Source organism: Xenopus laevis, chromosome 8S (assembly GCF_017654675.1).
Source record: "Xenopus laevis strain J_2021 chromosome 8S, Xenopus_laevis_v10.1, whole genome shotgun sequence".
In the NCBI taxonomy this organism is placed as follows: Eukaryota; Metazoa; Chordata; class Amphibia; order Anura; family Pipidae; genus Xenopus; species Xenopus laevis.
The window spans coordinates 96847987-96920075 of NC_054386.1; the positions used below are offsets into that span (position 1 = coordinate 96847987).

A 72089-nucleotide genomic window follows, 5' to 3' on the forward strand; every position below is an offset into this window, starting at 1 on the left:
AGATTTAATGTATGAAGATCCAAATTATGGAAAGATTTGTTATCCAGAAAGCCCCATGTCCCGAGCTTCTGGATAACAGGTCCCATACCTGAACTTCATTGTGTTTATGTGGGTTATATACTGTATGTGTATGGCTGTTTTATTGCAAAATTTCCCCTGATATTGTATATATGCAGCCCTGATTTATTATTGGTTTGTATATGGGCAGCTTAATGCAGCCAGGGTTTTATTCCCCTAATTGATTTTGTCAGGATTCTGTTGTAACTAAATCCACTGAAACTCCATTCACTACAATGGTGCTATACAGTGGGATAAATACATTTTATTTTATAGCATTGGAATTCCCTGTTTCTTATCTTTTATACTCTGGTTTTCCATCCTAATACTCACGTCTCATTGGACTGGGCTGAGCTCAAGTTAGACCTTGTTACACAGATTAACATCCCCCATTATTATTATTAATAATAATAATAATAATAATAATATATTTGTGTTTTAGGAAACAGTGGTGTTACCTTGTGTTTAGCCTCTCACCAACTGCTAAATTTGTACAGAACAGGAGTAAAGAGAAATATCTGCCATATCCAGTGTAAGAACAAGTAGAAGAAAGAAAGGCCCAAAGAAAGAAAATTAAGCATCATGTACTATATATATAGGAAAACTACAAAGAATTATATTTTCTTTCATTATGCAAAAACAATTTTTTGGGGCGGAGAATCCCTTTAACTCTGTAATTCCCTTAAGTGAGTTTTCAGATGTTTGTCACCTTTTCCCATGAGTACAGAGCCCTATGGGTAAATCAGATAGGGATGCACCGAATCCACTATTTTGGATTCGGCCGAACCCCCTAATCCTTTGCAAAAGATTCGGCCGAACCGAATCCGAAACCTAATTTGCATAAGCAAATTAGGATTTGGATTCGGTTTGGCCGGGCAGAAGGATTTGGCCCAATCCTGCTGAAAAAGGCCGAATCTTGGATTCGGTGCATCCCTAAAATCAGACGAATTGCTTAGTGCAGTTTGATGTTTCTGAGACCCATGAAATTCACTGGACTTTATAAATCAAGCACTTACTGTCGAAGTCAGAAATATAGCTATGCTGCTGATGAAAGGCAGAATTATTTGCTTGAAAATGGCAATAAGAACAACCTTGCCCAAAAGAACTGGGAAATGCATTATAGCAGCTCATCAGTGCATGTGCTTTGGGTCCGGATGAGCCATTGAGCATTTATTAACTTTGCTGGATACAGAAGGATTCTGGGTTTTAATTTGTTTATGGGAATTGCCCTCTGCACCTTCTGCTTCTTTATACAATGGTTGCAAGTGTTGGGCTCTAAATATAAATCAGAAATCAGATTGAACAGAGAGGTAGGGGTTAAATATCTCCCAGCATTCCTAATTAAAACATCTAGGGGGTTATTTATCAAAATCCTCATTTTTCAATTAAAAAAAGCCAAACTAGAATCTTTACTCTTATTATTAAAAAAGCTCAATTAAAACAAGTGAAAACTCGAATCATACAATTTTTTGACGATTTTTTTCCCAAATAATTTTTTTTCCTGGCTTTTTCACGCAAAGTACAAATTTCTCAGAAATTGTCCCGAAAAGCCTGAAATAGTCGCATATTAGGGCTAAATACAGCGCAGACCACAATAACTTCCAAATAGGATAGGGACCTCTCCCATTGGGGCAAATTCACTAAGATTCGTAGTTGCGCCAGGCGTAACTTCCCCACACTTCGCCAGGCGTAGTTTCGTCAGCGCTTCGCAAATTCACTAAAATCCGAAGTTGCGCTCAGGGGTAGCGTAAGGTTGCGACGTTGCGCTAGCATTGATTCACTAAGTAAAGCGAAGTTACGCTAGCGAAGGCTAATTTGCATACGGCGCCAAATTCAAATTTCAATGGAGGAATACGTATCAGCACTACAAATGGCTAGAAAAGCTTCAAAACATCAAATAAAAATTTTATTTTGCCCTACACATGTGGCCACTGTATAGGTAAGTTGCCATGAGTTAGGAAATGTAGGGGGGAAGGAGGGGAGCCCCAAAAAATTTTTTGATCTTTTTCAGCCTATCACCCATAATGTAGAAAACACGCCAGCGTTTTTTGGGACTTCGAAAAAATGTTGACTTTTTTTGAAGCAATCCCTATCTACGTCGCTAGCGAAACTTCGCCAGGCGTAAGGGTGCGAAGTAACACTAGCGAAACTACGCCAGCGTTCGTTAGTGAATTTGCGCAGTAACGAAAATGCCAAACGCTAGCGAAGTAACGCTAGCGTTCGGCGCTTCGGCGCTTAGTGAATTTGCCCCATTGACTTACAGTATATACAACCTTGGCAGGTCTGAGATGCCGGATTTTCAGATTCGGACTTTTTGCAGTCTCTGGGTATAATGAATCTCGATAAAATCTGAGTTTTCTTTTTCCACTAAAAATTTGGATTTTATAGTAAAAAAAGACTTGAATTTTTTGAGTTTTAAGCATTCGGACCTCCAGGATTACTAATAACCTACTTATCTGAAGCAGGAGCCTCTGTCTTTGGGGCAAATTTACTAAAGGGCGAAGTGACTAACGCTAGCGAAAATTCGATAGTGTGATGGCATTTCAGCACTTCGCCAATTTACTAACAGTCGTCGGTGTAACTTCACTAGCGAAGGAGATAGACTCTAACGGTACTTCGCTCCCTAACGCCAGGCGAATTTGCGCTCTGGCAAATGGACGTAACTATGCAAATTCTCTAAGGTGCGTATTTTACTGAACGTTACCTCTTGCGCCAGACTTGCCTTTCGCCACCTCAGACCAGGCCAAGTGCAATAGAGTAGATAGGACTTTCTCAAAAAATAGTTGATAAGTTGAAAAAAAAAAGTCCCCAAAAAACACTGGCGACTTTTCAGTTCTTCAGGGTGATAGGCTGCAAAAGATCGTAATTTTTTTCTGGGGTATCCGGGTTCCCCCCTACATTTCCCAATATATGGCACCTAAACTATACACTGGGCTCATGTGTAGGGCAATATAACAACTTTATTTTATTTTATTAAGGTTCCCTGGGCTTGTGTAATGTAATGTATTGGCTGCAACATATACGTCCATTCAACTTTATCTTTCCGCCGTATGCAAATGAGGCAACGCTAGCGCAACTTTGGATTTGAGTGAATTAGCGTTGTCCTGGCGAATCTACACCTGGTGAAGTGTTGCGATGTGAGCAAAGCCATCGCTGGCGATTTTTCGGAGGTTAGTAAATTTGCTGTCCATAATAAAGTGGAATCTGGGAGGAATGGGACTGTGTTAACTGTTTGGCCAGTTCATCAAGGGTCGAATATCGAGGGTTAATTAACTCTCGAAATTCGACTGGGGAATTAAAATCCTTCGACTTCGAATATCGAAGTCGAAGGATTTCGCGCAAAAAATTCGATCGAACGATTAAATCCTTCGAATCCTTTGACCAAAAAAAACTTAGCCAAGCCTATGGGGACCTTCCCCATAGGCTAACATTGGGTTCGGTAGCTTTTAGGTGGTGAACTAGGGGGTCGAAGTTTTTTCTTAAAGAGACAGTACTTCGACTATCGAATAGTCGAACGATTTTTAGTTTGAATCCTTCGATTCGAAGTCGTAGTCGATGGTCGAAGTAGCCCAACACTTAGAAATTTGAAGTTTTTTTACTTCGAATCCTTCACTTGAGCTTGGTGAATGTCCCTTTAGTTGATATATCCATTATATTTATGTTCTAGTTATGCTGCTGATTTAGACTGGTTTCAGGAAAGGGATTTTAGTACCACGTGACCTCACTGCTAACTGTGTCTCAAGGTAGTAATTATTTTACCATGTGATTTTATATAAAATAGAAGTCATATCAGAGTCTGGCAAAGTATGAGGAGTAATTTACAATTCTCCCAGACAGAAGTCCCCTGGACAAAAGTTCTCATTTAGGCTGAGCTTCTGCCCACGGTGAATGGTAACTAATGTCACGGGGGCCTATCGGCTCAGTAGTCTGGACCAAGGAGGAAGCCCAGGGGTCAAAGTCCAAGTTGGCAGTACAATTAGGGATCAGGCGTAATCGTAGTCAATATCCAGGCAGACGTTCAATAGGCCGGCAGATGAATAGCAAAGTCAAGATTCAGGCAGGGTCAAAGTCCAAAAATCAGTTCAGCATGAATTATACAGCACCCAGGAATGTTCAGAATTTTGCCACGAATCAATGGCTGGCGACTAAATTTGCTCATCACGACTTTTGAGCAATACAGAAGTTTTATTATTTGTAGGTGTATGAAAGATCCAACATCTGATAATATATGTAGGTCACCAGCAGGAATCAGTTTAATCGTGAAGGCCTGGCTCCTCTGCTCGATGAGTGGGTAACACTTTTATACTAACACAACTTTGCAGCATTGTGGCAAATAGGACAGGAAACAAAGACAAATGTTTGTTTGGTGTCCACAAAAACTAGAACTGAACTTTAGTTGAAATGTTGATGTTGCTCATTCACTACGTAACATGCAGAGTATACAGCAGCATAAAACAATACAGATATTTATAGTTTTACCTTGGAAACAAGCTTTGAGAGGAGTAAATATGAGCTGATTTTTTTTAACAGCATTAAATGAAAAGATCAAACGTTTCCTAAACTTTTCCACCATTCACAGGTTAGTTATTTAGAGACACAAGAAGCTAAAATCCTTGGACATATATATACAGTGGTGTGAAAAACTATTTGCCCCCTTCCTGATTTCTTATTCTTTTGCATGTTTGTCACACAAAATGTTTCTGATCATCAAACACATTTAACTATTAGTCAAAGATAACACAAGTAAACACAAAATGCAGTTTTTAAATGAGGGTTTTTATTATTTAGGGAGAAAAGAAATCCAAACCTGTGTGAAAAAGTAATTGCCCCCTGAACCTAATAACTGGTTGGGCCACCCTTAGCAGCAATAACTGCAATCAAGCGTTTGCGATAACTTGCAACGAGTCTTTTACAGCGCTCTGGAGGAATTTTGGCCCACTCATCTTTGCAGAATTGTTGTAATTTTGCTTTATTTGAGGGTTTTCTAGCATGAACCACCTTTTTAAGGTCATGCCACAACATCTCAATAGGATTCAGGTCAGGACTTTGACTAGGTCACTCCAAAGTCTTCATTTTGTTTTTCTTCAGCTAATCAGAGGTGGATTTGCTGGTGTGTTTTGGGTCATTGTCCTGCTGCAGCACCCAAGATCGCTTCAGCTTGAGTTGACGAACAGATGGCCAGACATTCTCCTTCAGGATTTTTTGGTAGACAGTAGATTTCATGGTTCCATCTATCACAGCAAGTCTTCCAGGTCCTGAAGCAGCAAAACAACCCCAGACCATCACACTACCACCACCATATTTTACTGTTGGTATGATGTTCTTTTTCTGAAATGCTGTGTTACTTTTACGCCAGATGTATGGGACGCGCACCTTCCAAAAAGTTCAACTTTTGTCTCGTCGGTCCACAAGGTATTTTCCCAAAAGTCTTGGCAATCATTGAGATGTTTTTTAGCAAAATTGAGACAAGTCTTAATGTTCTTTTTGCTTAAAAGTGGTTTGCGCCTTGGAAATCTGCCATGCAGGCCATTTTTGCCCAGTCTCTTTCTGGTGGAGTCGTGAACACTGACCTTAATTGAGGCAAGTGAGGCCTGCAGTTCTTTAGATGTTGTCCTGGGGTCTTTTGTGGCCTCTCGGATGAGTTGTCTCTGCGCTCTTGGGGTAATTTTGGTCGGCCGGCCACTCCTGGGAAGGTTCACCACTGTTCCATGTTTTTGCCATTTTTGGATAATGGCTCTCACTGTGGTTCGTTGGAGTCCCAAAGCTTTAGAAATGGCTTTATAACCTTTGAAATTGAACTCAGGTGTGATAAACCACAGTTAAGTTATTTTTTAACAAGGGGGGCAATCATTTTTTCACACAGGCCCATGTAGATTTGGAGTTTTTTTTCTCCCTTAATAATGTAAACCTTCATTTAAAAACTGCATTTTGTGTTCAATTATGTTATCTTTGACTAATAGTTAACGGTTTTTGATGAGCAGAAACATTTAAGTGTGACAAACATGCAAAAGAATAAGAAATCAGGAAGGGGGCAAATAGTTTTTCACACCACTGTATATATATAGTCAACTACAAGAGATCCTCTGCACTCCATCCATTATCAATATATTTAAGACAGAGACATTTTGTGCATACTGCTACTGAAAAGTGCCTTACCCTTTAAACAACACAGGGATTATTTGTCCATATATTGCAATATATTTAAGCTGAACAACTACGTCACAGTCATCCCATATCTGGCCAGTCCTACGCTTAATTTTCATCTGATTCATTAAGAATTCTATTGCTTCATTATACATTTTACAAAGGGACTAAGTTTTACCTGCAACTTACTCGCTGCTTTCAAAGTAAAACTCCCAAACTTGGCTGCCCTTTTATTAGACACCAGTGGGATCACCTGACTATAGTTGGAGGGGGTGGGAGCTACAACATGGAGCTGGTCACTGCTCCTGTATAACTATAACAAACAAGGGAAAGTTGTGCTCACCACTAGTTTTTAAAATCATTAGGTGGGGGTGCAATGAGGCTGTGACCACAAAATACATATAGTCAACTACAAGAGTCCTCTGCACTCAACCCATTATCAATATAATGAATCAGATGAAAATTGAGTGTAGGACTGGCCAGATATGGGATGACTTTGACGTAGTTGGCCAGCTTAAATATATTGCAATATATGGACAAACAATCCCTGTTTTGTTTAAAGGGTAAGGCATTTTTCAGTAGCAGTATGCACAAAATGTCTCTGTCTTAAATATATTGATAATGAGTTGAGTGCAGAGGACTATATGTATTTTGTGGTCACACCCTCATTGCACCCCCGCCTAATGGTTTTAAAAAATAGTGGTGAGCACAACTTTCCCTTGTTTGTTATATATATATATAAGCTTTCAACGGTAGGTCCAAGCGCTCATGCCCCAGATTTTCAGCATAGGGGAGTAACAGGCAGACACCAATTGTAATTGCAGACGGCCACCAATTCAGAGTTCGGAGTTGAATTTAAGAGCCCAAAGTTGAAATAATACAAAAGATTTTATTTAACTTTATGTATAAAAACAAAAGCCTTATGCGTTTCGTGTCACCTAATCATAGGCACTTAGGGGCCCATTCACTAAGTACAAGTGAAGGAATAGAAGAAAAAATACTTCGAATTCTGAAGTGTTTTTTTGGCTACTTCGACCATCGAATGGGCTACTTCAATCTTCGACTACGACTTTGAATCGAACGATTCGAACTAAAAATCGTTCGACTATTTGATAGTCGAAGTACTGTCTCTTTAAGTAAAAACTTCGACCTCCTACCTCGCCACCTAAAAACTACCGAAGTCAATGTTAGCCTATGGGGAAGGTCCCCATAGGCTTGGCTATCTTTTTTTGGTCGAAGGGTAATCCTTCGATCGATTGATTAAAATCCTTCGAATCGTTCGATTCGAAGGATTTAATCGTTCGATCGAACGATTATTCCTTCGATCGAACGAATTGCGCAAAATCCTTCGGCTTCGATATTCGAAGTCGAAGGATTTTAATCCCCAGTCGAATATCGAGGGTTAACTAACCCTCGATATTCGACCCTTGATACATTTGCCCCTTAATCATGGTGACATGAAACGCATAAGGCTTTTGTTTTTATACATAATGTTAAAGAGGAACTCCGGCTTCCAAACCAGAATTTGATAAAGAGGCCACATAACACAGAAACCCTTAATATACTCATCATAGAAACTCCTAATATACTTCAAAAAGTATGAATAAATGTCATTTTCTATGCTGAAATCCAGCTGTTTAACAGTTCTTCTCTTTCTGCATCATTTGAAATCCTGGCAGGGAAGGAGGGACTAAACACTGATGTTACAAATTGTAACAACTTCTCCACAGCTTACAGACAGCATGCAGGAACTACATAACCCACAATGCATTGCACTGTGATGTTCCTTTCCTTATTGAAATCACATGTGCAGGGAATTGTGGGGTTTGGAGGATACAGGCTGAGGACAGATGGCTGTTGATACAAAGTAACAGTAGTCAGCCAGCTCAGCAAAGTAGTCAGACAGATCAGCAGGAGAGCAGAGGGCTAGGCTTAGAAAACTGTCAGAAACCATTAAAAATCATGAAAAGTCTGCATATTTTTTAATTGATGTATATTGCAAAGTTGCTTGAAATTATGTTTACTTTTCAAAAAGCTTAAGTGATGGTTTTGTGGAGTTCCCCTTTAAACAAAATCTTTTGTATCAATTAAATTTTGAGCTCCCGAATTCAACTCTTTGGTGATCCAGATTGGTGCCTGCAATTATAGTTTTCTGTGAACCATTCACATGTCAGGCCAGAATAACTATCATCAAAATGTGTATTTATACAGTAAAAGCAGACGTATATAGAGGACTTAGCAGGAGGTGCATAAGACCTGGGCAACAGAGCATGCACCTTTTCTTTTGTTAGTATTTATTCCTGTTTTGAACACAGGCCGCTCTTCTTAATGCACTAGACTTCTGCTTCAGCCAATCTGTGGTTTAGTTTCTAAGATTTTTGATGAGAAATGAAACCACTTGCTGCAGAAGATGTTGATTAGGTGCTACCTGTATGGAGATCACCGTCCTTTTCACACATTGACAGTCACTTCCTCTCCCTCTTCTCACCCTCCCTGCGCTGCCTCAACCATCTTCACTCAACCTTGGGCTCAGCTGCTGAGAAGATGTTGAGAAATTGGTCAGAGAAGCTCAAAATCTCCCTACTGCTTCTCTTGATTGGATCTGGTAAGTATATTCGTTTCTTATTTCTGCCATTGCAAATTGTAAATTCTTTTTTTTTCACTAAAAGGCAATATTATAACTCAGGATTACAGAATGGTGGAAACCAGGACCGGCCTTAGGCCTATTAGACCAGTTGGGCCCAATAGGGCCCCGGACCTCTGGGGGCCCCGAACCACAGGGCAACACAGATAATATTTCCCTCAGCACATGATGCTGCCTGGCCTGCCCCCAACTTTGAGAGGCCAGCCGATCCCCAAATCCATAGGTCCAGCCCACCCCCAACTCTGATAAGCCAGCCTATCCCCCAAATCCATAGGTCCAGCCCACCCCCAACTCTCATAGGCCCAGCTTTCCTCCAACCTTGATAGGCCCTGCCTGCCCCCAATCCAACCAAGCCTGCTCCCAAGCTGAATCGGCCCAGCCCCAAACTAATTGGCCCAGTCCACTCTCCTATTTCCTCCCTCTCTCTCTTACCCTGTGTGCCCCTATTATGTGCCCCTATTTCATCCCTCTCACTCTCTTACCTTGTCTGCCCCTTTCCTTTCTATTTTGTGCCTGTATGCCTTTATTTTCCTAAATACTTGGTGTGTCAGTAGCCAACAACACTTTGTCTAGGGGCCCCGCCAACATGGTCCCAATTGGGCCCCACATTTGATAGGATCAGCCCTGGTGGAAACCACAGGTAATAGAGTAAGATTAGGGTGCAGGTACATCATTCAAAGAAGTCAACCCTGCAGTCTTCCAGCTGTTGGACATCCCTGATGTATTTACTGAAAATACCAGTATAACCCATCCTTTGACTTATTCACCATTGTTTAACACCTCAGGGTGTGCTGAGGTGCTGGGGGCACACAACCAATGCATTTAAAGAAAAAAATTCCAAGACAACAAGTTTATAATCTCACCAGTAGTATGTGGGGTCCAGGTGCTCATGCCCCCGACCTACAACTCGAGGTGGAGATATCCAACCAATGGAAAAAATGGCAGGAACTCGCAGATGCCACCAACAGACTTGTCAAAAGACTGAGAATTTTATTTCAGGCCACAGAGTAAATTAATACATAGCCTTACGCATTTCGTGCCTGTGAGCACTTAATCACAGACAGTGCTGTGAGTGCCTGCCATTTTTTCCTTTGGTTGCACACAGCCAATGCCCTTTCTTCTAAATAGATAAATCATTGATCCAGCATCGAAGCTTGTGAGAGTGACTCCAGAAATCAGTTGATATCCATTTGTTATGGATGAGAGTTTGATCTGGCATCTTCTATAGTTTCTGAAGCTAGGTTCAAACATATAGATCTGTTGGTTCAACTTGCTCAACAAGATGGGTAATTAGAGATTGGTTACTAACTTACTATTCACATGAAGACCAAACTGGGGAAAACATTGAAATTTCCTCCCTTTTAACTCACCTGTTCATTCACCCCATTTCCTGATGTCACCACCCTGCTTTCCTTCAGTAGAAAGGTGACAACTCTACCAGACACAGGACAGACCATTTATCTGAAAGGCTCATTTACTTGTTATTATATAATATTACTTACTTATTATACTTATAATTATACTCTTAATGTGACTGTACATGTCTAATTGGGATCATACTGGCCCAACTCTGAGACAAGCAAACCAATATCTGTCTGAGCTTGGCCATCAATTGCTAATGTTTGAAACCTTTTCAGATGTGGGCTGGATTTGGAGAAACCAGAAAGGCTGTCATTGTGATTAAAGCATTGATGCAAGTTCCAATTGATCTGATCAACCTGATTTGGTTGGGTTCCACATACTGTAGATAGCTAAGTTCCAAGATCTGATGTAAGTCTATATGGTCAGATTTAACTGGGAAGGTCTAAAGACCTTGGTTTCCCCAAATGATATCTGATCTTACATAGCCAGACATTATTTGATCTGGCTTTAACAATCACATTGGACAATGATTGCATTGGGAGAAATCAGAAAGGTTGCCAATCATTGAAACATGTTCCAAATGCTCTCATCAACCAAATTTAATTGGTGCCAGGGAAAAGGCAAAATTGTACTTGTTCAGCACCAACTGATATGAGGAACGCATAAGAAGAATCCAAAGGGGTCACCAATGTGATTCAAACATTGGTTCATAAGCCAAATAATTTGATCAACCCCATTTTAGTTGGGTCCCACCTAGAAAGCCATTACAGTCAAATTGGGAGTAGAATCAGTAAACATTACTGGTCTGCATGCCGGAGACCTCTAGTGACCAAACAGAGGTATAACCAAATACTCAATAATTTCTCCAAGGCATGCTAATAAGTAAAAAAATATACTTTATTTACATCAATAGTTAAAAAACATGAGAAATATCCCCTCTAACGCCTGACGCGTTTCATGCTTACCCAGCACTTAGTCATAGGACGATTCTGCCTATGACTAAGTGCTGGGTAAGCATGAAACGCGTCAGGCGTTAGAGGGGATATTTCTCATGTTTTTTAACTATTGATGTAAATAAAGTATATTTTTTCCACGTAGAAAGCCAAAAAGGAACAAAGATTTGCTTGTTCGGTGAGCTTGGCAAACAACTGGATTTTAAATTCTTGTTCAGCTTTTGGTTATTTTGTAGCAGCTTTGGAATCGGAAGAAACAAACCATTAAACTTTTGAGAAATCATGATGCAGCATAATTCAGGCTTGTGAGGGAAATTTAATGGTTTTACTGTATAGTAGTGTTGAAGTAGGAAAATAAAGTAGGAACATATGTTTATAGAATTAAACATTTCATTTCTGCATTTTTCTCTAGATATAAAGAACTTTCACTTTCACTACTGGTCAGTTTTTAAAGGAGAACCAAACCTTTAATTATAAAAAACCCTACCCCCCCCCTACCCTACATAGACCCCCGTCCCTGCTCCCCCAGCCTAGGGGCGCCATGTTCTTCTCTTCGTTAATGTTCGGGAAGGGATCGGCGTATTGGCGCATGCACAGTTGGAGCAATCTTCCAGTTTGCGGCAACTGCACATGCGTCAAAATGGACGTAAAATGCTGAAGCGCCGGAAGAAGACCCAAAGATTACCGAAGAGAAGAAGATGGCGCCCGAGAATTCCGCTGCACAGAATCTGCACCAAGGGGTAAGTAAAGAGTTTGGGGCATTTACCAGGGGTAACAGCTATTCTGGGGGGAGCAGGTAGGGGGTCTATGTAGGGTAGGGGGGTAGGGTTTTTTAATTAAGGGTTTGGTTCACCTTTAAATTGTGTTGGTAGTAATGCAGCAACAGTGGTAGTTTCAGGGCCCCTCTGATATTTAGGAATTCTCTCTAAATGTATTGGAATTCATTTGCAGCAATACAGAATGATGGTTTCCAGATCAGTGGAATCCTGAACCAGTCTGTCTACTTGTCCAACCGCATGAATCTCAATCTTCCTGTAGAGAAAGTCATGTGGGAAGTGGAGTTCAATGAAGACATATTTCCATTGGCCGAGTACAGAGACGGACGCTTTAACATACATAACGATCAGTTCACTGGTCGCCTGGATGTGTCCAATAGTGGGACAACTCTGAGAATCCGAGAGCTGAGAAAAGAGGACGGCACCAGCTTCACCGCTTATATTACTCTCATTAACAAAGTCATTAAAACGCTGGTATTTCATCTCACTGTGTATGGTATGTATTACTTACTATAACCTTATAGGTGGGGCCACAATCCATTAATATTTTGAAATTAAAGCAGGATATAACATTTATAAGAAGAACCCTTTTTGTGTGTTATTACTCTAGTTTTATTTTATATTTCAGTTAATGGATACTGGCTATTCTCTTCATATATCCTCATTTACCTGTATATTTGTGTTTATATATTCAGAGCTGCCACGCTACTTCTTCTACTGGGATAAAACAATATACACTTCCTATAATTCAATGGGAAGTCTTATTGTGGTCATATTAAATCTGTATTATACAGAAATGTATATACATTACATATATGAATTACATAGGAATACTGATGTACACAAGATAAAGAATACCTTGCTCATCACATACCTAATTAGAAAATAATGCCAATGCATACAGAGTTTTGGAGCAGCCATGCACTATGCATCGAAACTAATTACAAAATAGACATTTAGGGGCACATTTACTTAGCTCGAGTGAAGGATTAGAAGGAAAAAGACTTTGACCATCGAATTGGCTACCTTGACCTCCGACTACGACTTTGAATCGAACGATTCGAACTAAAAATCGTTCGACTATTCGAGCATTCGATAGTCGAAGTACTGTCTCTTTAGAAAAAACTTCCACTACCTACTTCGCCACCTTAAACCTACCGAGCACCAATGTTAGCCTATGGGGAAGGTCCCCATAAGCTTTCTAAGCTTTTTTTGATCAAAGGAAAATCCTTCGATCGATGGATTAAAATCCTTCAATCAGGCATTTACGGTAAATCCTTTGACTTCGATATTCGAAGTCGAAGGATTTTACTTCGAGGGTCGAATATCGAGGGTTAATTAACCCTCGATATTCGACCAATAGTAAATGTGCCCCTTAGTATTGCACAACACAAGATTGTTTATCAATGACACCAGTCCCTGTTAAGAGGAACATACAATATATGAGTAAAGGGGTCACCCTACTGTAATGATGTCGGATCATTTTCCCCTACCTACTAGGCCACAACTCCTTGATGACTTTATATAACATGATTATCAGACACAAAGACTTTGTAGGGCAGCCTTAGGGTAAAGGTCCACAATGAGATTATTCACCAGTGGGAAATCTCCTTTTTTGCAGGTCACTAATCTCCTCCAAATGCTTCACCACTGGCGATAAAGTAATTGCCGGTGGTAAAACCCATGCACCGCTTCAGTCTTCTGAAGTCGCCCGAAGTCTTCTCAGGAGGAAACTTTGGGGATTCTGGAAGACCAAAGCATGGACAGGCTTTACCACCAGTTATTCACTTTATCGCTGGTGGTAAAGCATTTGGAGGAGATTTGCTGCAGGCGACTTATATCCTCGTGGTTCATTACCCTTAAGGGCCAAGCAGAGAATCTCATTGGTGGCCCTTACACCAAAATCACTTCTCTAAATCCGGTGAAATTGAATACAATAAAGCAGGCAATAGAGATATGGCCGGAGCTTACTAGAATTGACATAAGGACCAGGTGATGTAGGTGCTGCTCAGGCTCCTTATGTCATATAATGATTGACCTGCAGATACACGTTTGAATGATCCCAATTAGGCCTATCACCTGTGTATCCAAATGAGATAACTATCTGCACAATTGAAAATCTCACCATATGAGCAGGTCACGTGCACGGCCAATTAAAACGAGAGTAAAACAAACTAAACCTTAAAGAAGATCCTTTAAAAGAACACAACCTGCAGGAATTAGCTAATAGTAAATAATATAGAAAACAAAGGCTGCTTGGAACATCACACCCTTTTGTGAGCAGGAAAGTCCTGCCGGAACCAGTGTTTACTGACACCCTTGTGGGGTCACATTACTTTCTGCTGCAGACTTGACAGAGAGAATCTGAACACAACAGTTTGATCCAAGGAATGGACAGACGATGATAAACACAATAGTGGTCAAAGCAGGCAAAGAGTAAGGGGGTAACAAACAATCAGAGTCAGGAACAGGCACAAAGTCATTAACCAGGAAGGCAAACAGGAACAAAAGGCTTTGTCAGGACTGTAATACCAAAGAACCAGCTTGGGTAATGATTACAAGCAGAAAGATCTTTTTAAATTTAAAATTGGTAACAAAATGAAATCAGGGGATAACCTCATGGATTCAACATATACAACACTATTTATAATTACAGTAACAAAATACACTGGAGAGCAATGTAAGTTCAATTCTAATGGTTTATTTAAAGATGTACAGCATTACATGTTCTGGACCACCAGGCCATCCCTCCTCTCCCAAACCCCAGTGGTCCTCTCACCACCTTTATCATAGGTGGGTCCTTCCCTCCTCTCCCTAATCCTGGGGTTCCTTCTGACTCCAGTACTTCTCTCCATCTCCATGTTTTGGGGTTGAGTGGAGTAATGTCACAATTCTAGAATCTCTAATGGCTGATCTTTATAATCAAGTCTGGATTCCAGAAGTCTTAGGCAAAGGGTGGTGCTTCCTCTTTAGCAACAGATAAATCCTCTTAATTTTCTTTTCTTTTTTCTTGCCTTTTTTAGTCGAGTTTTGAAAGAGTGGAGGTGGAGATATTTGCCAAGTTTATTTCTCAGGCTTTTCTTTTTGGCGTTATTAGCGTTTGCTTTTTTATGTAGCCCTTGTTTTTTCTTAAAACAAAGAACATTAAAGCGCCTGTGCTGCTTCTTTCTCTTAGCTGGTTCATATATGGACTCATCACTTTCTATAGATTTGTATGATGATGTCTCATCGTCTGTGTCATCAGAATCAAGAGAGTTTCTTTTCTTACAGCAAAGAAGAATGTTAAGGCTACAACGCTTTATCTTTTCTCTTGGTGTTGCAGAACTGGACTGATCACTTTCAGCCGTTTCATATGAAGTCTCGTCTTGTTTGTTTTCTGAATCAAGACTGTTGCGTTTCTTACAACAAAGAAGAATAGTGAGAGTACAACGCTTTATCTTTCTTCTTCTCTGTACATATGAGGATATATCACTTTCAGCAGTTTCATATAAGGTCTCTATTGTTATTTCACTGCTTGTACTGTATGTCTCATCACTACTTTCTGAGATTACACTCGCCACCTCATCAATACTTTTCTCACTCTCTTCAGATGTCTCGTACAGAGTTTCCTCTTCTTCTCTCTGACGACCACATTGCCAAAACCGTTTCTTGTGTTTCGCTTTTCTAAATTTCTTTGCTTGTTTAAAGCGGTAGAAATATTTTCCGATTTTTAGGCCAAATCGTTTCTTCTTACCCTTGCCTTCATCTTCTTCATCCTCAGAATCAAAGGTTTTACTTTTCTTGCAGCAAATAAGGAAGTTACGGCCACGTTTCCTCTTTTCTCTTGTTGGTTCAGTTATGGACTCGTCACTTTCCTCGCTTTCATCTGAAGTCTCATCTAGAGTTTTCTCTTTTTCTTTATTTTTCTTCTTTTTCAGTTTTGAACAACGCCAGAAACATTTACGTACGTTGAATCCAAAGCGTTTCTTTTTCTTGCCTTTTTGGTTTTCTTCAAAATCTGAATAAGATTCCAGACTAGACGAGTAATCAGAAACACCTGAGATCTCATCCTCACTTTGATCCAGCCTGTGAAATTCTGTTTGAGTTTCTACACTTTGCCTCTCTTCTTCGGCACGAGTATATTCCTTATTCTTCTTTAGCAACTTTATATTCTTATACACTGAGATACTCAAGGCGCCCAACAGAAAGATGAACAGGCAAAGGAGATGAGTGATAATTGTATCCTGAATAGAATAAGACAGACACAAGGTTAGTTGTTAGAACATCCCATAATACAAAGGAGAGCAATTCATTTATTTTGAGAATATATTTTTAAGGTGCATTTTCTCATATAACATACTATGATATGACATGGTGAGGTTGAACATGAAAAAGTTTCTGAGCAGATACATAGGGAGGGTGAGTTTATTCTGTGCTACAATGTTAGAAAAACCTTTACTTGTTAAACATTACAGCTGCACCTGCTAGTGGGTAATAGAGTCATTTTAAGGGGATTTTATTTATACCAGAGACCAAACGAACTTACCTCACTGTACTTATTGTTCTGTTTCTCTTCTTGTTCTTTACTGACAGAGTCAATAGGCTCAGACGTGTGTGGCTGCTGCTCTATAGACTCTTGCAGTCTCAGCATTCTTACTTCTAAGTCACTAAATCTGTCATCTAATGTAGAAATCACTCTCAGCAGGTCCTACAATAGAAAAGAGTCAGTTAGAAAGTGGGACAGTCACTTATACAGGTATCAGTGATAGCAAAGACACATTATTATCTTCAGAGTATAAAGCCTTTAGGGTCAGGGCACACGCTCAGATTCGGGGAGTGACAAATCTCCTCTTCTTCGGGCGACTAATCTCCCCAAACTGCCTCCCGCCGGCTAGAATGTAAATCGCAGGCAGGATGGAACTCGGAGCGATTCGCTTTCTGAAGTTGCCAAAGTTTCCTCATGTGGCAACTTCGGGCGACTTCAGAAAACAAGGCGATCTGAGCGCCATCCTGCCGACGATTTGAACTCTAGCTGGCACGAGGCAGTTCGGGGAGATTAGTCGCCCGAAGAAGAGGAGATTTGTCGCCAGGCGACTAATCTCCCCGAATCTGGGCGTGTGCCTTGAACCTTATAAGTACGGGGAAATTTTAAATGTCTCAGTGGGACATGGGTCTTTACTATTGAGTGTTGTTCTTAGATCTACCAGGCAGCTGTTATCTTGTGTTAGGGAGCTGCTATCTGGTTACCTTCCCATTGTTCTTTTGTTTGGCTGCTGGGGGGGAAAAGGGAGGGGGGGGGATATCACTCCAACTTGCAGTACAGCAGTAAAGAGTGATTGAAGTTTATCAGAGCACAAGTCACATGGCTTGGGGCAGCTGGGAAATTGACAAAATGTCTAGCCCCACGTCAGATTTCAAAATTGAATATAAAAAAATCTGTTTGCTCTTTTGAGAAATGGATTTCAGTGCAGAATTCTGCTGGAGCAGCACTATTAACTGATTCATTTTGAAAAAAAAATTTTTTCCCATGACAGTATCCCTTTAAGGTATACTAATGACGTGTGTTTCTCATCACATACTCTGTTAATTATCTACTACTACCTATTGCTAAAGTTATTGCCCTAAACAAAGACAGTTTAAATAACAAATGTGGGACTGGCTAACCGTCATGAGAATGCAGATCTCTATATAGATCTCTATACTTTATATATCAGATTAAAAGTTAATTCTAAGATGAAGTTGTGTTTAATAGTTTGACTTACTTCATAGGACTGTTTCTTGGCTGGTTCTGAGTTCAGTTGAAATTCAATCAGGGGATCTTCATTTAGTTCAGCTGCTGCTTTTTCCTCTGCATTTATAATATCCCAATCGATGAGCGGATTTTCAAAATATGTGTTTGATGGTTTATCATTATTTAAGTATTTATGCTGCAAAAAAAAAATGACAGAATTAATCAGAATACTGGAATATTAATTGGGCAGTTAAGCTCAGACACATAATAACATAATAAAAAATATTTGATGGGAAAAGTCTATGGTCAGTTACATGCAATACAGGAATGCGACCTGTTATCCAGAATGCCTGGGAACTAGGGTTTTCTTTGCATAATTTAGATCTTCATACCTTAAGTCTACTAGAAGATTACTGTATGTAAACATTAAATAAACTAGGGATGCACTGATTCCACTATCTACGATTCGGCGAAACCCCAGAATCCTTTGCAAAAGATTCAACCGAAGTCATGTGATTTCCCTCCCTGCCCCTAATTGCATAAGCAAGTTAGATTTCAAATTCGGTTCGGCCAGGCAGAAGGATTTAGCCTTATTCTGCTGAAAAACGCCGAATCCCTAACCAAATCCTGGATTCGGTGCCTCCCTAAAATAAACTAAATAGGCAGTTTTTTCTTAAAATAACGATTAATTATATTTTAATCATAACGGAGAAAATGGAAGCTATTTTTAAAAACGTGGATTATTTGTATAAAATGGAGTCTATGGGAGATGGGAATTCCGTTAATTGGAGCTTTCTGGATAATGGGTTACCGGATCTTATACCTGTCCTTAATTAAAGTATTAGAGTAAAGCATTAAGGAGCAGATTTATGAAGGGTCGAAATGAAAATTTGAATTTAAAAAATTCTAATTTTGAGCTAATTTTTGTGTAGTTTGACTAGGGAATAGTTCAAATTCGATTCAAATTTGAAAAAAAATCGAAAATTCGAATTTTGAAAGTTATTATGTACTGTCTCTTTAAAAATTCGACTTCGACCATTTGCCATCTAAAACCTGCCGAATTGCTGTTTTAGCCTATGGGGGACCTCCTAGAATCTATTTGGAGTCAATTGGTGGACTTTGAAAAATCTAAGTTTTTATGGAGAAAAACGAAGATTCGAATTCAATCGAATGCGCTATTACTTTGATTGGTACGATTCTAATTTGGTTTGAATCGTGCGATTTGGCCTATTCGATCAAAAACGGACCTATTCAGCCAAAAAAAAACTTCAACATAATTTCAGTTGGTCTTTTTGAATTTGAATTTCGAAGTTTTTCATATCCAAAATTCGACCCTTGATAAATATGCCCCTAAATGTGTAAAAAAACAAGGTTGAACTGCTGGTAAATCCCTCTGAATTTCTCAGTTTGAGGTTTGAAATTGGCCTCTAACAGATTAGCAAGGAAATTCAAATAACACAAAAAATAGGTCAAGCGGGAATATTAGGAGGAATGGAATCAACATAAACCCATAAAAGTATCAGCTAAATGTGTAACTAGTTGATGATAAAGTTATAGAGATGAGTAAGGGATCAGAGAGATGAATAAAACAGTAGAGATAAAATATAAGGGAAAATCTATAAACCATAAAAACACACAGACAAATGTCACTTAAGAAATAATATAAATCCAATGGAAAAACAAGAACTTACTGATAAAAGATTTGATAAAATCAGTAGACTGATGATTAGTAACTGCATGGTTGCAGGTCTTCTCCAGTCTGGCAGCTTCCTGCTACAAGCAGCTTTTATACCTTCTTCAGCTCATTGTGATGTAATCGCAAACGTCATGTGACTGCCATTGTGTTGTCATACTTAGATGAGCGTTCAATGTGATGTAATCGCAAAGGTCATGTGACTGCCATTGTGATGTCATTAAATTATAGGGGGTGGTTCTTTACTGTATAGAAAGAGCAGCTGATCCAGTGCATCATATTATTATCCAGTACAATAAATGGCTGGTATAGTAGTGGCTGGTTTGATATCCCCTGATCCCCCTATGCAGAATAATCTATACTGATATTGTTCTTCTAAATATTTACATAAACGTTAGTAATAATCCAACTTATAAATATGGAATATTATCCTTTAAAGTAACAATCAAGTATTAATAATAATTAATCCTTTAAAATAATGTTCAGCCAGTTCATCAGACCTTTAACATAGTTAGAGATATTTTATTTTTACTCTTTCCTTTACCCATAAGCAATAAAGAAATCCGTATATGTATATCATATATCATAGCAAATAATGTGAATTAAAACTTAGAACAGTTATGGGACCTGTTATCCAGAATGCTCGGGACCTGGGATTTTCCGGATAATGGATCTTTCCGTAATTTGGATCTTCATACCTTAAGTCTACTAGAAAATCCTTTAAACGTTAGCAAACCCAATAGGCTGGTTTTGCTTCCAATGAGCATTAATTATATCTTAGTTGGGATCAAGTACAAGTAACTGTTTTATTATTACACAGAAAAAGGAAATCATTTTTAAAAATGTGGGTTGTTTGGATAGAATGGGGTCAATGGGAGACAACCTTCCTGTAATTCAGAGCTTTCTTATAATGGGTTTCCGGATAAGGGAGCCTATATGCATACAGGCATGGGATCTGTTATCCGGAAACCTGTTATCCAGAAAGCTCTGAATTACGGAAAGGCCATCTCCCATAGACTCCATTATAATCAAATAATTTTCGCTTGTACTTGATCCCAACTAAGATATAATTAATCCTAATTGGAGGCAAAACCAGCCTATTGGGTTTATTTAATGTTTACATGATTTTCTATTCGACTTAAGGTATGAAGATCCAAATTAAGGAAAGATCCATTATTCGTAAAACCCTGAGCATTCTGGATATCCATACCTGTATAGTGATATGCACTTAAATAGAATAACACAGTGCCACATACAGTACATATAATAAAAATTCAGGTGTTCATTGCACAACTGGAATATGGGAGGAGACATATAAGAAAATCTATTAAACAGGTTTAGAACTTCTATTGGGTGAGGAGTGCACTGGCCATTGATGTGGTCCTCTTCCAACAGGTCTGCATGGGCCCATATTATGAGATGAATGTGATCTGTTATCCAGAAACCTGTTATCCAGAAAGCTCCTAATTACAGTAAGGCCATCTCCCATAGACTCCACTTTATCCAAATAATCCAGATTTATTGTGTCCTCTGCCTTACGCGTTTCGTGATACAAACACTTAATCACAGCCTATGATTAAGGGGCAGATTCACTAAGCTTGAGTGAAGGATTCGAATGAAAAATACTTCGAATTTCGAAGTATTTTTTGGTACTTCGACCATCGAATTGGTTAAATTCGTTCGAATTCGAACGAATCGAAGTAAAAATCGTTCGACCATTCGATAGTCGAAGTACTTTCCCCTTAAAAAAAACTTCGACCCCCTACTTCGGCAGGTAAAACCTACCGAAGTCAATGTTAGCCTATGGGGAAGGTCCCCGTAGGTTTGCTAACCTTTTTTTGATCGAAGGATTTTCCTTCGATCGTTGGATTAAAATCCTTCGAATCGTTCGATTCGAAGGATTTAATCGTTCGATCGAACGAATAATCATTCGATCGAAGTATAAGCGCTAAATCCTTCGACTTCGATATTCGAAGTCGAAGGATTTCAATTCGAGGGTCGAATTTCGAAGTATTTTTAACTTAGAAATTCGACCCTTAATGAATCTGCCCCTAAGTGTTTGTATCACGAAACGCGTAAGGCAGAGGACACAATAAATCTTTTCTACTTGATCTTAACCATCTGTTTCATTTGAGTGCCTGTTTCACTCAGAAAAGAATAGTCAGATGTGAGTAGTTCCATATCATTTGCCAATCCATGTCATACTTATTAATGTCATTAAAATACCTGACATGTATTAAGACGACCCCTAAGACAACAGAATTAACGGAAATACTGAACCAACGCAAGATATTGAACTGGATCAGTTGTGTTTTCTGTTTGGAAGCCTGGAATGTTTGGTTATGCAGCAAAACATTAAACAAATAGAGCATGTAATTAAAACACAGAAATGATAACATATGGGGGTGGTTTAAAGGAAGTCGCCCGAAGTTTCCACAAGAGGCAACTTCAGGCTACTTCGGAAAATTAAACTTTCCGAGTGCCATCCCGCCGGGGATTTACATTCTAGCCAGCGGGAAGGCAGTTCTGGGAGATTAGCAAAAAAATTGAAAAGCCAATACCTTGATCAAATGTGGGGTATTCCCAAATTTATTGCAGTGCTCCAGACACGTGAGTCATGTTCAGACGTTTCGGGACAAACAACTGCCCTTCCTCAAGTGACAACCCACCATAGATCCCTACATTGCTTATATACAAATAAATACAGTGCCATCTAGTGTTCGACCACTCAATTGCAAGCAATGACACATTGTATATTATTAACATAGAAACAGTTACAATAATAAATATTACAGATACAGTGTAACACCAAATTCCACAGACTCATTTTTTGAAAAAATAGTGATAAAAAATTTTTCAAAAAGAAAAGTTCCAAAAAATTGTTTTTCAAAAAGTAAAGTTCCAAAACAAATTTTTCAAAAATTTCAATCCACTTGAGTCCATCCATAGTTCAAAGTACAGACAGAATTGGTATTTATTACTTTATATTAGTAATTTCAAACAGATATGTTAATCATAATACTTACTAGCTGTGGAGAGTTCTGGGAGATTAGTCACCTGAGAAAGAAACAATTTCTCACTGGGCGACTAATCTCCTGAAATAGCAGCTGGTGTCTCTGCCCTTAAAACAAGTGAATGTAAAACTGATGAGAGCCCCATTCTAAGCACTTTTGTAATGTACAATGATTATTTATTCTTTTTATTCCAAAATTGTACTGTTAATATGAATGAATTTTGTCAGTTTCCCACCAGTCTGACCACCAAGTAGTCAAGGAAGTTGTCAGGAGAGAGAAAGAGGCTGCTCTGATGTTCTTCTGCTTAGGAAAATAATAGAAACCTCTCTCAAATCTTTCCTAAGCAGAAGAACATCAGAGCAGCCTCTTTCTTTCTCCTGACAACTTCCTTGACTACTTGCTGGTCAGACTGGTGGGAAACTGACCAGCAGGTGGCGCTGTTGTAACAAAATTCATTCATATTAACAGTACATGTATCCCTTAATATCTTGGAATGAAAAAAATAAATAAATAATGAATGCAAACGTTCTAAGAATTTAACATTCCCTTATTTTAAAGGTTTACTTATCCTTAACTACTGTAATGGATATGCATCTTTTTTTCACCCATAGCTGTTACATAAAATCCTTCAATATAAATTAATTCGGGCTTAATTCATTCTTGTTCATTCCTGTATTATTGGCGATCACAGGACTGATACTGTTTTCCCTTTCTTTTTGGTTACAGATGGAATTTGCTGGATTAAATTATCCATTTTTCTTCCTGTTCTTGCCGCGCTGTCTGCTACTTTAATATTTGTCTCAAAATAGTAACACACACAAATTTGCCCCAAATTGCCAGGCAGTGAGGACCTGTTACACTAAACCAAAACCAGTGCACCCAGTTCATGGAAAGGGCCCACCAGTTCTTGTACTTACTGACCCACATTTACTGTATAAGGACAGTTGGGAGGTGTGAAATTTGATGAGAAATGCATTTTAGATGTTGCTTCTTTAAGAGTCGGCAGAGTTTTTAGGGTTCATTGATGGATGTCACATTGGCAACGGAGTATTGCTCAGTGGAGTAAAGATGGCGGAATCTGTGTCTGGTGTAAAGGATCTCGTTGAGTAACTGATAGAAGACTGAAGCACCAAAGGTTTATCTGGTTGATGTTTATATAGTGAATAAAGTACCCCCTCTTGTAAATTATAAGGATATTAGAAGATACCGAGGAGTTTCATGACCATATAAAAGTACGAGGCCGAAGGCTGAGTATTTTTATACAGGTCATGGAACTCAGAGGTAACTTCTAATATCCTCATATTTTACAACTGGGGGTACTTTATTTATTATAATACACAAGTTTCAGTGAGTCATGTGACAGAAATGACATCAGAACTCACCGTTTATAACTGATGACATCAGAACTCACCGTTTATAAGGATATCATTTACAAGATATGCATGGCTTTTGTGTATTATACTTTTCTATTGTACAGAGCTTCAGTAAGGCTGGTACTTTATACATTTGTGGTAATAATGTGTAATAAAGAAGTGGCTTTGGAAATCTGTGAGTTCTTATGTGGGAGGGGGGTAAGAATGGACAAAGGTGGTGTTTTCCTTGAAGCCAAGGGGCAGCCATTCAAGCACAGGATACACAGTAGATAACAGATAAGTACTACTATAGTTTATATAAACAAGCTGCTGTGTAGCCACGGGGCAGCCATTCAAGCACAGGATACACAGTAGATAAGAATAAGTACTACTATAGTTTTATAAAACAAGCTGCTGTGTAGCCATGGGGACAGCCATTCAAGCACAGGATACACAGTAGATAACAGATAAGTACTACTATAGTTTATATAAACAAGCTGCTGTGTAGCCATGGGGGCAGCCATTCAAGCACAGGATACACAGTAGATAACAGATAAGTACTACTATAGTTTATATAAACAAGCTGCTGTGTAGCCACGGGGGCAGCCATTCAAGCACAGGATACACAGTAGATAACAGATAAGTACTACTATAGTTTATATAAACAAGCTGCTGTGTAGCCATGGGGGCAGCCATTTAAGCACACGGTGTCACAAGCGATTTGGATGCATGAAAAATGTAAAGTTTTGCACACTTTTCCGTTTCGCGGATATTTTCGTTTCCGCTAATTTTTCCCGCAATTCAAAACACAACAAATTCGCTCGTTACTACGCGCAAACACCTCTTTTTTTTATTCCACACAAGACAACTTGGCATCGCTAGTGCAGGGGGTGCAATATCTGAATTTCTCATTTTATTCTCTGTTTTAAAAAAGTTTTATTGGGTTTTACAAAAGCAAGCAAGATATAACATTGGTCCATTGAAGGACTATAATTTCTCATTTTATTCATTGGAGTTTCAAATCTCGGTGTTACCCGGGGCCTTTAGAACTTGTGCTGCTGCCTGAGGTGAATTCCTCTACTTGCAGGAGATATACTTATATATATATACTTATATTTATAGAAATGTATCAGGAAGAGCAGCAAATAAGGATACGTTAGGACAATAACAAGTCTAACAGTTTCTGGCAAATCTGCCCCACCCAAAAGTCTGATACAAAAAACCAGGAATCTCTTATGTGGGCGTGTCCCTGTCAGCAGCACCTTGAGCCTCCACCCTAGTGAGAGCCGTGTCATGTGACTGCTGCAGGTTGTGATGCTGACAGGATGAAGCGGCTGTATAATCTGTGGTGTGTCCCAGCTTTCTATACCGCCATTAAAGGAAAACTATACCCCCCAAACAATGTAGGTCTCTATTAAAAGATACTGAGTAAAACAGCTCATGTGTAAAACCTCTGCTTCATGTAAATGAACCATTATAATAATAATATACTTTTTTAGTAGTATGTGCCATTGGGTAATTATAAATAGAAAATTGCCATTTTAAAAAATAAGGGCCGCCCCCTGAGATCGTACGATTCACTGTGCACACATACAAACCACATGTAAGGTCACATGAGCCAATTAACAGACAGAGTTCTGCCTTTTGCTTCCTCACTTCTTCCTGTTACAGTTAGTGTTGTAGTATTTCTGGTCAGGTGATCTCTGAGGCAGCACAGATAGAGTCACGAAATGGTGGTTCAAGGCAAGAGATGTAAAAGGGCAATATTTATGTAAATATATATTCCAGTTTGGTAAGATTCTTTAATATGTCATTCAATTTGATATAAACTATCTGTTGCTTAAGTATTCATTTTGGGGGTATAGTTTTCCTTTAACTAGATTCACATATCGGCCTTTCCCCTAACCGGAAGTCTGCAGGACCGGACCCTGTTTATCGTGTACCCGCCGGTGACTGTGCTCGTCTTTGGTCTTATCGGTGTATCCGGAAGTGCACCCGTTACAGGTGAGTGAAGTCACTGCCTCCCAGTGCGATATCGCTCCGAGCTGCACTAACTGCGCTATGACGTCTGCGTCTTTCCCTATTGGACATCCTGTAATATTCGCTGTAACTCACAGGTTTGGAGGGTTTAATGGGGTATTTCACCTTTAAACATAACCTCTGGAGACCTACATTATTATTTCTCATACAGGTATCCTTCATCAGGTGCTTGTTACAATGTGAATAAACCCAAGCTCTTTATTAACCAAGTAACACCTACAAAAAGTGTGTCAGCTCCAACCTCTGGCCGGACTTATTTACAATTAGTTAACAGAGTATTGCCATCTTGTGGCCTGCTCCGAGGAGTAAAGTTACAATTGTATAGATTTCAGTACCATTTCATTTCGACAGTTATATAGTGAATAAAGTACCCCCTCTTGTAAAATATAAGGATATTATAAGTTACCGAGGAGTTTCATGACCATATAAAAACACAAGGCCGAGTGTTTTTTATACAGGTCATGGAAATCCGAGGTTACTTCTAATATCTTCATATTTTGCAACTGGGGGTACTTTATTTATTATAATACACAAGTTTCAGTGAGTCATGTGACAGAAATGACATCAGAACTCACCGTTTATAACTGATGACATCAGAACTCACCGTTTATAAGGATATCATTTGCAGGATATTTATGGCTCTTGTGTATTATAGTACATATTATCACATATAACATTACAAAGTTAATAGTCTAAAAGCAAAATTCACATAGTTAGTTAGAATGTATCATAAAGAGAATAAATAGCATAAAATCATACCCCTTTGTAATATGTAATCCAGATTCACGTAAGAAGTAATCAAGCACTTTTAGAGTGTTCAGTCAATAATAGAAAAAAGTAATGGATTATAGAAAGCATTTGTAGCTAAAGGCATCATTAAAGGAGCATTCTTTTTCTATCACCCCCTCGTTTTGACAATTGTATTTGTTCCAGTACCTGCCATCTTAGGCTAGCGCTATTATGTTTATTCTCAAAAAAATGTTTGCCTACAGGGGTGTGTCTTTTAATGTTGGAAGGATCATAATTAGTAATAGAGCGTTTATGCTCACCTATCCTTATACGTACTTTTCTTTTTGTTTGACCAACATATATCTTTCCACGCGGGCATTTTTCTCCATACACCACATAGTTGCAAGTGCTATACTGCTTGATTGGTAGTCTATTACCCTTCAACGGGCGAGTTACATATGCACCCTTAAAGGGATACTGTCATGGGAAAAAAAAAATTTTTCAAAATGAATCAGTTAATAGAGCTGCTCCAGCAGAATTCTGCATTGAAATCCATTTCTCAAAAGAGCAAAGAGATTTTTGTTATATTCAATTTTGAAATCTGACATGGGACTAGACATATTGTCAATTTCCCAGCTGCCCCAAGTCATGTGACTTGTGCTCTGATAAACCTCAATCACTCTGTACTGCAAGTTAGAGTGATATCACCCCCTCCCTTTTTCCCCCCAGCAGCCAAACAAAAGAACAATGGGAAGGTAACCAGATAGCAGCTCCCTAACACAAGATAACAGCTGCCTGGTAGATCTAAGAACAACACTCAATAGTAAAAACCCATTTCCTACTGAGACACATTCAGATACATTGAGAAGGAAAAACAGCAGCCTGCCAGAAAGCATTTCTCTCCTGAAGTGCAGGCACACGTCACATGACCAGCAGGGCGATCCTGGCACCTCCACCGCCTGAGGCAGCAGCAGTTGCTGCTGCCGCCCCCTCCCCTGGAAATTCGCTCTTAAAGTACCAGGAGCAGCATTTTTGCTGCCCCTGGTACCTAGTGGGGCGCTGCCGCCTGAGGCGACAGCCTCAACTCGCCTCATTGGCGAAGCACCCCTGATGACCAGGGGCAGCTGGGAAATTGACAAAATGTCTAGCCCATGTCAGATTTTAAAATGAAATATAAAAAAATCTGTTTTGCTCTTTTGAGAAATGGATTTCAGTGCAGAATTCTGCTGGAGCAGCACTATTAACTGATTCATTTTGAAAAAAAGTTTTTTTCCCATGACAGTATCCCTTTAATGATAGAGTTACAATTACTGCAATTGAGGCAAGAAAAAGTTCCCGTCTTAGTTGGACCCAAAAATCTAGTTTTGTTCTGGGGACGTGTTATGTCTGACTTCACCAGCCTATCTGCAAGATTAGTCCCTCGCTTGTGTGAAAAAATCGGTAGTTCTTTGCATATTCTACTAAGAGTTGGGTCTTTTTGTAACATGGGCCAATAGTAACACAACACTTTTTGTATAATATTACTGTTTGGGCCGAACGTAGATACAAAAGGTATATGTTCCCTTTTTATATTATCAGGCACATTTTTCTTTCCTTGTAATAGCCTTCAGGCAGATGACACACACCCAATGTATATGAATGTATTTAGCGATCTAATAGTCTATGTAAATCATATCTGTTTTGTTTTATTTTTTTCCAACCCAGGATATGGTGTTTTTGGCAGACTTAGGAATCTCTTTCCACTTCGATGGACTGGATTCAGTAAGTAACAAGAAATCTTTCCGTAAACAGACTGGTATGTTGAACTAAATCCTAACTGAAAAACCCCATAGATTTCTTACTATGTTCTTAGTATGTTCGCTTCCTAGACAAACTGCATTACTGGCACAACTGCTTAAAGGAGAACTAAAGCTGAACTAAAGAAGTAGGTAGAAGTGTTGTACATGATGTTTTGTGCTTCTGTACCAGCCCAAGGCAACCACAGCCCTTTAGCAGTAAAGATCTGTGTCTCCAAAGATGCCCCAGTAGCTCCCCGTCTTCTTTTCTGCTGATTCACTGCACATGATTTGTGCTGCTGTCACTTACTGAGCTTAGGGAGCCACTCACAATATACAGTACACATAGAATAGAAATGTCACAATATAAGGCTGATTAGTAATTAATACACATAATTACTACATGGCAGCACCGAAACCAGTGCAATTAGCATCAGAATTGAATAATCAGCAAACCTGTAGCATCAGCTTATATTACAGCCAGGGAAGCTCATTTTCTGCTGGATAATTAGTGACGAGCCCTAAGCTTAGCTTCTCAACAGCCAATCAGAGCCCACTGAGCATGTGAGTGTCACAGACACTTTCCAAGATGGTGACCCCCTGTGACAAGTTTGAAGTCCTGGATCATTGCTGCTATTGACAAGCTGAAACTTTAGCCTCGTGCAATAAGTTCACTATATAAAATATGCAATTTTTAGCCAAATTAATTTTTAGGGTTTACTTCTCCTTTAAAGCTGTTGTTCACCTTTAAATTGACTTTTAGTATGATATAGACATTGATACGCTGAAGACAATTAGCAATTGTTATGTTTTTTTTATTTTGTGTTGTTTTTCAGTTATTTAGATTTTTGTTCAGCAGCTCTCCAGTTTGGTATTTTAGCAGCTATCTGGTTGCTAGGATATTATTTACCCTAGCAACCAGAGATTGGTTTGAGCAAGAGACTGGAATATGAATAGGGGAGGGCCTGAATATAATGATAAGGACTAAAAAGTAACAATTACAAAACAATTGTAGCCTCATAGAGCAATAGTTTTTTTTAGCTGCTGGGGTCAGTGACCCCATTTGAAAGCTGGAAAGAGTACAAAGATAGCTACAGGTTGCTCTCCTGGGCAAACTTAGTGCCTTTTATTACATAACCCCCTTAGACTTCTAAGAATTAGGATTCAAGAGCATAGATGAGCAATCAAAAGGGTCATGGTTTATCATGGATGCTGGGAAACACGTTCCCATTTTGAATAAATATACATAGGGAGTTTGAAAGCAGTATGTTTGCAGCTATAAGAGGTATTAATGAAAGGGATACGTTAAGTTAAGGTTATCTAACAACTTAGAAGTAACTAGAAGAATAACCAGAATAAGCTAGTTTACCTTTCCCATTATTAGGGGGTTATTTATCAAGGTCTGGATTTTTCTAAGTATTTCTAAGCTAAAAAACCAAGCAACTCCGATTACCCGTATGGACCTTATTTATGAAGAAATAAGCCCAAAAAAATAGGGTCGGGAAAACTTCCGAGCTTTCCCTGAAAACTCTGAATTGTGTGCAGTTTTCCGCAAAAACGACATATTTTTTTCAGAGTTTTCTGCTCAGAATCCCCAAAATCATCTGATATCGGTACGGATATCAGACACTGGAACCTTCCCCATTGACTTATACAGGACCTCGAGAGCTTTTAGATACCGGATTTTCGGATTCAGAGTTTTCAGACTTTAATAAATCTCGATTTTTTTTTTTTTTTGCTCCGAAAACGACGAATTATACACAGAGGGGAGCTAACGAGGGGGCACTGCATCAAGGCACGGAGGTGACCTGCAGAAGAGGGCTGGCACAGTGGTAATCATCTCTGCAAGGCATAGGGTGGTTGAAGGTTATACTTGTGAATTGGCCACTGAAGCAGTAGCTGCAATATGCATTATATGTAATATAATACACAAAAGCCATGAATATCCTGTAAATGATATCCTTATAAACGGTGAGTTCTGATGTCATCAATTATAAACGGTGAGTTCTGATGTCATTTCTGTCACATGACTCACTGAAATGTGTGTATTATAATAAATAAAGTACCCCCAGTTGCAAAATATGAGGATATTAGAAGTTACCTCGGAGTTCCATGACCTGTATAAAAATACTCAGCCTTTGGCCTCGTGTTTTTATATGGTCATGAAACTCCTCGGTAACTTATAATATCCTTATATTTTACAATAGGGGGTACTTTATTCACTATAAAATTAAGTCATATCTTAACTGCCACAACAAACTGGCACTCATGACAGTCTTTATAGTCATTTTGTTCTGGCCTCCGGTCATGTCTCTACCGTCAGCCCGGATGGAAAACAGAAATAAGAAATTATTACAGTGAAAGGTCAATTGGATTAAAACCCTGCACAGTCTATGGTGGTCTATGACTTTAAATCTCCTATTCCTAAATTTGCTTTACAGATTTACGCCAAAATGAAGCAAGATATACACCCGGTGATGTGGAACTAAATTATTTAGAAAAGGAGTGAATAAAAGTGAGTATATACCCAAGTTGTGTCCTCCAAGTTCCTCCAAGTGACTAGCCACCACAGATTTCAGTAAGAGGTTCCTAATGCTGATTGCCCCCTGACATACCCCAGAAAGAGGGCTATACTTCCTACTCCCCACTTCTTAAAAGAAAACTATACCCCCAAACAATTGAGGTCTCAATAAAAATATATCACATAAAACAACCCATACAGTATGTAAAACCCTGCTTCATCTAAATAAACTATTTTCCGAAAAATATACTTTTTAAGTAGTATGTGCCATTGGGTAATCATAAATAAAAAATTGCCATTTTAAGTACTAAGGGCCGCCCCCTGGGATTGTACGACTCACGGTGCAAAAAAAACAAACCCAGGGCACACATACATGTTGGGTCACATGAGCCAATCACTGGGAAGAGTTCTGCCTTTTGCTCCCACACTTCATCCTGTTACAGTTAGAGCTGCAGTATTTCTGGTCAGGTGATCTCTTCCTGTTACAGTTAGAGCTGCAGTATTTCTGGTCAGGTGATCTCTTCCTGTCACAGTTAGAGCTGCAGTATTTCTGCTCAGGTGATCTCTTCCTGTTACAGTTAGAGCTGCAGTATTTCTGCTCAGGTGATCTCTGAGACAGCACACAGACCATCACAAAATGGTGCACTCAAGGGAAAAGATGTAAAAGGGCAATATTTACTGATATATATATATTCTAGTTTGGTAAGATTCTTTAATAGGCCACTTAATATGTTATCAACTATCTGTTGGTTGAGTATTCGGTCTAACGGTATAGTTTTCCTTTAAACTTTATTGCCCTTTCTCCTGACTTCCACTTCATTTACTCTCCTGTACCACTCAGTATGACTTTTTCACCCAACATGCCCATAACACAGTTAGGTCTTTTTCCTTGTACTGATTTAATCCAAGTTCCATGACAACTAAATCCAGTGCTAATCCAAAAAAGTATGCCATATTGCGCTGGGCTGAGCCCAATCAAACCCTCATATACAGTTTCCATTGATAACATTAATATAATTTGTTTTCTAGGTAATTAAGGTGCCACTCTGTGTCCAGACTACCTGTTACCCCCATATCCAGTATGAGAATTCCTAAAGCCAATGCCACTAGAAGATAACGCTGAAGAAAGTGAACAAAGTATCATGTGCTGTATATTGGAAATGTTTCATTATTATGTTTTTGAGAGGAGGACCCCTTTAATCCTGAGCTGTATTTTCCATATCAAGTTTTTGTCTCCTATCCCACAAGTACAGATCCCTACAGGTAAATCAGACCTACTACTTAGTGCAGTTTGATGTGACCCAGACATCAAGCACATACTGTCTAAGTCAGAAATTCAGCCATGATGCTGATGAAAGGCATAACGACTGTATTTGAACTGTCCTGTACTCTGGAGAGAAGCACTGGAGCAATAAGGGGCGCAGGAGTTGCACCACTTCAGACTCATTCAGACAGCACTTCAGTCCAGGCTATGGTTGCAGTTTTAGGTCTCCGATGAAGTATGTTTATACGAAACGCGTCAGACCATAAACTGATGTAATTCTTTTTTTTAATGATGTAAAAATAAAAGTTATTTTACTGAAAAATGAATGCGACCGATTTGTGGCCCTGGAAGTGCGCTCCCACACTTTTGGATTTGATACGGTTGATTGTCTCCTTAGCGACGGACTCGGGGCGGCAGCACCCGGGTCACACTACTGAAAGGGTAAGCTTATCCGCATTATTTTATATGTGGAAAGTACCGGCATTTTAGACACGAGTGTGATCCTTCGGGACACATTGCACCCAAAACACCATATCTGAACGGTGAGCGAACCAAAAGCAAAAAAAGATAACTAACAAACTAAAAGGATAAAGCTTCATAGAAAATGTATAATTCCTCATAACTGATGTATGGTGAAATATTGTTGGAAAAATATGGTTGCATTTTGCACCTGGATAAAAATTCTGGCATGAGGTGCAAAGCAGAGCATTAGTAGGTACATAGCAGGTCTGTCCATTAGTGGGTGCATTAGGCCTGTTAGTGGGTGCTAACGAACGATTAAATTCTTCGAAACGTTCGATTCGAAGGATTTTAATCCATCGATCTAACGATTTTTCGGACCTTCCCCATAGGCTAACATTGCACCTCGGTAGGTTTTAGGTGGCGAAGTAGGGGGTCGAAGTTTTTTTTAAAGAGACAGTACTTTGACTATCGAATATTCGAACGATTTTTAGTTCGAATCGTTCCATCTGAAGTCGAAGGTTGAAGTAGCCAAAAAAAACATTCGAAATTCGAAGGTTTTTTTTATTCTATTCCTTCACTCGAGCAAAGTAAATGTGCCCCTGAATATGTTATTAACTATCTGTATTGTTTTCCTTTAAACCTTATTGCCCCTTCTCCTGACTTCCACTTCCTTTACTCTCCTGTACACGGCAGGACTGGACTGGGAGTCAAAATAGTCCCTGGCATTATCAGTACACAGAGGCCCAAACAGACTCTACTAGCTGACTAAATAGTGAGAGTCAATGGCATCGAACAGCACCCCCTCTGGCATTTGCCAGAACTGATAGAGTGCCAGTCCGGCCCTGATACCTGGCCTGTCCTGCTATAAAGCAGATGTTTAGGACTGTGTGCTCTGCCACTGGCTAATTGGAGGAGACACCTAGGTATGGTATCTCTTCCAGCCCACCGCTCTTGAATGGAGTGCTACACAACAGAGAGTCCAATTCAAGGGGTTATCCCTGGAACTCTGCAAGAGGGAGTTCATTTTGCACGTTTTTTTACACTTTGCACATTGGTCAGATAGTGTGGTAGTACCACCAAGCATATCTATGTAATAAATAGTTTGTGTGTAGTGTGCCCAATGGTGCTTAGATAAAGGATAAGTAAACCTTTAAAATAAGTGAATATAAAACTGATGAGAGTGCTATTCTAAGCACTTTTGTAATGTACATTCATTATTTATTCTTGTTTCATTCCAAGATATTAAGGGATACATGTACTGTTAATATGAATGAATTTTGTTACAACAGCGCCACCTGCTGGTCAGTTTCCCACCAGTCTGACCACCAAGTAGTCAAGGAAGTTGTCAGGAGAAAGAAAGAGGCTGCTCTGATGTTCTTCTGCTTAGGAAAATGTGAGAAAGATTTCTAATTATTTTCCTAAGCAGAAGAACATCAGAGCAGCCTCTTTGGAAGCAGGCAGAGTATGGTAACCACAGGGAACATAGGGCAGGCAGAGTATGGCATATAACCCATGCAGGCAGTTGCACCTGTTGTGGGCGGGGCTATAATGTGGGGATCATCGACTGGCTGATCCGCGTGTCAATCTCAGGGAATTCTGCTTGGTTTTTGTCATTTGGAAAACAGAACAGTCAGTCTTGACCCAGACAGCCCTTAAAAAACCAGGCTGTTGACCAAGAGGTGTCCCATTTTCAATATACAAATGTAATATAACACTGAACTAACGTTTGTGTCTCATCTGCACACAGTAAATGAGATCCTAGGTGATTGTTTATGAAACAAAGATGTGTGCAAAATAATAGCAAACGAGCAACCACTTCTTCAAAAATACATTTAAAAAACACATTTTTTTTACAGCTGCCAGCAATCTAACCCCCCCTCCCCAAGCAAAATATCTGCCAGGTGTTAGTCTGTATGTACCACGGTTTCCTTTCATATGTTCCAGGCAGGTGAATAGGCTCATTATAAAACTGAAATTGTAAACTCCACTGGAGCAGGGACTGATGGGAATGTGATAGGGACCTTAGATTGTAAGCTTCACTGGGGCAGGAACTGATGGTAATGTGATAGGGACCTTAGATTGTAAGCTCCACTGGGACAGGGACTGATGGGAATGTGATAGGGACCTTAGATTGTAAGCTTCACTGGGGCAGGAACTGATGGTAATGTGATAGGGACCTTAGATTGTAAGCTCACTGGGGCAGGGACTGATGGGAATGTGATAGGGACCTTAAATTGTAAGCTCACTGGGGCAGGGACTGATGGGAATGTGATAGGGACCTTAGACTGAAAACTCCACTGGAGAAGGGCCTGATGGGAATGTGATAGGGACCTTAGACTTTAAGCTCCACTGGAGCAGGGACTGATGGGAATGATAGGTACCTTAGACTGTAAACTCCACTGGAGCAGGGGCTGATGGGAATGTGATAGGGACCTTAGACTTTAAGCTCCACTGGAGCAGGGACTGATGGGAATGATAGGGACCTTAGACTGTAAACTCCACTGGAGCAGGGGCTGATGGGAATGTGATAGGGACCTTAGACTTTAAGCTCCACTGGAGCAGGGACTGATGGGAATGATAGGGACCTTAGACTGTAAACTCCACTGGAGCAGGGGCTGATGGGAATGATAGGGATTTTAGATTGTAAGCTCCACTGGGACAGGGACTGATGGGAATGTGATAGGGACCTTAGATTGTAAGCTCCACTGGGGCAGATACTGATGGGAATGTGATAGGGACCTTAGACTGTAAGCTCAATGGGACAGGGACTGATGGGAATGTGATAGGGACCTTAGATTGTAAGCTCACTGGGGCAGGGACTGATGGGAATAATGTACAATCTCTACAGCGCTGCAGAATATGTTGCTGCTATAAAGAATAATAATAATGTGTTCATGGAATTATTCTGGGGTATTATGCATCAAGGTAATACTGAATTTTCTTTTCCACATTACTGTGGAAATTTGCCCAGTGTTGAAAAATGACCCCCAGTATGTTTAAACATGACTGGGGAAGCAAAGTATGTGCAGTCAATAATGTTTATTTTACAGTCTCCCTGTTGATAAGACTTCTGGCTGTTTCTATTCCTTTCCGAGCGGTTCCAAGTTATAACAAATATTTATGTTACTGCTGTCTTATCTTTTCATTCAATAGATTTGCAACTTTCCACTAGGGGACAGCAGTAACATAAATATTTGTTATAACTTGGAACCACTCGGAAATTTGCATTTAATAGATTTGCAACACATCTTTTTTGATATTCCTGACTTTAAAGGATAAGTAAACCTTTAAAATAATTCAATGTAAAATTGATAAGAGTGCTTTTCCAAGTACTTTTGTAATTTACATTCATTTATTATTTTTTAAAATTTGCGCAAGGTTTCGAATTACTTTCCTAAGCAGAAGAACATCAGAGCAGCCTCTTTCTTTCTCCTGACAACTTCCTTGACTACTTGGTGGTCAGACTGGTGGGAAACTGACCAGCAGGTGGCGCTGTTGGAACAAAATTCATTCATATTAACAGTACATGTATCCCTTAATATCTTGGAATGAAAAAAGAATAGATAATGAATGTACATTGCAAAATTACTTAGAATAGCACTCTCATCAATTTTACATTCACTTATTTTAAAGGTTTACTAAACCTTTAAAGGAAAAGTAACATAAAGATTTTTTTAAAAAAAAAAAAAAAATCCTTAGTATATTATGAAAAAAAACACTAACATATATTAAACTTTAAAATTGTAAAGTCTTTATTAAGAATGAATATGTCACTGGTCCTTTAATAACCACACCCATGTATTCTATATAGACAAACATAGACCCATGCCTTGGAGCAGTTCCCCTCATGTGCCTATATAGAGGAAAAAAAAGTCTGCATTGTTTAAAATCACCCCACCCTACTCAAACACGCTGTTCAAATTTTCCCTTGGGCAGTAACCAATAAAATTGTTGTATATGTTGTTCTACCTGCAACGGAATTACTGAAAAGCCAGTTGCCGATTGGTTGCTATGGGTTACTGCCCCGGTCAAATATGCTCAGGTTTAATAAATGAGCCCCACTGGTACTGACTTTCGACAGTAGCAAAGATTCATTAAACTGTTATAAAAAAGTTTGCATGAACCAGAATAGTGTGTTTGTACATATGCAAGCACTCATGAATGTGAGTATATTGAGAGCTGTTTTTGGGAGTCAAGTGACCCTCGTGGGGACATATGATAGCTTGCACACAAGGAAGCCACCTCCTCTACCTGCCCCATAGTTCAGGTCCTGATAAGGCCTATCCCTACACAAGAACAGAGTACACAACTGCAGCATGAAGGGATCATTTGTTAATCCCATGGGCAGTTATTGAGGGCTCAGTACCTAGAAGAGTGGGCTTTGAGTTACAATTCAGAATTTAGACACATCTAATGGTCAGTTAATGGACCCAAACAATGACTATAACCTGTGTAACCTTGAGATGACTGTGCTGCTGCCTCATTAAAGGAAGGTACAGGTCTGAGGCTAAGTCCCTAACCTGCAGGTCTGTCCAACCCAGACCTGACCTGCGATGAATCCATTCCCCCCGGACCCCAAGATACATAAATGGGGTTATAACCGGACATAATTGTGGATAGACTACATGGATGTGAGGTTTCCTCATCAGACAAATGATGCTTGTTTCCAGTTATATAATTAAACATAAAATGGATTGCGTCCCTTTGTAATAACGTTTGTACGTCTTGAACTGGGCGATATAGAGCAAGTGTCAAATAAAAAGGTAAAAAAAAATACAATATTCTTGGGCAATTGTTTAGCTTTTCCTTACTACAAACTTCTCAAATGTCACATTTGAAAAACAGGTTGTCAGTTGCTAAGCCACTTCCTTTTATGTTTTGTTCTTTTCAACGCAGCTTTTTACCTACAAATCACTGCCACACACCATCTGAAACATTTGAATGCTTGAATTCTTTCTCTCTGTGGAACTAGTGATTTGTGTACAATAAACATAAGGCACGAATAACCTCTAAATTTTAACTACAAGCTTTACTTTTAACTTAGTAGGATAATCAGGTAAATTCAGTATTAAGAGATATCTATGTGCTATGTAATTCATTGGAAGATATAAGGGGTCATGAGTAGAATTCCAATATTTTGTGTAATTTAGCATTGTGCTCTTTTTATAGTCGGCACAGCTCATTGACTTCTAATATCCTTATCATTTACAGTAGGGGGTACATTATCCCTTATAATACATGAGTGATACTCAGAGTTCCCTGTATAACTCAGCCTGCAGCCTTGTGTCTTTATATGGTCACAGAACAACCCCTCATTGACTTCTAATATCCTTATCATTTACAGTAGGGGGTACATTATCCCTTATAATACATGAGTGATACTCAGAGTTCCCTGTATAACTCAGCCTGCAGCCTTGTGCCTTTATATGGTCACAGAACAACCCCTCAGTGACTTCTAATATCCTTATCATTTACAGTAGGGGGTACATTATCCCTTATTATACATGAGTGATACTCAGAGTTCCCTGTATAACTCAGCCTGCAGCCTTGTGCCTTTATATGGTCACAGAACAACCCCTCAGTGACTTCTAATATCCTTATCATTTACAGTAGGGGGTACATTATCCCTTATAATACATGAGTGATACTCAGAGTTCCCTGTATAACTCAGCCTGCAGCCTTGTGCCTTTATATGGTCACAGAACAACCCCTCAGTGACTTCTAATATCCTTATCATTTACAGTAGGGGGTACATTATCCCTTATAATACATGAGTGATACTCAGAGTTCCCTGTATAACTCAGCCTGCAGCCTTGTGCATTTATATGGTCACAGAACAACCCCTCAGTGACTTCTAATATCCTTATCATTTACAGTAGGGGGTACATTATCCCTTATTATACATGAGTGATACTCAGAGTTCCCTGTATAACTCAGCCTGCAGCCTTGTGCCTTTATATGGTCACAGAACAACCCCTCAGTGACTTCTAATATCCTTATCATTTACAGTAGGGGGTACATTATCCCTTATAATACATGAGTGATACTCAGAGTTCCCTGTATAACTCAGCCTGCAGCCTTGTGCCTTTATATGGTCACAGAACAACCCCTCAGTGACTTCTAATATCCTTATCATTTACAGTAGGGGGTACATTATCCCTTATAATACATGAGTGATACTCAGAGTTCCCTGTATAACTCAGCCTGCAGCCTTGTGCCTTTATATGGTCACAGAACAACCCCTCAGTGACTTCTAATATCCTTATTATTTACAGTAGGGGGTACATTATCCCTTATAATACGTGAGTGGTACTCAGAGTTCCCTGTATAACTCAGCCTGCAGCCTTGTGCCTTTATATGGTCACAGAACAACCCCTCAGTGAATTCTAATATCTTTATCATTTACAGTAGGGGGTACCTTCATTACAAACCCTAATTAGCTCATTGTACTATGTAAATTCCATAACTGCAGTGCATGATGGCAATTCATGTGTAAGGGCTACTGTGGGCTTTTGTGGGTAACACCTGTGCACCAAACTGTAGTGCAGAACAGTGGAGGGAAACAAGGAGATGGTCCAAGTGCAGCCAGTAGAATACGTTTCACCCCATTTCTAAAGGAAATGGTCAGGCCAATCGCAAGTTTTCCATTTGGTGAGGTTTTCACACTTTTATCTCTAAAGTTCTACTAAATGCTTATGAGGTTGGAACACTTGATTGTTCATTTAAATTAAACATATTTTGGGAAAAAATATATATTTATTCTACTTTATCTACTTTATGATGTGGAATATGTTTAAATGTGTTTCTTTACAGTATTTACGCATTGAATTATGTTCAGTGTTGCAACAAACACTATAATTTCGTTTTTACATAGATGGGTATGTCAGGCACTGTGCTTCGAATTTATGACTGCGGACAGAAAACTCTATGTCACAATATATATATAATGAGAGAGATTATTATACCATAACAGGAAAGATTCATTAAGAATTCAATTGCTTAATTATACATTTTACAAAAGGGACTAAGTTTTACCTGCAACTTACTCGCTGCTTTCAAAGTAAAACTCCCAAACTTGGCTTAATGAATCAGATGAAAATTAAGCGTAGGACTGGCCAGATATGGGATGACTGTGACGTAGTTGTTCAGCTTAAATATATTGCAATATATGGACAAACAATCCCTGTGTTGTTTAAAGGGTAAGGCATTTTTCAGTAGCAGTAGCACAAAATGTCTCTGTCTTAAATATATTGATAATGGGTTGAGTGCAGAGGAATCTTGTATTTGTCTATATGTATTTTGTGGTCACACCCTCATTGCACCCCCGCCTAATGGTTTTAAAAACTAGTGGTGAGCACAACTTTCCCTTGTTTGTTAGGGTGCCAAACTACCTTGTACCTGCCCTGGAAAGGATGCCACTCATATGTGATAAAAGTGAAGTCATATAAGACATACCCATAAATCCATATGCCTCCTCCTCCCCTGTGTATAATACAGTACCCCAGCATATGATTAATCACCTTAGGGGTCACTAACAATAATTTTAAAATGCTAACAAACCCCCAGAACAAATACAAAGTATGACACACACAGAAGCATAGGGAAGACAGAACAGAGCAGGAGACAGGAATCAGGAGCAGTCTAATATGTACTACATACAGTGACACAGTGCTGGGGCCCCATTAGCATTTTGTATAAAGTGTGAACAGGAGAACAATGTGGCAGTTTCAGTCTGGGTCTCAGGTGTGAACAGTACAGGTCTGTAGGGGTGTGAACAATAGATGTGTCACAGGTGTGAACAGGGCAGCCATCAGGGGGGGACAAGGGGGAGAGTTGTAGGGGGCCCCGACCACGCCACACTTACTTGATTAGCTGGGCCCCCCATCTTTCTGAGAGCTGCTGACTTCGGGAAGGCATCGATGTTTAAGGGGTCCTGGCCACCAATTTTCTTATAATGTGTGGGGGGGCCTGGCCACCAATTTTGGCCACCAATTTTTTTTTTCTCATGTGGAGTCCTAGCCACCAATATTTTTTAATGGGGAGGCCCTGGCCACAAATGTTTTTTAATGGGGAGGCCCTGGCCACAAATGTTTTTTTTCATGGGGGGCCCTGACCACCAATGTCTTTTTATTTTTTATTAACATATGGGAACCCTAGCCACCAATATTTTTTTTGTTTTTTTACGGTGTGGTGGGGGGCGGACCTGTAGGGTGGGGAGGGCGGACCTGTAGGTGAGGCTTGCAGTGGGCGCAGCCCAGGGGGCCCAGTAAATTTTGTTGTATGGGGCCCTGTGATTTCTGATGGTGGTCCTGGGTGTGAACAATGCAGGGGGATTAGTCTGAATTTGAGTTTTAGACAATGCAGGGACCAGTTAATCTCTGTAGTGATACCTTTTAAATCTTACATATGGTAAACAGACACAGCAGGCAGATTTTGATGTGGAGGGCCGCCAGTTGGACAGCCCTGAACTAGGGTATCAGGCCTCCCATTCTGGCACATAAATAAGATTTTGGCATTAGGCAAATCTTGCCTCAAATACAGTGTTCACTTAATGTCTGCTGCCTGCTTGCTGTGATTATGAATTCCAAGTCGGTTTGCCACCTTTTCACCTGGTGGAGACCGGGCAGGGGGGGGTGACATGGAGGGGTGGGGCCATGATGCCGCAGGAGCGGGCCCATGATGCTGCGATGGGCCGATCGCCGTGTCCATCAATTCGAATCCAAGCAGCTCTTCAAAATACTGGGATGTCCAGGTGGCAACCCTAATTCCAAGACTAAATATAAACTAAATTTAAATAATTTTTATAGTGTAAGTTTATTTGGCTTCACCAACATCCTTAAATTTAGATTTGGAATTATTTCCCCTTTAAGTAACAAAATCCAGTTTGGGTAACGCTACAAACATTCCAAGGTTTTTTTTTCCCCTGGGGTTTCAGTAAAGATTGCTCATGGCTTTTTGACACAAGCAATCCTACAGAGACCCCTCAGTGTCAGCAAAATGGTTCAACCTGGGTCCAAAGAGGGGGTTTCTCCTAAGCATTCATTCCCAATCAACCTCCATAACCAAATATAAGCACTTGTTTCCTTTTTGCATTTTTCTAAAACCTTCTAGAGCCGAGCTTTATAGGTCTGTGGAGTGAGGAACTAAAGTAATGCACCCTTCCCTGATCTTGAGTGCCAATCAAGTGTTCCTCTTCTCCTATATGTGGGCAGCTTGCATACTGAAGAGAGTGTGCTCCTGATTATTAAAGAACAAATCAAGTAAAATTCACTGAGGGGTGCCAATATGTTAGGATACTAAAAATTGCTGGGACATTGGCAGTGACTACTGTAGACACTTGCTACTTTTCAATGAATAGGTGTGCTGGTCATTGTCACTCCCTTGTACATATGACTTGACTTGGCCTTTAAAAGAGAAGGAAAGGCTAAAAGTAAGTAAGCTTTATCAGAAAGGTCTATATAAATACACCAGTAAACCCTCAAAGTAATGCTGCTCTGAGTCCTCTGTCAAAAGAAACATCACATTTCTTTCCTTCTATTGTGTACTCATGGGCTTCTGTATCAGACTTCCTGTTTTCAGCTTAAACCTCCAGGGCTAGGGCTTGAGCATGCTCAGTTTGCTCCCCTCTCCCTCCCTGCTGTAATCTGAGCCCAGAGATATGAGTGAGCAGGGAGAGACTCAGGCAGGAATTGACATCACACAAGCTAATATGGCAGCTGCTATCTAGATCTGTTTATTTAGGTATGGTAAAGCATTCTTCCGAATAAATATAGTGTTATAGTTTGCACCATTGTGGCTAATCTATTGGCAATATACTGCTTCGGTAGCTTTCCTTCTCCTTAAGGGTAAGGACACACGAGGAGATTCAGGGAGATTTTGTCGCCTGGCTACTAATCTCCTTGTCTTTTGAGCAACTATCTCTCTGAACTGCCTCAGCGTTTTTCCCCATAGGCTACAATGAAAAGTTGCCTGCGCTAATGCACACACGGTGATGCGTTTTCAATAGTTGCCCAAAGTTGCCTCAGTGAGGCAATTTCAGGCAACTATTGAAAACGCATCGCCGTGTGTGCATTAACGCAGGCAACTTTTCATTGTAGCCTATGGGGAAAGGCGAGATTTTGTCGCCTGGCTACTAATCGCCTCGTCTTTTGAGCAACTATCTCTCTGAACTGCCTCAGCGTTTTTCCCCATAGGCTACAATGAAAAGTTGCCTGCGCTAATGCACACACGGCGATGCGTTGTAGCCTATGGGGAAAAACGCTGAGGCAGTTCAGAGAGATAGTTGCTCAAAAGACGAGGCGATTAGTAGCCAGGCGACAAAATCTCCCTGAATCTCCTCGTGTGCCCTTACCCTTAAGTGTCCTGCAACTTCAGTGATTTTGGGGGTTCCTCGGCTACAGCATCATAATCTTTCCATAGATCCTCCACTGGGGCACTCCAGTCATTTGACTTGGCCTTTAAACGTACTGCAACTTCAATCATTTTGGAGTTCCCTTGGCTACAGCAACATAATCTTTCCATAAAGCCTCCAGGGGGGGACTCAATGCTTGTTTTTCCAATGTTTGCCTCCACTGTTGTCAGTGTTTCTGATCTTCTGCCTGATTACTATAGGGATTTTGTTGATGTCTTTGGAAAGAAGATTTCTGGAATCCTTCATCCATCACAAACCTTATGACTGTCTCATTGATCTTATCCCTGGTGCCGTTCATCCAAGAGGTAGATCTTATCCTTTGTTGTGACTGAAACTAACGTTGTGATGGATTTTATCCAGAAGAACCTCTCCAAGGTATTTATATCTCTTCTTCTGGGGATAATTTTTCCTTTGTTCGGGTGACCGGGCTCTTAGACCTGCTATTGATTATCGAGGCCTGAACAAGATAACTATCATGAACCATTACCTTCTCCCACTTACTCCTGAACTTTTTAACAGGCTGAGAGTGGCAAATATCTCCACCTAATTAGGTCTCAGAAGTGCTTTTAACCTCTTCTGAATCCAGTGGGCAGATGAATGAAGGACGGCATATAATACTTTGGAAGGTTATTATGAATATTGGTTATGCCGTTGGGCAAAGCTCCATCTATCTTCTAGGACTTTGTTTATGATATTCTTATTGAATTAGGGTTCCCCTGTCATCCCCAAGGGTTTCCTGGCAAAAAAACTCTCAAATCTTGTTATTTACGCACAGTCTGAACAATCCAAATAGCATCTCTTCCTCATTTTCTCAGAAGCCGGATATATTATTGTTATTAAAGGGGTTCTACACCCAAGTGTTTTTGGAATAATTAAAGAAAATATTAGTCTTTCCAATATAAATTCATTAGAAAAATATATATTTCGTTTTAAAGGTATGTGTCAATGTAATTGCTATCGAAAATAGTATGTCTGTCCCTTTCTCTTCTCTGAGTCCTGACTCTATGTAACAGCAGTCAGTTCTCCTACAGGTCTACTACATTGTCCCCGGAGTCAGAACCAGCAGTACAGATAACAGTGTGTTATTTCTATCCACCTAAAAATGGGGAAAAAAACTTTTTTAATCTTTCAGTTGATTGCAAACTTCAAAATGAACAGAGTTGTACATGTCTTCAGTGTTAGTTGAGGCTGAAATGCTAATTTTAAATAAAACTCTTGTACAAACGTTTGTGAAAATCCAGTGTTTGGTTAACACGTCTGTACTGAGCTGCATTAGGAGACTTTCCATCTTACTAAGTGGAGGGAAACAGGCGGCCAAAGCACGCACGTTGGTATTGGAAGCATCTTCTGTAACGGATATGGTCAGACCCCATGCGTCAGTTCTTATGAAATGGTCAGGATGTTATTTTTCCATTGTCATCTTTGTGTGGGGAGAGACACCTTTCTGACTGTAATCATACAAACACACAGATATATAGTATTAATTATATTTCCCCTTTTTCCTATAGCAATATAACATGTGGCTCATTTATCAACTGGAGCTCCCTATTTCTTAGTAGGAATTTAAAGGGGTGGTTCACCTTTAAATTAACTTTTAGCATGACGTAGAGAGTGATATTCTGAGACAATTTGCAATTGGATTTTATTTTTTATTATTTGTGATTTTTGAGTTATTTAGCTTTTTATTCAGCAGCTGTCCAGTTTGCAATTTCAGCCACCTGGTTGCTATGGTCCAAATTATCCTAGCAACCATGCTTTCATTTAAATAAGAGACTGGAATATTGATAGGGGAGGGTCTGAATAGAAAGATGAGTTATACAAATTAGGAGAGGCCTGAATTGAAAGGTAAGTAACAAAAAGTAGCAATAACAATACATTTGTAGCCTTACAGAGCATTTGTTTTTAAGATGGGGCCAGTGACCTCCATTGAAAAGCTGGAAAGTGTCAGACGAAAAATGCAAATTATTGAAAAACTATAACACATAAATAATGAAGATAAATTGAACAGTTTCTTATAATTGGCCATTCTATAACATACTAAAAGTTAACTTAACTCCACTTTAAGGAAAAAGGCCCTAATGTGGGTCGAAACGTCGGATTTTGGGTAGGACAGCACTTTGTCTTAAAGGAGAACTAAAGCCTAACTAAAGAAGTAGCTAGAAATGTTGTACATGATGTTTTGTGCTTCTGTACCAGCCCAAGGCAACCACAGCCCTTTAGCAGTAAAGATCTGTGTCTCCAAAGATGCCCCAGTAGCTCCCCATCTTCTTTTCTGCTGATTCACTGCACATGCTCTGTGCTGCTGTCACTTACTGAGTTTAGGGAGCCACTCACAATATACAGTACACATAGAATAGAAATGTCACAATATAAGGCTGATTAGTAATTAATACACATAATTACTACATGGCAGCACAGAAACCAGTGCAATTAGCATCAGAATTTAATAATCAGCAAACCTGTAGCATCAGCTTATATTACAGCCAGGGAAGCTCATTTTCTGCTGGATAATTAGTGACGAGCCCTAAGCTTAGCTTCTCAACAGCCAATCAGAGCCCACTGAGCATGTGAGTGTCACAGACACTTTCCAAGATGGTGACCCCCTGTTAGGGATGTCGCGGACTGTTCGCCCGCGAACTAATTCGCGCGAACATCGGCCGTTCGCGTTCGCCGAATGTTCGCAAACGTCGCGCGACGTTCGCCAATTTGGGTTCGCCTCAGCTGGTGCTTATTTTTGCCCTCTCACCCCAGACCAGCAGATACATGGCAGCCAATCAGGAAGCTCTCCCTCCTGGACCACCCCCACACCCCCTGGACCACTCCCCTTCCATATATAAACTGAAGCCCTGCAGCGTTTTTTCATTCTGCCTGTGTGTGCTTGGAAGAGCTAGTGTAGGGAGAGAGCTGTTAGTGATTTGAGGGACAGTTGATAGTAACTTTGCTGGCTAGTAATCTACTTGATACTGCTCTGTATTGTAGGGACAGAACTCTGCAGGGATTTGAGGGACAGTGAGTTTAGGTTAGTTATCTTTGCTGGCTAGTAATCTACCTTCTACTGCAGTGCTCTGTGTGTAGCTGCTGTGGGCACTGCTTCTGATCTCATCTGCTGACTGCTGCCTGTAACCCAATAGTCCTTGTAAGGACTGCTTTTATTTTCTTTTTTGTTTTTTTACTTTGCTACTATAAGAGCCCAGTGCTATTAGTCTAGCTGTGTTGGGGAGTGGGACTGGTGTGCTGCTCCTCCTAGTAGTTCACCACTACCAGCACCAACCAGAGTCAAAATTGTTACAAAGTATCTTATTTGCACCTGTTAGCTGTTCTGAGCTCTCTGCCAAAAGCTAATTAAGTTAGAAACAGTTTTTTTTCTGGCTGTTCAGTTCAGAGAAAAGAGGGACTGGTGTGCTGCTCCTCCTAGTAGTTCACCACCACCAGCACCAACCAGAGTCAAAATTGTTACAAAGTATCTTATTTGCACCTGTTAGCTGTTCTGAGCTCTCTGCCAAAAGCTAATTAAGTTAGAAACTGTTTTTTTTCTGGCTGTTCAGTGCAGAGAAAAGAGGGACTTTCCAGTACAAAAGAGGGACAGGGGGTTGAGTGGTCAAAAGAGGGACAGTTGGGAGGTATGCAAGTGCCACCTAGCTGTGTGAGCTTTTTCACATTCTGTCTAAATAACAATAATAATTCCGTGTCCGTAAACATCACCTGAGTGATGTTTTTACAGCAGCAATAATATATTCCGTATACACTACTGTATACGTTGCCCTTGCAGGCATTGTTTGCCCAGTATTTAACCAAGTGCCACCTAGCTGTGTGAGCTTTTTCACATTCCGTGTCCAGAAACATCACCTGAGTGACGTAGTCAGGCCCGGATTTGCGGCAAGGCCGCATAGGCCCGGGCCTAGGGCGGCAAAAAAATAGGGGCGGCATGCCGCCCAGCCGCACTATGGGGACGCGTGCGTCCCCATTCAATTACAGCAGCTGCGCCGGCGAAAAAACGCCGGTGTGCTGGGAAGGGGAGGTGAGGTGGGCGCTAGGACCGCGCGGCCGCCTGGTCGGGCCGTGCGGCCTAGGGGCGCCGCAAATTGAAATCCGGCGCTGGACGTAGTGTGATTTCTGCCCTTTACAGCACAAAACGCAGCACTGTGTCAACAATGTATTTTTCAGATACATTTTTGCCCTTGATCCCCCTCTGGCATGCCACTGTCCAGGTCGTTGCACCCTTTAAACAACTTTTAAATCATTTTTCTGGCCAGAAATGTCTTTTCTAGCTTTTAAAATTCGCCTTCCCATTGAAGTCTATGGGGTTCGCGACGTTCGCGAACCGTTCGCATTTTTTGACGCAAGTTCGCGAATATGTTCGCGAACATTTTTTCCGCCGTTCGCTACATCCCTACCCCCTGTGACAAGTTTGAAGTCCTGGATCATTGCTGCTATTGACAAGCTCAAACTTTAGCCTCGTGCAAGTTTACCATAAGTTGCCATTTTTAACCATTTTCATTTTTAGGGTTTAGTTCTCCTTAAAACAGTAGCCCAGCCTTGAAAAAGGTCCCAATGGGACCAAAATGTCACATTGGTTATTCATACAATAACACTTTTTAGCTAAAGAAAAATCCCGGTGTTGCTGGTTTTTTTTATATATATATATGCAAAGTTGATTTTTTTATGCTGAATACAGCTGTAAGTTACACAAATGATACTTTGCAGAAAACTCCAGCTATGCAGAGTCCATGTCAGCAAACAGTAATGTTACGCTCCAGCTACTCACAAACTGGAATATCTACATTTCCAACTTGTTTATGAAACTTCAGTATTCAGTTGGGTGTTAGAGTTCAGTAGCAATTTAGTAAGTCGAAGAAAAGAGATGAGGCATTCTGCAAGTGTAAGAGGAATTATCATAATTTCTAGGAATCATTATCCAACAGTTGTCAGCACTCCATTAGTATGAACTGATACAATTACAATGATCTATCTATCTATCTATCTATCTATCTATCTATCTATCTATCTATCTATCTATCTATCTATCTATCTATCTATCTATCTATCTATCTATTATCTCTCTCTCTCTCTCTGTCTCTCTGTCTCTCTCTGTCTCTCTCTCTCTTCTCTATCATCTATCTATCCATATCTATCTCTCTTAGATAGCTGTAAGTTACACAAATGATACTTTGCAGAAAACTCCAGCTATGCAGAGTCCATGTCAGCAAACAGTAATGTTACGCTCCAGCTACCCATCTACCCATCCATATCTATCTATCTATCTATCTATCTATCTATCTATCTATCTATCTATCTGTCTGTCTGTCTGTCTGTCTGTCTGTCTGTCTGTCTGTCTGTCTGTCTGTCTATCTATCTATCTATCTATCTGTCTGTCTGTCTGTCTGTCTATCTATCATCTATCTATCTATCTATCTATCTATCTATCTATCTATCTATCTATTATCTATCTATCTATCTATCTATCTATCTATCATCTATCTATCTATCTATCTATCTATCTATCTATCTATCTATCATCTATCTATCTATCTATCTATCTATCTATCATCTATCTATCTATCTATCTATCTATCTATCTATCTATCTATCTATCATCTATCTATCTATCTATCTATCTATCTATCTATCTATCTATCATCTATCTGTCTATCTGTCTGTCTGTCTGTCTGTCTGTCTGTCTATCTATCTATCATGTTTCATGTTTTTCAAATAGTAATCTTTAATAAATGACTTGGTTTTTTTGAAGTGACTTTGGTCGTGGTTCCAGAAAACTCTAAAACTTCACAAATTGTTATTGTAGTAAATGTGCCTCCCTTCAAATCCTGCATTAACAGACAGTTGCAATTATTATAAACATTTCTATCCCGTTCCCAGTAATAAGAGAATTTTCTTTTACCCTAAAGCTAATACTTATACGCCACCAAACTAAATGAAGGGATGTTCTATTTTTCAGTATTTCATGGACAATTCTTGATCCAGTTAAATAAATAGGGCTTGAATAACAAAAGCCAGAGTAGCCTGTTAATACTTCCTTATTCCCTCAAGTGTGTTTCGATTTAGTGCAAGCCCTGCCCTGTCTCTCAGTGATATAATATCTCACCTGTTTGCTTTCAGTTCAGCAGATCTGTAGAGAACTTCAAACTGCTAAATGCACTCGAACAAAGGCAACGTTGCCCAACCCCAGTAGGTGAGTACGGTAATTCAGGCGTATCACTTTTAAGGAAACTATCTGAACATTCATTTCTTTTTCTCAGGACGGAATTTCTCATTTTTCTAAATCTTTTATAATTCCCAGGGTATTTCTCTGGAATTGATTGACCATCCTGTGTCCTTTCTGGTAGTTGAACAAGAAGATGAAAGACATTGAACGAATATTTTTTCTCTCACTGCTCTTATACATTAGAGTTGGTAAGTGTCTGAGCAACAAAACAACAGTGTTACTGGTATTTGCTGTATTGAATACATACTATAACCTTTCCAACCTGTCCCCCTGGGATACCAGGCAGCTTCTAATAATATCATAATAACATACTGTAGCTACCGCCTGTCCCCGATTGCTCCTCTGCTGTTTCTCACTGGCAAGCAGAGGATTATGGGATCCCATTAGCTTTCTCCAGTTTATTTCCGCTCTTCTCCAAAACCTGCTTTTCCTAATTGTTCCCAACTGACATTCAATTTTGCATGATTTTTATAAAAATGAGTTATAAATGAACAGCTATAACTTGTACGGAGGGAGGTAATTGCTTTCTAGCACAGTGTTTATTTTTACATCCAAAGCACTTGCTGAAGTGGGTAAGATCTCATTCTGTGTTTTCTCCGTTTCTTCCCACTTAAAACCATACTGGGAGTTGTACTGGTTTTGTGTGTTTGTATATGAGGACATTCGATTGTAAACTTTACTGGGATTCGTGTGATTGACTTAAACGAAAACTATAACTCCAAATATCTGCTGGTTATTCATTCTGGGGGAATAGTTTTCCTTTAACATTTTCTGTTCAGTTAATAGCAGAAGTGTGGTTATCATGGTTGGCATACCTCTCGTCCCGTATTTCAAAAGAAAATCAGGGCAATGCCAAAGCGTGTGCAAAGTTTTATTGCCACTTATTAATGGCAACCAAATGACAGTTTAGTAAATGCTTTTTGATGATTGGCTGCTATTAGTTACTAGAACAGGAGCCTACCTCGGAGTTGGGGTTACATTACCCCCTTTAGTTTGTGGAACTGGTAACCAGTCAACCAGTTAATACAAACTTGTTGTTTGTATTTTGTGAACAGACACTATTTCATGTAACCATGGTCATGTCCCCAGGACAATGCATCTTGTAAACACTAGAATTTCCATTAGTATGAGGATCACAGATATACACAGCAATGAACTTGTGTGTTTTGCTTTACTGAAAACATTTGTGAAACTGGAAAAATTTACAACATTTTACTGAAATGCATTGGAGTCAATGGGAAGAGAAAATTACATTGGAGTTAAAGGAGAAGTTTCACTTAAAAATGACAACACTAGGGTGCAGGGGGCATTTAAAAAAAGTTTTTCCCCAACCAGAATGTGGGCTCTATTAGTCCACACCTTTGGCAGAGGAAACAGTTTTGGGTTGACAGGTGATTAACACAGCAAGTCTGATTAATGTGAAAGCCAAGGGGCTGAAAAACCACAAATCTTGCTCCTTCCCTAGTCTGCAGTATAAACGAGTGATGGGCGAATCTGTCCCATTTCGGTTTACGGAAAACGGCAAAAAAAATTGTGAAATGCATTGTCCATGGGCTTAAAAATAATTTTGAAGCATGCGACAATTTTTATACATGCGACCAGGGTCGGACTGGGGGCCCAGGGGCCACCTCCTTACCTGCTTCCCCCGTGCCACCTCCTTACTGTGAAAGTGAACGTTAGGCGCGCATGCGCGAACGCCACCCCTCCGCTGTGACGTGCGCTCAGATTGACGCACCTGTGCGAACGTCGCCCTGTGCATGCGCAAACTGGCGCCGAAAAATACATTTTTTTATTATCATCGGGAGAGGGGGTCTGGCCCAGTGGAGGCCCATGAGGGTCGGGGCCCACCGGGTTTTTTTTCCATTACCCCGCTGGGCCAGTCCAACACTGCATGCGACTATTTTGTCCAAATGCATTATATTACATGGGAGTCCAAATAATTTCAACGCGTGCCGATTTTTATGCAGCGACAATTTTGACGCGTGCCAATTTCCTGCTGGTCAGTTTCCCACCAGTCTGACCAGCAAGTAGTCAAGGAAGTTGTCAGGAGAAAGAAAGAGGCTGCTCTGATGTTCTTCTGCTTAGGAAAGATTTGAGAAAGGTTTCTAATTATTTTTCTAAGCAGAAGAACATCAGAGCAGTCTCTTTCTCTCTCCTGACAACTTCCTTGACTACTTGCTGGTCAGACTGGTGGGAAACTGACCAGCAGGTGGCGCTGTTGTAACAAAATTCATTCATATTAACAGTACATGTATCCCTTAATATCTGGGAATTAAAAGAAAATAAATAATGAATGTACATTACAAAAGTGCTTAGAATAGCACTCTCATCAATTTTATATTCACTTGTTTTAAAGGTTTACTTATCCTTTAAAGCTGTCTAATGTACCTGCCAGTACAACCACTTTAGAGAGAAAGAGAAGCATGTTAGTACCTTAATATGAAGCGCATTTCTTCTAATTTCAAGGCATATCTTCTGGAAACCTCTGCTGGTAAATAAATCATTAGAGAGATTATTATATGATCCCCTTATATATTTATACATAGTTATCATATCTCCCCTTAAGCGCCTCTTCTCCAGTTGGCAACATAAAAAATAGTCATTTGGTGTAATTATAAAGTTTACACTGTTAACTAGGATAGGGGTGCCCTTAAACCATTGAACCATGTGATATTTTTCATAGCATAAAGATCAGTCAGTGTGACATGTAATAGGAATGAAGAAAGAATAGTTGAACACTGAGGAATCCTTCTTAACCTGTTTGAGGGTGCATTGATAGGTCAGATAATGTTCTAAATGATGACGATGATTTCCCATTAAAAAAGCCTGGAATCCCAAGCCATTCTAAATGCCCCAATCACAAACGAGGAGGTAAAAAATGCAGTTTCTGGACCTTTCTATAGGTTAAGCCCCAGGCCCCGATGGGCTTCCCTCTGGATTCTACAAGAAACATATTGAAGATATAGTACCCCATTTGACATTGCAATTCAACAAAATAGCTGAAACTGATATGTCTAAAGCTGTAATAGTTATCATTCCAAAAAAAGGGAAGGACCTATCTCAGTGCTCCTCCTACAGGCCAATTTCATTAATCAATTGACGCCAAAATAATTGCCAAGATTTTAGCTAACCAGCTGAAGCCTTTTATGTCTAGTTTGGTCCATTCAGACCAAACGGGATTTATCCCAGGCAAGGCCACGGACATAAATGTGCGGAGACTCTTTACTAACCTCAAGATAACACATGAAAACAGTGAGAAGAGAGTGATCGATTCGTTAGACGCAGAGAAAGCATTCGACTATGTTGAGTGGACCTTTCTCTGGGAGCTTCTTAAGAGATATGGATTTGGCCCCCGTTATATTAAATGGATACGAGCACTATACTCTTCCCCCACGGCCCAGATACGTGCTAATAAAATGCTTTCATTACCCTTCCCACTTATGAGAGGAACAAGACAGGGATGCCCACTCTCCCCATTCCTGTTCTGCCTAGCTATAGAACCACTAACTGAAACTATCTGCAATACTAACACTATTCAAGGGTTAAGAAGGGGTAATCTCTGTGAAAAGATATCCCTTTACGCAGATGACATGTTATTGTACTTAGAAAACCCGGGGCCGGCTTTACAAAGTGCATTAGACTTGATAACTGAGTTTGGTCTGTATGCAGGGGTTAAGATAAACTGGCACAAGTCCAATCTGTATGCCATAGACCAGGAAGCGAAGAGCTTCTCCAACCTGGATACATCCCTGAAGTGGGTAGACAAGCTTAGTGGTTACTCGAGAGATTAAGCAATACAAATCGCACAATGTGGATCCCATTATGGCTGACATGAAAACCAAATTTATGCACTGGGAGGGGCTTCCTTTATCTCTGATGGGTTGGGTTAACCTTAGTAAAAATGAAGTATTTTCCCAAATTGTTGTGTTTAGAAATACCCCATGTTGGCTAACCAAGGCCTTCTTTTAAACAGGTGAACTCCCTAATTATTTCATTCTTATGGAGTAAAAAAGCCCCTAGAATTAGCATACACTCATTACAGAGGGATACTACTACTGGGGGACTAGCTCAGCCAGACCTTCAAATGTACTATTTGGCATCTGTTATGGTGACAGTGTGATGGTGGTTTGAATTGCAGTACTCACAGTGATGGAAGCTACGGTAATGGGTTCACTGGAGGCTTTACGTGTCTTGCCATATAGGGGGGGGACACACCAAAATCTTACAATGTCCATGAAGACCACTTTAAAAGCTTGGACAACAGCCCAGAAAATGCTTCGGACAAAAGGCGTACAGTCTTACTCGCCACATGCTCCTCTATGGCGAAATCCAGGATTACAACATTTGCTGAGCGTGCCAGCCACTCAATGGTGGGCATGGTTGGGAATTAAGTATATAAGAGACTTACAATATACCCAGAGGGACAATTGATACAAATAGATCAGTTGAATCTTATAGAGCCAATAACTCAAAATGTGGGAGCATGTAGGAGATTTGATTGCTTAGTAATATGTTGATAAATGTGTAATGACTTTCCCTGCGGTTCTAATATATCGCCCTGTGGATGGGATATTCAGGGAATGTGGCGTGTTGTGCATACATACATATGTTTATGTTTTATGTGTGAAAAATTCTAAAATAAAAACTTTAAAAAAAAAAAAACTGTGTTGGCTTTGTAGTAAATTAAAGGGGTAGTTGTTCAACATGAGTGTAGTTGGGCTTGAGCTGACCATACTTTTTGCCTATTGCTTTAACTATGAAAAATTGATGGTTTTCGCTTTTTCTTTAGCTAAACGGGACTGAACCTTCTCATGTTTGTTCCTTGTGAAATAGATAATTAGATTCCCACTTCACAGATAATCCACCAGCATATGTTCCTCTGCTAACAAAACAGTCACAACAAAAGGCTATGGGGGTTCATACACTGGAAATCGAATGATCTACTGCTTAAGGACCAAATGTGGAGTAACTTCACTTCCCCAGTTTGCCATGTTTAACTTATAAAATAACAAGTAATAGATTTTTCGTGATTATATCGATAGGCAAAAAGTATATTCAGCAGGAATCTATTTTTTTCACTAGACTAGTAAATCAAGATCCCAAGATAAAGATGTTCCCAATTCCCTTGCAGTATACTGTATAGTGTTTTGTCCCTGCTATTCACAAGCTAATATCTGACTTATGTTTATGGCTAAGAAGGACCCATATAAGTGCTAATCGTTTCCTATTCTTTCCTATTCTTTCTTTCTATCTTTATTGTGTGACCAGTAACAGGGAATGGACCTTCTCCAGTGATCGGCTGTGAATATGGGTCTGTCCTGCTGCCATGCAGTCTGTCATTTCCAGTTATAGAAGCAATTTGGGATTTTTCATTTAATGGACGCAGCGTAAAAGTGGCCGACTTTAGAAACCAAAAGTTTAGTATCATCAGGAAGGAGTTCCACAGCCGCATGGAATGGTCTCATAATGGAATCACATTAACGATCACAAACCTGACAATGGAGGATACTGGGATCTACACTGCACTTATTTATGACACTGAATACACAAAACATGAAATATCTCATAATCTCACAGTATTCAGTAAGTATAACATAGGCACTTCCTATGCACATGGAGCCAACATGCTGAATACACAAAAATAAGATTTTATTAAACATCACAGGGTTGGAGAATGAGTGATATGCTGTCTCTCAGTAATAGTGCAATAATATTGATAAAGAATGAATAAAACAGAGGTATAATATTACTTCACTTCCTGGGAAACTTTGCTCAAGTTAAGGGTCACTAGAGAAAGTTATAAACTTGCATATTCCTAAATACGGATGATGGATGTTTGTAATAAATTATATATTTTTTATGACAGACCTTTAACCCAAGCCAGAAATAAAGGGAGAATAGAAGCATAATGGAGAAGACAGGTGGGATGGGAATGGGCAGACAGAGAGCCAGGATCATTTGTACTGAGTTTAACACAGTAAATGTATTCCTGAATATGATCTTTTAGAATAATTGATCTGTTTACAATCACAGACCTTGTGCCCAAGCCAGAAATAAAGAGAGAAGAGTGCAAAGGAGACGGCCAATGTGATTATACCCTTCACTGTTCCGTCCCATCAGACTCACCGGCCCTGTCCTACAGTTGGAAGTACAGAGATAAGAACTCTGAGTATCATCACTATGCACATGGGAGCACAATCCAAATCTCATCACCCAATGAGACAATGACATTTCTCTGCTTGGTACAAAATCCTGCACAAGAGAATAATTCCACTGTTGTTATAGAAAGGAAAGGTACGTATGATAGAACCCCAGCACCAGACTAAACTTAGTTTCTAAAAGTGACATTATTGAGGAGTAAAGTCCCAACAGATGAAGCAAATGCAGTCTTACACAGACATTAAAAGGCTAGAAAGTCACCATATTCTTTAGAGTTTTAAAGCGGAGGAAACATGAAGGACATGGGAGAAATAATTTACTGGGAGTATATACATTATACAAGTACTAAGAGATGCAAAACGTGTGATGTGCGATTATGTGCTATTTATAGAAAGCTCTTGCAATACTGCTTGTACATTAAATGCACCGATCTTGTCCAGCTTTATAAATATAAACACGTGCAGGGCAAATATGTTTACTATGAGAATCATTCTGCGCTAAGTGAAGTTTATATTTTAGGGTTCATTTACATAAGAGAATACAGAGTGCAATGTGCAAATAAACCTGCAGTATGTGGCTCATAGCTTATTGTATTTTGCTCTCTATAAATTGCTGCAGGCCCAGTACTGTTTCTGGGGCACCTGACACTCCCCCTCTCCTGCTCCACACTCTTTATTGGTGAAGCCACTAATGCTTAGAGCTCTATTGCACCAGCAGAGTAGAACTTCCATTTACAGAAAGTCAGCTCTCGAGCCCATGACTAAGCACACTGAGGGGTGTGAAACGCATAGGGTGGATGGAGATGCAGCAATATTTTTAACTTTTCTACCAATAAAATTATTTTTTAGCTGAATATCTCTGATCCTGTGGATCCGTTCAGCTCTGCTTCCTTATTCTCAACTTCCTTGACTACTTAGTGGTCAGACTGGTGGGAAACTGACCAGCAGGTGGCGCTGTTGTAACAAAATTCATTCATATTAACAGTACATGTATCCCTTAATATCTTGGAATGAAAACTAAATAAATAATGAATGTACATTGCAAAAGTGCTTAGAATAGCACTCTCAACAATTTTACATTCACCTTTTTTAAAGGTTTACTTGTCCTTTAACTGTTCTAATTTCCCATTTGTCTTTGAATATTGAAAATACACATCCCCTTGTGAGTTATTTCTCTCTAGTACCCTATTTTAATATGTTTTAACATGATATTTGCTTTGTTGTTGTTCTTTCTTAGTTAATGCAGAAAATGAAAGGCTTCAGGTAGCAATGATGATTGCTCCTGGATTTGCTGCCCTTGTACTTGCAGCAGTTGTTTTTCTGTGTGTAAGAATGAGAAGAGAGAATAAAAAGGTAATTCAGTGACTCTGCATAGCACATCATAGCTTTCCAGTATCCCATCTGTTACACTCACAGCATATACATCTGGATTAGATACCCCAGGGCATCTCCAAACCCCAATCTCATCTAAACAGGATAATAAATCCGGCAGATGCCCATTAAAACAAAAACCTATTTTCTCCCAAGCTGTTTGAAGCAGTTCTTCTCCAGAAGCCTCACATCAATGCAAGAAGATAAACCAGCGCTTAAAGCTTTGGGACAAAAATATAGAAAAAAAATAATGTATTGAATATAATCGTATATATTTATGATTTATACCATCAGTCTTTAGTTTGTGGAGATGGTGATAGTTTAACAACTACTTTAGCTGACCTAAAATACAGTGCGGAATGTGTATAAACCAACCATTTCAATTTCCTCTATTAAAGTGCAAATAGTGCAAATGCATTCACTCAATTAATACATAATAAAGAGTGAGTCATAGTTCAACAGCACCTTTATCTATAACAAATTAAAGTACTAGGGACTTCAGTGGAGGCAAAAAGATATGTGTTTGTAAGCGCACTAGAGGCACTTTAGCGGGTTTACGAATGTTCATATTTTTTTTTTTCATTTTCACGATTCAGGTTTATATGGAAATATTCAAAGTTTTTTTTTCCCATTATTGGAAAACTGTAATTTCCTTAGTCCTCCAGGCAGCACAGATACTAATGGGTTAAGTCCCTCACCATCCCTGTAGCACAGGAAAAAAACACAATCATGAATAATTAATCAGCCTACAATTACCCACCTCAGTACCTCCTTCCCCAGTGTTCTTTTTCCTGCGCCATACCATTGCACAAGTCCTAGGGGCCATGTAGGCGAATATCCAGGCACTGAGGTGTTTGATGGCCGCATGGGGAACTACCTGAGGGTGAGTTTAAAGGGATGGAGGCCTTTTTTTCTGATGCTGGTAAGGTATTGGTGCTCGACCAATTCCTGAGGGATGGGCATCAAACAGCTGCCAGGCCTGTACCAACCCGAGCCAAGATAAAATGGATGAATTTATGTCTTGGTTTAACGATATTATGGAAAAGTCAATTGGAGCTTTTCATAAGTCAAGATCAGTGCCTAGTCATTCCAGAGCTGTGAGTGGGTCTGAATCAGAGACTGAATTGGGTGAAATAGGTTCTTCTGAACTTTCCTCTTCTACTTCAACCACTAAAAATAAAGATATGTATTTATTTTATGTGGAAAAGATGCCTAGACTACTGAAAGAAGTCAGGAAAATGGTTTGCCCAAAATCGGTGACAACAGAGTCTGGGAATAAATCGGCTTTACCTTTCTTTTCTGAAAAGAAACAAATTTGTTTTCCAATACATGATTCTTTGAAACAGATTTTTTCTGATGAATGGAAAAATCCGGGGAAAAAGCCGAAAATGATTAAAAGATTCAAACAGATGTTTCCCTTTGAGTCATCAGAGGTAGCGGAGTGGGAAGAGCCCCCGAAAGTTGACACGGCAGTTGACAGATTATTTAAACGCACTACGATTCCAGTTGAAGAGAGTGCATTAAAAGATCCTATGGATAAAAGAGCGGAATGTGCCCTAAGAAGGTCTTATTTAGCTGGGGCCAATGTGTGTAAACCGTCATTAGTGGCCATTTCTGTTTCCAGATCATTAAAATGCTGGTTAAATGATTTAGAAGAGGATATTGATACAGGAACTTCCAGAGATGATCTCCTGGATATGCTTTACCCGATAAAGCTAGCTACAGATTATTTATGTGATGTGGCGGTGGAGTCTTTTAAGTTGGGAGCAAGAACCATGTCTCTATCTACATCAGGTGGAAGAGCTCTATGGCTAAAGGCTTGGACGGCTGATCTACTGTAGCTTCTAAGAATAAGCTTATCTCAATGCCCTTTGAACCTGGAAAACTATTTGGTTCTTCTTTGGACAAATTGCTAGAAAGCCTAGTAACAGGAAAAGGGAAGACACTTCCACAAGACAGGCCCAAGGCTCAAAAGAAACAGTTTTTTGCTCCTCTACAAGAAGATTCTCTCCACAGTCTTCTAGAGGCAGGAGACCTTTCAGAGACGGAGAGAATAGAGACAAGTTCCGGAACAGAGTCTTAAAGTCCAAATTGGCAGCAAAGGAATTTAGTCAGAAGAAAGACTCCAGTCAGATTAAATCACCTAATTTCTGACGCCAGAAATCAAGAGGAAGTTGGGGGGAGACTGACTTTATTTTTCCCCATCTGGCAACAAACAACTTCCGACGCATGGTGTTAAATATAATAAAAGATGGTTATCGCATAGCATTTCATGAAAAAACCTTTGCACAAATTCTGCATAACAAAAAGACAAGACCCAATAAAACAAGAAGCTATTTTAATGGCAATAAGGCAATTTCTAGTAAAGAAAGTGTTGGAACCAGTTCCTCAAGAGGAAATAAAGATGGGTGTCTACTCAACAGTTTTCTTGGTTCCCAAACAAAACGGCTCTTTCAGATTAGTGGTGGATCTGAAGTTTCTCAACCAGTTTGTAAGGAAAGAAAAGTTCTGAATTGAAACCATCAAATCCACAATAAATATCCTACAACAAGGAGATCTGCTGGTTACGATAGATCTAAAGGACGCATACCTTCATATACCCATTCATCCTCTCAGCAGGAAGTATACACGCGTGGCAGTTTGGGAAAAAGGCAAGATTCATCATTTCCAATTCAGAGCCTTACAATTTGGGATAACTTCAGCTCCGAGAATATTTACCGAGGTGATTGTGGTTCTAGCAGCAGCACTGAGGGAGCAAGGTGTCTTCGTGGTGCCATATTTAGACGATTGGCTGCTAAAAGCCGAGAGTCTGGAGCAGACGAATCACCACTTGAAGAAAGCATTGAATATTCTGGAGTCGCATGGGTGAATAATCAATTTAGAAAAATTGATGCTGCAGCCTTCCACTTCAATAAAATTTCTGGGACTACAGTTAGATAGGTTACAGATGAGAATCTTTCTTCCTCCAGAGAAGATAACAACAATAATGTCATTAGTGAAGGAGTTTCTGCAATATCGAAAAATGCCAATTCGTCAGTCCATGAGATTGTTAGGTCTGATGACTGCTTCTATAGAAGCAGTACCTTGGGTAAGAGTTCATATGAGGAAGTTGCAGAAGGAAATTCTGTGCAGTTGGGACAAGTCGATACAATCTCTAGATCATTTCATGAGACTGTCAGTATCCCTGAAGAAATCTCTGAAATGGTGGATAAATCTGGACAACTTGAGAATTGGAATGCCCTTTCATCTTCTGAAATATCAAATAATAACAACGGATGCATCCGCATTAGGTTGGGGTGCTCACCTTGGAAGCAAGGTAGTCCAAGGGAAGTGGTCATCCTGGGAAAGGAGTCAATCTTCAAATTTCAGAAAGCTCAGGGCAGTTCGCCTGGCGTTGAAGAGTTTCAAGAGTGAAGAACCAGGAAGTGATGGTCCAATCAGACAACATAATAACAGTATCTTACATAAATCGCCAAGGAGGAACGAGAGCTCATTTACTAATGAGGGAATGCCAGAAGTTGATGTTCTGGGCGGAAGAGAATTTGAAGTTGATCAAAGCAGTTTACATAAAGGGGTCAGAGAACTGTCTTGCAGATCATCTCAGCAGGTAGATCATAGACCAAAAAGAATGGGAACTGAATCAGCAAGTGTTTCTGGATATTGTCAAGAGGTGGGGAATGCCTCAGATAGACCTGATGGCACAACAAGAAGGTGGGCAAATTTTGTTCCTTGTCAAGACTGGAGAACCCAAACTTCCTGGATGCAATGTCTTTTCCATGGAATTTCAAGAAAGCCTACATTTTTCCACCTCTGGCCATGATACAGAGAGTAGTGAAGCAGATCAAGCACGAACAGGCATCAATCATTTTGATAGCACTCTTTTGGCCAAGGAGTTTGGTTCACAGACCTGATGGTTCTATACAAGGGGACGTATTGGATACTGCCAAAGAGGAGAGATCTGTTAGTACAAGGGCAGATGTGTCATCCAAATCCATCCAAATGGAAACTGGCAGCATGGAATTTGACAAGTACTTGTTAATTAATCAAGGCCTCTCTCAGGAAGTTGTAAAAACACTGCTACATTCTCGTAAACAGTCCACTTCTAAAGTTTACAATAAAGTTTGGAAGATCTTCAGTTCTTGATGTGTCCAGAGAGATTTTCAGTCTATGACTTGTCCGGTGGCAGGGATCTTACAATTTCTGCAGGACGGATTTGACAAAGGGTTGAAGCCGGCTACTTTAAAGGACCATTTAGCAGCCATCTCAGCTATTACTTCTAGAGTTTTAACTTCAGATCCTTTGATCAAGCGTTTTATTAAAGGAATGATGAGGTTGAGGCCATGAGTAAAAATTCCTGTGGCAGCATGGGATCTCAATTTGGTATTGTCAGCATTATGCAAACATCCTTTTGAGCCCTTGGATTCTATTAGTCAAAAGCTTTTGGCATGGAAGACGGCGTTTCTAGTTGCATTAATATCTGCCAGAAGGGTAGGAGAGTTGCAAGCATTGGCAGCTAATCCACCATATACTTTATTCTTTCCAGAAAAAGTGGTACTCAGAGCTCTACCTTTTTTTAGACCAAAAGTTCCTTCTACGCAAAATATTAATGCTCAAATTATACTTCCATCTTTTTTTCCGGTGCCTTCCACTGTGGAGGAAGAAGAGCTTAATAAGCTAGATGTAAGAAGATGTCTGTCTATTTATATCGAGAGAACAAAAAGCTTCAGAGACTCGGAACATCTTTTTATTTCCTTTATGGGGAAGTCGAAAGGAAACAAGGTTGCAAAATCCACTATTGAAGCCTGGGTGAAGAATACGATTTCTTTGGCCTATACTTCTTTGGGAAAAGATACTCCTGATCAATTAAGAGCTCATTCAACAAGAGCAGTTGCTACGTCTTGGGCAGAAAAGTCAGCCTTGAGTTTGGAAGAAATCTGTAAAGCAGCCACATGGAGCAGCATTTCTACATTTACAAGATTCTAACGCCTTGGGGCCGATTCAGTAAGGGTCGAATATCGAGGGATAATTAACCCTCGATATTCGACTAGGAACTAAAATCTTTCGACTTCAAATATCGAAGTCGAAGGATTTAGCGCAGATAGTACGATCGAAGGATTATTCCTTCGATCGAACGATTAAATCCTTCGAATCAAACGATTCGAAGGATTTAAATCCAACGATCGAAGGAATATCCTTCGATCAAAAAAAGTTAGCCAAGCCTATGGGGACCTTCCCCATAGGCTAACATTGACTTTGGTAGCTTTTAGATGCCGAACTAAAAACTAGTTTTTTTTAAAGAGACAGTACTTCGACTATCGAATGGTCGAATAGTCGAACGATTTTTACTTCGAATCCTTCGATTCGAAGTTGTAGTCATAGTCGAAGGTCGAAGTAGCCCATTCGATGGTCGAAGTAGCCCAAAAAAAACTTCGAAATTCAAAGTTTTTTTACTTCGAATCCTTCACTCGAAGTTAGTGAATCGGCCCCCTTGACTTAGCAGCCTTGAATGATGCAGCCTTTGGCCTTTGGAGGCAGTACTTCAAGATCCTTAAACCCACCCTGGTTATACTAGCTTGCTAGATCCCATTAGTATCTGTGCTGCCTGGAGGACTAAGGAAAAGAAATTTATACTTACCCAAATTTTCTTTTTCTTTAGTCCAGAAGGTAGCACATTCTTTCCCTCCCTGAATAAAATTATAAGCATTCTATAGTGTTTTGGCTTGTTTTTTTTCATTGGCTTGTATATAACACTGGGGAAGGAGGTACTGAGGTGGGTAATTGTAGGCTGATTAATTATTCATGATTGGGACTTAACCCATTAGTATCTGTGCTGCCTTCCGGACTAAAGAAAAAGAAAATTTATTTTATTTTATAAAGTATAAAATAAAGTATAAAATTTTTCTTTTTTCATGATTTATCAAAAGTCGAAAAGAGAAAAAACACTAACAAACGAAAACCTCTCCAGCTAAAAGCAGTCAAGAGTGTAGAAGTCAATGGGAGTTTGTCCCAAGCACATAAATCATTGAATAATCCTATTGTGGTTTTTCGTTTGTTGAGATTCCAACATTCATGGTTTTCGAGCTTTTCAAGGAAATTTTTGTTCAAGTATTCTCAATTTGTATTTTATAATAAATGTCTGGGTTTTTTAGAAGTGAGTTTAGTCGAGTTTCTAATACTCTCTAAATGCTCAAAACTCAATTTTTATTCAGTTTCCTCCAAAATGATAGAGAAGATCACTGATTGGCAGTTGTTCAACTATCACCATCTCCACATACACATTTCTTTTTACTTTGTTCCATCTCCATACACTGGTTTATATCTTCTTTTGTGACAGTTGCTGCAACTGACTAGTAAGGAGTTTGATAATCAAACAGGAATCAGATACCCCACACTGTCTCACCACCACACATTGTCATATCATCACACTGGATTTATCAAGCCGTATATTATATTTTGATATAAACATTTTCCATTAATTCCAAAATTCCAGTGCAAAAAGCAGCAGATGCATGAAAATACTGTGTAACTAGGTGATCATTTATTGAGGCTTTTTACCCCCCGTTTGTACACATCCAATACTGCCAGAATTTACTCACTGCCTGAATTTTTCCCATTCACTTGAACGGTTTATGTTATAAAATAATGGTGTAAAATATGAGTATAAAAGTAAATACCTTAATAAATCTGCCATTTGATTTAATATTACTTGTTTTATTACCTTTTTTACTAATTTTATACAAATTTGCACCATGACTTGTAACCCATAACAGCCAGTCAGCGAGTGGCATTTATTGCTCATATCATTGGTTGTTATGGTTACCCTTTATTATTTCCCTAATTACTGATCCTTATGGCCTTTCAGTTTTTTTGTCTGATTGTAGGGATTCTTACCTCTCTCCTCACTTGGTACATTCCTGCAGAAAGCCCGGGCCCCAAACTCTTCTTTTTCTTCACTGGGCTTCACTAAGCTTCTCTTTCTTTACCTACTTTGTCCTGTCCTGTTATCCCTGCCTGTCAGTCACTGATTACTTGGAAAATGATTTATTTATCAGGGAAAATGTCACATTATTTAGTCTCAAGCTAATAATAAAATCTTGTTTAATTTTCCAGAAGGAAGATATTACATATAGTGATATTCAGTCCTTTCCACAGGGGAGAACAAATGAGGTAAGAAGTGATCTCTGCTCTACAAATGTTCTCTCTGTTATACAGGGACCTCTCTCCCATACCTGCTGCAATGTCCATAAAGTCACACATGATACACAGACACTGCTTTATATGTAATGCAAACTATATATTATATAACAATATATTTTTTATATTTTTATATATATATATATATATATATATATATATATATATATATATATATATATATATATATATATATATAATAATTGCCATTGAATTCAATGTCTGTCTGCCTGTAAATTCTTTGTAAGTCCGCCTCTCACTCCTGTAACAGAAGTGACAGTTGTTATAGTGTTCTTTAGAACAGTATACCGCCCAACATTTTGGAAATAGAAAGAGGGACAAAAAAGACCAAGCAGGAAAAATTTTTGACCATGCCCATTTTTGTGGCCGCACTCCCTAAATACCATGTACATTTTACAAAATTTGACAGGTTATGAATTGTTTTTAGTATGTTATAGAATGGCCATTATATAGTGAATAAAGTTCCCCTCTTGTAAAATATAAGGATATTATAAGTTACAGAGGAGTTCCATGACCATATAAAAGTACGAGGCCGAAGGCCGAGTGTTTTTATACAGGTCATGGAACTCCGAGGTAACTTCTAATATCCTCATATTTTACAACTGGGGGTACTTTATTTATTATAATACACAAGTTTCAGTGAGTCATGTGACAGAAATGACATCAGAACTCACCGTTTATAACTGATGACATCAGAACTCACCGTTTATAAGGATATAATTTACGAGATATTCATAGCTTTTGTGTATTATAAGCAACTTTTCAATTGGTCTTTATTGTTTATTTTTAATATTTTTTTTTTTAATTATTTGCCTTTCTATTACTGGCCCTTATGCCCTTGCAGTTTTATTATCTGATTGTAGGGATTCTCACCTGTCTCCTCTCTTGGTACATTCCTGCAGAAAGCCCGAGGGCCCTAAATAGACATTTGTGTAACTCTTCTGTTTCTCCACTGGGACCTCACGGCCTATTGAAAAGCTTCTCTTTCTTTACCTACTTTGTCCTGTCCTGTTATCCCTGCCTGTCAGTCACTGATTACTTGGGAAATTAGTTATTTATCAGGGCAAATGTCACATTATTTAGTCTCAAGCAAATAATAAAATCTTGTTTTATTTTCCAGAAGGAAGATATTACATATAGTGATATCCAGGCCTTTCCACAGAAAAGAACAGATGAGGTAAAACGTGATCTCTGCTCTACAAATGTTCTCTCTGTTATACAGGGACCTCTCTCCCATACCTGCTGCAATGTCCATAAAGTCACACATGATACACAGACACTGCTTTATATGTAATGCAAACTATATATTATATAATATATTTTTTATATTTTTATATATATATATATATATATATATATATATATATATATATATATATATATATATATATATATATATATATATATATATATATATATATATAACAAACAAGAGAAAGTTGTGCTCACCACTATTTTTTAAAACCATTAGGCGGGGGTGCAATGAGGGTGTGACCACAAAATACATATAGTCAAATACAAGAGTCCTCTGCACTCAACCCATTATCAATATATTTAAGACAGAGACGTTTTGTGCTACTGCTACTGAAAAATGCCTTACCCTTTAAACAACACAGGGATTATTTGTCCATATATTGCAATATATTTAAGCTGAACAACTACGTCACACTCATCCCATATCTGGCCAGTCCTACGCTTAATTTTCATCTGATTCATTAAGAATTCAATTGCTTAATTATACATTTTACAAAGGGACTAAGTTTTACCTGCAACTTACTCGCTGCTTTCAAAGTAAAACTCCCAAACTTGGCTGCCCTTTTATTAGACACCAGTGGGATCACCTGACTATAGCTGGGAGGGGTGGGAGCTACAACATGGAGCTGGTCACTGCTCCAGGCATGTTCCAGGGGCTGCTGCCGCCTGAGGCAGCAGCCCCAATGCCGCCCCTCCTCCTGCTCCGCTCTTCTAACTACCAGCGTCGGAGCGGGTGGAGGAGGGGCCGCATCGCTAGTGCAGTGAGCGCTATTGCGCTCGCTGCGCTAGAAGAGCCGAATTTCTGTTTTAAAAACCGGAAATTCGGCTCTTAAAGTTACCAGAGGCGGCTTTTTGCCGCCCCTGGTAACTGGTCGCTCCGTGCCGCCTGAGGCAAGATTCTCACCTTGCCTCATGGCCGGAGCGGCCCTGCACTGCTCCTGTATAACTATAACAAACAAGGGAAAGTTGTGCTCACCACTATTTTTTAAAACCATTAGGCGGGGGTGCAATGAGGGTGTGACCACAAAATACATATAGTCAAATACAAGAGTCCTCTGCACTCAACCCATTATCAATATATTTAAGACAGAGACATTTTGTGCTACTGCTACTGAAAAATGCCTTACCCTTTAAACAACACAGGGATTGTTTGTCCATATATTGCAATATATTTAAGCTGAACAACTACGTCAAAGTCATCCCATATCTGGCCAGTCCTACGCTTAATTTTCATCTGGCCAGATATGGGATGACTTTGACGTAGTTGTTCATCTTAAATATATTGCAATATATGGACAAACAATCCCTGTGTTGTTTAAAGGGTAAGGCATTTTTCAGTAGCAGTAGCACAAAATGTCTCTGTCTTAAATATATTGATAATGGGTTGAGTGCAGAGGACCTCTTGTAGTTGACTATATATATCTATATATATATCTATATCTATATATATATCTATATCTATATATATATATATATATGTAATAATTGCCATTGAATTCAATGTCTGTCTGCCTGTAAATTCTTTGTAAGTCCGCCTCTCACTCCTGTAACAGAAGTGACAGTTGTTATAGTGTTCTTTAGAACAGTATACCGCCCAACATTTTGGAAATAGAAAGAGGGACAAAAAAAAGAGCAAACAGCAAAATTTTTGACCATGCCCATTTTTGTGGCCGCACTCCCTAAATACCATGTCCATTTTACAAAATTTGGCAGGTTATGAAATTTTTTTAGTATGTTATAGAATGGCCATTATAAGCAACTTTTCAATTGGTCTTTATTGTTAATTTTTAGTTTTTTTTTAATCATTTGCTTTTCTATTACTGGCCCTTATGCCCTTGCAGTTTTATTATCTGATTGTAGGGATTCTCACCTGTCTCCTCTCTTGGTACATTCCTGCAGAAAGCCCGAGGGCCCTAAATAGACATTTGTGTAACTCTTCTGTTTCTTCACTGGGACCTCACGGCCTATTGAAAAGCTTCTCTTTCTTTACCTACTTTGTCTTGTCCTGTTATCCCTGCCTGTCAGTCACTGATTACTTGGGAAATAAGTTATTTATCAGGGAAAATGTCACATTATTTAGTCTCAAGCAAATAATAAAATCTTGTTTTATTTGCCAGAAGGAAGATATTACATATATTGCTATTCAGGCGTTTCCACAGGAGAGAACAGATGAGGTAAAACGTGATCTCTGCTCTACAAATGTTCTCTCTGTTATACAGGGACCTCTTTCCCATACCTGCTGCAATGTCCATAAAGTCACACATGATACACAGACACTGCTTTATATGTAATGCAAACTATATATTATATAACAATATATCAAACATGTGTTCTTCTGTGCCTGTATTACAGCCTTGGCTCCATGTGCATGCACTCTAGCCGATGCAGTGCTTCCAGCCATAGGGACTGATACGCGGCCTGTGTTTATCAGCAAGCTGTGATTCAGCCCTGTGTGTTTCTGGTCTTAAGAATGACTTAAAGGGGTTGTTCACCTTTAAGAGTAAGGTCACACTGGGCGTTTCGGGGAGATTTAGTCGCCTGTCGACTAATCGCCTCGTCTTTGCGATGACCAATCTCCCTGAATGCCTTCTGGCTAAAATGAAAAATCGCTGGCGCTAAGCACACGCGTCGATTCGGTTTCCGAAGTCGCCCAAAGTTTTCTTGTGAGCTCGAAATTCGAATTTTCACTTCGACCCTTGATAAATCTGATTTGATTGGTTGCCATGAGTTACTGCCCATGGGCAAAAATGCCCAGTGTTGATAAATTACCCCCATTGTGTGCTGTGCCCCCTGCACTGGGAGCCTACTCATTCGTTGAGCCTACTCATTCGTATGTATTTGCTTGTGCCCCAGCACGGCCACTGTCCCTATGGGAGGTTGATTGTTTTTTTCCTTTTTGCTGGATTTTCCCCATAATTGTGTTTTTAAAAGAAAATAAAAAGCACACCAGGGTTTAGATGGCAGACTTTTTTTTTTTGAAAAAAGATGATCTTGGAAAAATATCTCCCTTTTCTTACTTATAGCCCTCTGCTGATAATACATCTGCCCCTTGGCATTTCTCAAGTACAGTCTCTGTAACACTCATTTGCTTTTACAGAACTTGATGATACCAGAGCCTTTGTTATGTCCAGTAAAAACCTATGTGGAAATAAAGAGATATCTGTAGCTAGGTGAGTAATATCAGATTCTGTGGTCTAATTAAATATTTGTTATGTAACTGCCTCATGTCAGAAAACCAATCACTGATATATCACATGTTGGTATTATTTGTACCATTTATTTCACAATATAGAGGCACAATCATCCCACCATACCAGGATCACTATGGATCCAATAAGGGACTGATTTTAAAAGGGAACAATAAGAAAAGATGGGAACTTGGACTTGAACTGGGTACATTTGGGTGGGTTCTAGTATGATGCACTCCCCTTTTTTCCAAGGGGATAAATAGTGTGTGAGCTGTATTCCCAGACAGGCTTGATAAAGGGCAAGATAAGGCCCTAAATGTTGCCTGAAATGTCACCAAAATAAATCAGTTTTTCACCTTGGAAACCAGGAGTGCTGCAGTGCCATTTATTTTATACTATTGGCAAAAGGTTTTTAATTTTGGATGTTGTGCTTGCATGTGCACAAACACAAATGAACACATCGGAGCTACAAGGGTTAACTTCAGCCCACACTGAGGAGGTTATTGCAAGGATTATTGGTCTGGACAGAGGAAACAGTGACTTCCTTTGGATCCCTGGTAAGAAAAATCTGCAGAGATTGTTGGAAAAAAACCCCAAAAACTGCTTAGTTGGCCTTGAACTAAATTCCACAACAAAGGATTCTCAGAGTACTGAAAGTTAATCTGCGTCCCAACCCTTTTCACCGAGAACACTGGTTTTAAACATAATTATGAGCAAATACTGAAGAAATGCTGGTTTGATCGTCTTCTGAATATTAAAGGGAATTCAAAGGAACAAGGAGATTGAAAGAGAACTCGAATCACTAAGTCCTGTTTGAGAATATATATAATATATATATAACCCTCTTGTGATTTAGTGCCAGCGTGAATCAGAGGACTATAGAGTCGGTCTATCGCTGGACGGAGCAGGAGCTGTGTGACACCATCAGTTAGTGCCAATTCCCCATACAATAGAGTCTAAGACTACACACAAGGGTGGAACGCCAGGACCAGGAAAGTCATCGCTGGAGCTATAGAGCGCAGTTCCCAGGATTTTTCAAGCTCCACTTTGTTTTAGAAGAAACCTTCCAGGACCACAGAAGTGACAGAGGAGAGGGGGGAAGAGGCTCAAGTGCTCATTATACAATGGGAACAAGGAGGCAGCAACAAAACTACTCAGTGAGACAACAAACCTCTATTACAACAAGCCTACATCAGTATATAATATAAGTATATAATATTTCCTCTATCCTTCTCCTTAATCAACAGGTTTCATCATTAAAATGATATTGATAAGATCACCAGGCAAATGTAGATGTAGGCAGCTTATACACCTCTATATCACATGAAATGGGGATGCAAGCTGTAGGAGCTGCTTTACACAACACATTGTACAACACTACAGAACAGACTTTTCTCCTTGATCAAGGCCAGGCACAAAGATTCAACCGAATCCGAATCCTTCTGAAAAAGGCCGAACCTTGGCCGAATCCCAAACCGAATCCTGGATTTGGTGCATCCCTAATTTTAGCCTCGCTATACTTAGGTTTGTTCATAATTTGCAATGGTACTAGTAATACATTACTACAGTTTCAGGAATGGTTGAATCCATGTCTTTCCTTGATTTAAAAATCTCCAACAAAAAATGGCATATTAAGCCCTGATTGGTACGAGAAGCCCACTGATCACAATACACTGCTACACTTTGACAGCTTTCCACCCACGTTTATCGGAAACGCTCAGCTAGCCAGAATAAAAAGGATCGTATCTGATCCCAATTTATATTCTGAAAGGGCCAGAGAAATGTTAACATGTTTCAAAAACAGATTCTATCAGGGTCGGACTGGGGTGCGGAGGCCCACGGGCCCCCCGAAGTCCCTGTTGCTTCCTGCTTAGCATCCCCAGGGGAGGGCAGGCAGGGATTGGGTCTGGATCGGGGCCACCGGATTTTTTTCCAGTATCCCGCTGGCCCAGTCTGACCCTGGAGACTATACACCAAAGTATGGAACAAGTTCAGGAGGCTCCCAGTGTAAGTTTATTAGAATCACAAGATAAAGCTAAAGAAAACAAAAACATGGCCTTTGTAAGCAAGTATACATCGGCTAATAATCATGTTTCAAGAATTTTGCACAAACACTGGCATGTGCCAAGAATCTTCCCCAATGGCCTATAAGAGGGGGTGAAACCTAAGGGACAGATATTGACCCACAAAGAAATGTAATTAGGGACATATTCCTGCCTGGACAGTGCCCAGTGTAACAAGTTTCAAGTTATTGATAGTGTTCCGAATCTAAGAAGGGCTGGTGATTGCCTGAAAACAAGGGATGCACCGAATCCAGGATTCGGGATTCGGCCTTCATCAGCAGGATTCAGATTTGGCCGAATCCTTCTGCCTGGCAGAACCGAATCCGAATCCTAATTTGCATATGCAAATTAGGGGCGGGAGGGAAATCGTGTGAATTTTTGTCACTAAACAAGGAAGCAAAAAATGTTTTCCCCTTCCCACCCCTAATTTGCACATGCAAATTAGGATTCGGATTCGTTATTCGGCGAATCTTTCAAGAAGGATTCGGAGGTTCGTCCGAATCCAAAATAGTGGATTCATTGCATCCCTACTGAAAACTTAAAACAAAAGAAATGTCTTGCATTAACTTGATACATTGTGGCCAAGGGGCCTGAACAGAGAATATAAACCTTTCATTTTGGGATGTACCTTGTAGCTCAGACAGAGGTCTATGCACACCCTTTTGTGATATGTTTGTATATGACATTTATATGTCTGTTTTAACTCTTTTTAAAGGGTATCGGTTTGTTTAAGAAGAGATGCCAGATCCCAGACTGCATTATGGTATAATAGAAAACTTTTCAATCCGGGGAAATATTCAACCTGAAATATATCGCATGATTTTTAAAAGGCGACTATAAGAAAAGAGGGGGACTTCTTTTGGACTCTACGTTGCACTTTTGCTTGGCTGCTGTATCTTTGAGGTGACACTCCCCCTTTTTCTGAGCTGATAAATATTATGATCTGTTTCCAGGCAGGGAAGATAAACCCTGAAACATTGCCTGAAATATATATACTGTATACTAATCTGCACAATCAATATCTGCTGTTCATGCTCTTCATGCAGGAGTCAGGAATAAAAAGTTGACTCCACCTCCCACATGAAAAGCAACATAGAACAATAAAATGTAATCTTAAAAAAATAAATAAAAATAAAAGTCAAAAATAAAATAAAATATCAGAAAAATATCTGAAACCAAGTGAACTGAAAAAAGTGAGACTGAGATTGAATGCGATGTGGTAAGAGACATGGGAAGGAAAGAATGAGGCCACTGCCTGGATCAGCTACAAGGTACAAGTACACTGCACTGCAGGATTGCAAACAGGCCAATATAATGTTCATTTTAGCATACTCCTGCTTAAAGGGGGGGGGTAGTTAATAATTAATGGGATACTGTCATGGAAAAACATGTTTTTTTCCAAAACACATCAGTTAATAGTGCTGCTCCAGCAGAATTCTGCACTGAAATCCATTTCTCAAAAGAGCAAACAGATTTTTTTTACATTCTATTTTGAAATCTGACATGGGGCTAGGCATATTGTCAATTTCCCAACTGCCCCAAGTCATGTGACTTGTGCTCTGATAAACTTCAATCACTCTTTACTGCTGTACTGCAAGTTGGAGTGAAATTACCCCCTCCCTTTTCCCCCCCAGCAGCCAAACAACAGAACAATGGGAAGGTAACCAGATAGCAGCTCCCTAACACAAGATAACAGCTGCCTGGTAGATCTAA

The 72089-nt window shown here is 39.6% G+C and overlaps 2 protein-coding genes and 1 long non-coding RNA gene across 4 annotated transcripts; 2 read left to right on the plus strand and 1 right to left on the minus strand.

Moving 5' to 3' along the window:
- Positions 1-13561: 13561 nt before the first annotated feature.
- Positions 13562-19974, minus strand: LOC121397649. The gene is made up of 5 exons (XM_041574707.1): positions 19338-19974; positions 17678-17842; positions 16462-16623; positions 14995-16159; positions 13562-13680 (listed from the first exon to the last, which is right to left on the minus strand). The coding sequence occupies exons 1-5, from the start codon at positions 19383-19385 to the stop codon at positions 13562-13564; spliced, it is 1659 nt and encodes a 552-aa protein (XP_041430641.1). The 5' UTR covers positions 19386-19974.
- Positions 19975-25593: 5619 nt separating this feature from the next.
- On the plus strand, positions 25594-32309 carry LOC108705500. The gene is made up of 4 exons (XR_001933793.2): positions 25594-25709; positions 28179-28235; positions 30691-30764; positions 31800-32309. It is a non-coding gene; the product is annotated as an uncharacterized LOC108705500 (long non-coding RNA).
- Positions 32310-48991: 16682 nt separating this feature from the next.
- Positions 48992-71521, plus strand: LOC108705501 (SLAM family member 9-like). 2 transcript variants are annotated; one of them, XM_041574455.1, is made up of 10 exons: positions 48992-49094; positions 49203-49315; positions 54396-54710; positions 55161-55421; positions 56523-56638; positions 63767-63823; positions 64992-65048; positions 67243-67299; positions 68223-68295; positions 71092-71521. In XM_041574455.1, exons 2-9 carry the CDS (start codon positions 49261-49263, stop codon positions 68289-68291), a joined length of 987 nt encoding a protein of 328 aa, XP_041430389.1. In that variant the 5' UTR covers positions 48992-49094; positions 49203-49260; the 3' UTR covers positions 68292-68295; positions 71092-71521. The 2 variants fall into 2 exon arrangements, with proteins under 2 accessions (XP_041430389.1, XP_041430390.1); XM_041574456.1 differs by lacking the exon at positions 67243-67299.
- The last annotated feature ends 568 nt before the right edge of the window (positions 71522-72089 follow it).

Coding starts and splice junctions, on each gene's coding strand:
- LOC121397649 (XM_041574707.1), bottom strand. CDS start 19,385: ATGCAGTTACTAATCATCAGTCTACTGATTTTATCAAATCTTTTATCA. Junction 17,843..19,337: donor TTTTATCAAATCTTTTATCA/GTAAGTTCTTGT, acceptor TTTTTTTTGCAG/CATAAATACTTAAATAATGA. Junction 13,681..14,994: donor AAGCCTGAGAAATAAACTTG/GCAAATATCTCC, acceptor TTGGTCTTCCAG/AATCCCCAAAGTTTCCTCCT.
- LOC108705501 (XM_041574455.1), top strand. CDS start 49,261: ATGAAAGACATTGAACGAATATTTTTTCTCTCACTGCTCTTATACATT. Junction 49,316..54,395: donor GCTCTTATACATTAGAGTTG/GTAAGTGTCTGA, acceptor TTGTGTGACCAG/TAACAGGGAATGGACCTTCT. Junction 63,824..64,991: donor CACAGGGGAGAACAAATGAG/GTAAGAAGTGAT, acceptor TTTATTTTCCAG/AAGGAAGATATTACATATAG.